This window comes from Xenopus laevis, chromosome 8L (assembly GCF_017654675.1).
Source record: "Xenopus laevis strain J_2021 chromosome 8L, Xenopus_laevis_v10.1, whole genome shotgun sequence".
Taxonomy (NCBI): Eukaryota; Metazoa; Chordata; class Amphibia; order Anura; family Pipidae; genus Xenopus; species Xenopus laevis.
Genome location: NC_054385.1, coordinates 56,696,596 through 56,768,684, shown reverse-complemented (window position 1 = coordinate 56,768,684; position 72,089 = coordinate 56,696,596). Strand labels below are relative to the sequence as shown.

Sequence of the window (72,089 nt, the reverse complement as noted above, 5' to 3'; positions counted from 1 at the left end):
AAAAATTTGGTTTACATGTTACTGCAACAGTGGCCACTGTTAGTAAAAAAGCCCCAATATGTTTTATGAGGGTGACCTGTCCCTTTAACAGGGCTCTGCAGAATCATAAAAGTACATGGGATCTACAGAGGATTTGCTATGGGATTTTTAAAGACATGTGCGTGTTGTCATGATGTCATTTCTGAGTCATCTAAATCTTCAATAACTGGAGCAACTCAAATGAATGTGACTGAACTCTCTCTGAGCTATGGGTGCTAATACCAACTCATTTATCCCACATTTACCCACAGAAAATGTCCCTAATCATTTTCAGTTTTTTTGAATAATGGCCAGATTATCTGGAAATCGTTCTGCGTCAATGTTTCTTTTAACCATAGGTAACATTTTAATCAGGGGTTAACAAAAGATACAGCCTGCATAGTGACTTGTTATGTGCAGGGCTAACATCAGAAAACAATGGCCCCTTTTCTTCTAATAAGGGCATACCCCCACAGGCACCTTAGTTAATGGCCCACCAGTTACCTGGGCCCCAGGGTGGTGGGCCTGGTAAACTGAATCCACAATTTTAGGATTCGGCTGAATCCTTTGTGAAAGATTTGAAAGGGGAAAGTGGGAAAGAGAACAACAAGCAGTGTGTGGTTAAGAAACTCTTGAATTCCATGTTTGTATTCGGATTGGGTTTGACCAGGCACTTGGATTCTTCTGAAAAAGGCTGAATCTTGGCAGAATCCGAACCGAATCCTGTATTTGGTGCATCCCTATTGTAAACCGAGCCCAGTTAAAGGGATAATTCACCTTTCCAAAACATAGTTGGACAAAGATTGATCAATCTACTAGTACAGGTATGGGATCTGTTATCTGGAAACCCGCTATCCAGAAAGTTACAAATTATGGAAAGGCTGTCTCTCATAGGCTCCATTTTATCCAAATAATCCAAAGAGTTAAACATGATTTTTTTCTCTGTATTAATAAAACTATACCTTGTACTTGATCCAAACTAAGATATAATTAATCCTTAATGGAGGCAAAACTAGCCTATTGGGGTTATTTAACATTTACATAACTTTCTAGTAGATGTAAGGAATGAAGATCCAAATTACGGAAAGATCTGTTATCCAGAAAACCCCAGGTCCTGTGCATTTTGTACCTGTATTAAATATGGATAGCAACATACCTTCATACTGTAAGTACACCATTTTTTAAACATATGTTATATTCTTTGTATTATACATACCCTTCTTAACATACCACTAACTACTGGTCAAGACATGCATATTTTTAGTAAATACAGTATCTGCTTTACAGATCAGTTTCATAACATTATGGCAATGTAATAAATAATCTTTGGGGCCCATTTACTTCTAGTTATACCACTCTTCAGCATAGGTGGCAATTGATTTTTTTTATTTGGGAAGGCTAAATTTGGCCACACAGAGACTGGATCAAAGGTGTCCGATATAGAAGATTCATCACTGGTCCAAAAATCCTCCCAATTACCTGTGTAGATTTCCACTAAATTTAATGAGATCCATGCAGAAGTGCAGGTAGGAGTGCATTTTTTTCCAAAATATCTTCTGAATTACAAGCAGTCAAGCAGTATAATCACTTGTGGCTCATTTATCAACTCTGGGCAAATTTGCCCATGGGCAGTTACCCATAGCAACCAATCAGTGATTAGCGTTTTAAAGCCAGCTGCAAGTAGAACAATGAATGCAACAATCTGATTGGTTGCCATGGGTTATTGCCCATGGGCAAATTTGCCCAGTGTTGATAAATAACCCCCACTGTGTCCATGCTCTAGTAGCACTTCTTGATAGGCACACAGCTAGTGTACTCTATCTCCAGGACATAACACAAGAGCAGTGGGTTCTGCAGCCTAAACACATTATATAAAATGAAGGGCACAATATATACAGGCACATAGTAATTTAGGCTGGAAAAACAGGTCCATCAGATTCAACCTTTTATCTCAATGAAACCTGCCTAACTGATCCAAAGGATACAGTGGATGAATATTGTAGTCAGCATTAACCCTTATCACACTTGTATACACCTATCACCCCTTTTTATGGCTAGTTATTTTTAAAGCATGTAATGCGTATTGGAATTGGAACAGTGTTTAACCCACAGGGAGGTGTAGATTTCACATCTAGTTAGATATAAGAAAAAGCACAGCTGGTTAGGGCTAGAGAAGGATTTATATTGTTATGGTAGGAGAAGCCTCATAGATAGAACTAAACAGAGGCTGTAGGATTAACTTAGATAAGATAACGGTAGTGTTAAGGGAGGGTGAAACATATATAATTGGCTGGAGCTAGATGGGGGTTCAATGTTCACCCTCTGGCCAACTAGAGGATACAGCTTGCAGACACAATAGAAGATTCCTGCTCCTCAGTCTCACAGTGACGGAAATATGGTTGCAAGGGAGCAAGGCTTTTTTCTTTTTCCCTCCTATTTAGGTGTCAGAAAGGTTTTGGTCAATTTTCAAGAATAGACTAGCACTCCGTTTCCATCCGTATAGGTGAAAAGGTAATTTTTATTCCAACTTTGTTAAAAACGTTTTGCGACAAGAAAAGTGGGCTTCCCGCCCCCATGTATTAAATCACCATCTTTTTTTCCTCAGATCAGTCCTTCAGAAAAAAATGCACCGTTTGGGGATAATTCTCACCTTGTGCCACACTACCATCTTTTCAGTAGGTAGCCAAGGCTTCCTTGCAACTTTCTAGGCTAGTGTATGCACAGTGTGGTAAAATTAGAAGAAGTCACAAGAAAGTCCTACCAAATATAAGTAAGATGGGTGCGTTGCCATAGGTTAGAGATAGATATACAGGCTGGTCTATTTTTTTTTTAAACAGGAGCAGTGGTCCAGAGAAAAAATGTAGTCATTAAATTAACTGGGGTTCCAAACATGTTGGTCTCCCTAGTGTATTAGCCTTTCCTTGTCTTTTAAGGGAGTGTAGTAGCATACCTCCCAACATTTTGGAAATAGAAAGAGGAACAAAAAGATTTGCCTGCAAACATTTTTGGCCACACCCACCATGCACATTTTACAACATTTTACAGGTTATGAAAGTTTGAACACATTTCTGTGGTTTTTATGTATTATTACAATTTTGCTAATGAAGGTGAATTGCCCTATAAGCTGCAAGTCAGTTTCCCAAGAGAACTGCTTATCTTAAATTCTAACAAATGTTACAAAATATAAGTATCTATTCTGGGCTCTCTGCCAAAAGCCAATTAAGTTAGAAACTTTGTATCTTTTTCTGGCTGTTCAGCGCAGGAGATCTAAGAGAAAGTCAGGACATTTCAGTAACAAACCCGGGCCTGCAGCTGTCAAAATTGGGCCTGCCCATGAAAAATTGCACAGTTGGGAGGTATGTAGTGGTTTAAGATTCTGCCCTGTGTATATCTGCACAAGCCCCACTATGTCATACACACATTGACCAGACAAATGTTTGTTTATATTTATGGCTAGTGTGTGGGTAAATTGGATCTTGGTCAGTGGTATTATGATATGCACGATATTCAGCTTAAGTTGTAGGACATAAAGCATGAGTTGGCCTCATGTAGACTCACAATTCCACTGGTAGAAATTCTGTGCCCTGCTGGCATGGCTGCCTTGAGGGACACACATTAGCCATGAATACAGACCATTCCCTGCTGCTCTGCTGGCTGTTTACATTTGGTTTTCCATCACCTTTTCCAGCAGCAGGTGTTTTTAAGAATGTGCAGACCTTTATTTACTGTCTAACTACGCTGCAGATTTGAGTTTCTTAGAATTTAAATTCAGTTAGGAAGTTGAATGCTATTCTGATTTTCCAGCAATATTGCATCATACAGCAACATGGCCCAGTTTCACCATGCACAGTCTACATCAAAGATACATAAATTAATGATTTACACTTGACTAGTAATGTGGCATTTGTGTTTTACAAATACAGTATAGATACTGTATAATATCTGTTTATGCCAGGTTTGATGGAATTATAATGAGATGAGTAAGAAGGTCTCTTTATATCAGTATATCACATATTAGTATACACACCTTACTGTTACAGTGCAATGGTTTAGCACTGAGTTAGTGATGCTGAAACTAGTAGATTTTGTTTTTCTTCCCAAAAACTGGCCACTGTGTGTTTTATTAGTATGTCACAGGCATTTTTACTGATTGCCAGACTAAATCTGCAATGATCCTATGGTAGAAGCTAAAAGACCATGACAGCATACATTTTTCTTGTAAATGCAGACATGGCAATCCCTCCCACTCCCTGCCTATCCTGCTTGACCAGACTCAGGTATGGACTGGGATTCAAAACAGGCCATGGCATTTAAAGTACACAGAGGCCCAAACAGCACTCCCATCAGCCTGCTAAATAGTGACTGTCTATGGCAGGGGTCCCCAACTATATTTTTTTTTTTACCTGTGAGTGACATTAAAATGTAAAAAAAACAGTTGGGGAGCAACACAAGCATGAAAAAATTTCCCGGGGATGCCAAATAAGGGATGTGATTGGCTAATTGGTAGCCCCTATAAGGACTAGCAGCCTGGACTGGAGGCTCTGTTTGGCAGTGCACCTGTTTTATATGCAACCAAAACTTGCCTCCAAGCCTGGAATTAAAAAAAGCAGTTGCTTCGTGGCCACTGGGAGCAAGATCCAAGGGTTTGTGAGCAACACTGGTTGGGGATCACTGGTCTATGGCATAACTCAGCAGCCCCTCAGCACTCACATTATTGATTAATGAACCAACTATTGATTGATATAAAAGAACCAAAGTTGAAACTATCTAGAGTAGCTATAGCCTCCCAGCCCCCCCCCCCAACCAATGCCTATTGACAATAATGCATTCATGACCAGGCCCGGATTTGTGGAAAGGCCACCTAGGCCCGGGCCTAGGGTGGCAGGATTTTAGGGGGGCGGCATGCTGCCCAACCACACCCACATTGATTCAAAAACAGTGGGAATCTGCTGGAGATACAACCATTTTGTTATATTTCCTATGCTCCAATCCCCATTGCTCCGGTCCAGCTGATAAAAGGGGAGGGGACAAGGGCGACAAACGGCAGTAGGCCTAGGGGCGCCCACTATGTAAATCTGGCCCTGTTCATGACTGATAAATATAATGGTGCAATGTTAATGGTCAGATGGTCAAGCAAGGAATTTAATGGCATTTAGTCACAGCACCAACACGCACGAGATAAAACTGTTTTTCTCAGACTGAATGTTATATTTTTCACTTGTTTTCCAGCTGCAGCTCAGTAAGGGGTGGTGGGATGGGGGTTGCTGTCTCTCTAAACTTTTAACATTTGATGCAATAATTGAGACATTTATTTAAACTTAGCTCTTCTCTGATGATGCTGGGTAATGTATCAATTAATGTAGCAAATTGCTGTTTAGAGAGTCTCCACCTGGTTTACTAAGCTGCTAGTCCAAATCACCACAAGTTGAAAATGTAGGAATATATCCTATTTCCTAAACTTTATGAAATGACTGCTCTGGGGCGCATTTTATTCTAGATACACTACTGGTGGAAATTTCCAGTATAGGTAAAAAAAAATGCCACGGAAGGAGCCTTTTTATAACACATTACACATTGTGTGTAGTGAACAACATTTTTCTCCAAGTTTCGCATCAAAAATGACGCACTTTTGGGTGAATGTAATAAAAGTCGGTAACAGAAAAAATGCGAAGAGTTATGCCTCTGTGCGAATAAATTTGCCTTTGTGTGAATTTAATATAGCTTTTGCAAACCCGGAAACTGTTTAGCGACCACTTCCGACAGTGGACGAAGGTTTGCGAATTTTAGAGTTTGCGCCAGTGTGCAGTGAATGTAATAAAACTTCTTACTCAAAAAGTTATGTTTGCTCCAAAAGATTATGACACCTTCAAGCACTTCTTAAAAGTGGGCAATGCGCAATTAAAATTCGCAGTGTAATAACACTTTAGGGCTATTACTGACGAGTGTAGGCGCCTACACGCGCCTGTGTACAGCCCCATTGGAAAAAATGTAATACGTCTATTCCTGCGCTCCCCTGCGGCTGAACGCAGAAAAACGGAACGCAGGGGAGTGCAGGTAAAAACGCTCGTCAGTAAGAGCCCTAAACGAAGAGTTTTACATTGCGAAGTGAGACTTTTCATTCTTATTTGTGCTAATTGTTTTGCTCTTTGCGACTTTTATTACATTTCCCCAATAGACTCTAATGGGTGAAAAAATTTGTGACGACAAAAAGAAAAAAAAATACTCTGCCACTGACTATATTACGAAGTGCCTCTGCTAAGACACACTTAAGGGGGTTATTTACTAAAATCTGAATTTATCTCATAATGTTAATAAAAAAAGCTCAACCAAACTCCCATGCCCTATTTTAGCTTATTAAGAAACAAAAAACTTGATTTCAATTGGATTGTGAAAAAACGTGATAAAATTGAGGGAAAATTTGCGTGCTTTTCCAAATCGCTTGAATTTCTTTGAGTTTTTTCCAAAACTCCCTGAAAAAGTCAGATTTTGCGGGCTAACCCCAGTGCAGACCACCATAACTTCAAATTGGAGTAAGTGCCTCTCCCATTGACTTGTTCAGGAAATCGATGGGTCTGAGTTGGGGAATTTTCAGATTCAGCAGCATCGAGGTATAATGAATATTAAAACAATTCTATTTTTTCTTTAAAAATTCAAGTTTTCTACTGAAAAAAAACCTTGATTTTTTCCAGACTTCACAACTCAACCCTTAATAAATAACCCCCTTACTGTCTTAGCAAGGCCAATTATCACTATTGTCTATTTCGTAGCTGTGACAAGTAGCTGCTACTAGTAGCTCTGTGTGTCTTCACCCTAATAGTTTTAGGTGTTGCCTTGGTTTACAAGTACTTTCACATTAATTAAGTTCACATAATTACAAAAGGCTTCCAAGATAAATTGCAATGGTTTACAAGTACTTTTACATTAATTAAGATCATATAATTACAATAGGCTTCCAAGATAAACCAAGAAAGGCACCTGGATTCTTCAGAATAGCCTAGGACAGCATACACAGACTAATGATATCAATTGTTGCTCTTTGCAGCATGAAGCTTCCCACCTGCAATGCCTTTGTGTAGTGCTCCCCTCTGCTTAGCACTCGCCAGTAAATGTCATTTTATTGTCTTGAACAGAATGCTTATATCTGCTTTCATGCTCTTCCAATTGCTTGAGCAATTAGAACAGGCTGCTTGTTATAGCATCCTTCAGATTTCAAGAAAAAACCCTAGTAAGCGGCACATGTAAAATCCTCTATTGCCTAATAAAATGCAAAGAAGGGTAGCTATACAAGTATTCATATGTAGATACAACTCTAAACAATAACCATTAAATGCATATATACATACTTACATCCCAATATTTTAATAAGAAGCATATTTAGATGGATCCAGAGCCTGCAATGTTGGCCTATTCTTCATGTGTGGGCCCTTCAGTATATTTTCATGCATAATAATTTTTTTTTAATTCTGTATAAAAAAAAAGGCTCAGTCACATCCTTGCTCACTTGTGAACTGCAGCAGGTGCTCCTCCACAATTTCAATATGCCCTAGTTTTCCAGGCTCTGAGGCAGTGGAACATAGATTTTCAATTAAGCATACACGACTGCTTAGCAAAGCCATTAAAGCAGACTTCTGAACAAAAAATAAAAGCCTGATATGGTAACAGACAATGCATATCAAATAAAATACAGCAATATTACTGTTGACAGTTCACGAATAGCATCACTATGTAGCATACCTCCCAACATGGAAAGAGGGACAAAAAGATTTGCCGCGTGGAGGGCAGTGTTATTTTTCACCACACCCATTTTTGTGACCACACCCCCTAATTACCATATCAATTTTAGTAAATTGTGAATTGCCCTTTAAGCTGCAAATCTGTTTCCTCAAGAGACCTGCTTATCTTAAATTGTTACAAAAGTATCTATTCTGGGCTTGGCCTAAAGCCAATTAAGTTAGTTAGAAACTTTGTATCTTTTTCTGGCTGTTCAGTGCAGATCAGATAGAAGGTAGGGACATTTCAGTAAGAAACCCGGACTGCCGGTTGAGATGTCAAAATTGTGACTGTCCTGCAAAAAATGGGACAGTTGGGAGGTATGAATTATAGAAGACATAACTGAAAGAAAAGAAATGATAACAAAACATAGCATCGCTCAGTGAATTGTATATTCATAGTGAATAGACTGTATCCCTACAATGAAAAATCATGAAGATTAGTTCAATGAACATTCAGGTGCAACCACTGCAATTTAATTTATATCTGTAACAATGCACACATTTGGGATTTATATCTAGAGTCTGGTCTAAATAAAATTACCATTTTTTTTTATTATAAAACCTGTTTTAACTGAGGCTCGGCTGTTTTAAACCTAATAGCTTCTTTGATGATTTAATTGGAGCAGGATGTCTTTTTAAATAAGGCGTTACCTCTTGCAACCAAAAAAGAAATAATGGCTAGTGATGGGAGAATTTCTCCCATTTCGCTAAAAAATTCACAAATTTCCCGTGAAACAGCGAAAAATTAGCTAAAAATACGGGAAACTCGAAAATTGCCGCCCGCGTCAATTTTGGACGTGTGTCCGAAAAGTCGTCAATTTTGATGTATGTGTTAAAGTCAATGGGCGTCCAAAACTTTTTGAATTAGATGTCGAATTTTCGCGGGAGATTCACAAATTTATTCACCAGCAGTGAAACGTGGAAATTCGCCACAAATATGCGCCAGACGATTTTATTTGCCCATCACTAATAATGGCTTTTAAGTTAGGAAAATGCTTTAAAGGACCAGTAACATAAAAAAAAATTGTTTCTTTTTAACGAAAAAATAACCCACCAAAACAGTTTTAACTTTTAATTTGCAAAGCTTTTATTAAGAAATTACTTACCGATTCTCTGCATGCGCTCCTCTTCAGAAACAGCAACAGGGCGACGATCCATCGTGCGGCGCTGGATTTCTCCTCCCTGGCTATCTCCTTTAGAAGGCAGGGAGGAGAAATCGAGCGCTGCACAATGGATCGTCGCCTTTTCTGAAGAGGAGCTCATGCAGAGAATCAGTAAGTAATTTTTTTTTTTTTTTATTATGTTACTGGTCTTTTAATTAAAGAATCAGGCTGCCCTTCTCATATAATCTCAGTAAAATCAAGATTAATTAAAGCAAATGGTGGAGATTATTTGATTTTAATCTGCAATTTTTGATAGATTAAACACTCAGACTTTTACCAGACCCTATGAATTCTAGGGCAACTCCTTAAATAATGAAATAGATTTGGCGGTCTCCTTATTATACAGTGTAAAAAGTGGAGTGAAACATTACTGGTGATATTGCTCGTAGCAACCAATCAGATGTTGCTTTTGTTTTTTAAATGGTTGAAATCAGTTAGGTAATGCTTCGCCCCACTTTTTACACAGCATGATAAATAGGCTCCTTAAAGGTATACTGTCATGGGAAAAAACATTTTTTTCAAAATGAATCAGTTAATAGTGCTGCTTCAGCAGAATTCTGCACTGAAATCCATTTCTCAATATATTCAATTTTGAAATCTGACATGGGGCTAGACATTTTGTCAATTTCCCAGCTGCCCCAAGTCATGTGACTTGTACCTGCACTTTAGGAGAGAAAGGCTTTCTGGCAGGCTGCTGTTTTTCCTTCTCAATGTAACTGAAGGTGTCTCAGTGGGACATGGGTTTTTACTATTGAGTGTTGTTCTTAGATCTACCAGGCAGCTGTTATCTTGTGTTAGGGAGCTGCTATCTGGTTACCTTCCCATTGTTCTTTTGTTTGGCTGCTGGGGGGGGGGAAGGGAGGGGGTGATATCACTCCAACTTGCAGTACAGCAGTAAAGAGTGTAAACACAGGTGACTGTTGACCTTGACCCTGGTGCGTGCAGTAGTCTGTTTCTTCCTTGTTGTGTACCTCCACCAAGGTACAGTTCAAACTGGAACAATCTAATAGCGTAAGCAAGGAAAAACCTGGGAGGCAGAAGGTATTTGCTCAAGTGATTTTATTGGTATTTAACACTACATGTTTCGAGCCTCCTGGCTCTTTGTCAAGTGTCAAGCAGTAAAGAGTGATTGAAGTTTATCAGAGCACAAGTCACATGACTTGGGGCAGCTGGGAAATTGACAATATGTCTAGCCCCATGTCAGATTTCAGAATATAAAAAAATCTGTTTGCTCTTTTGAGAAATGGATTTCAGTGCCAAATTCTGCTGAAGCAGCACTATTAACTGATTCATTTTGGAAAAAAAATGTTTTCCCATGACAGTATCCCTTTAATTATATACATTTTGGGCAAAAAGGCTGCTGGACAGAATCTTTGGTATTGCTATACAGTTGCCTGCACCCCAAATGTACTAAATCAAAATGTTGGACTCTCCACTCTTCAGAAAGGAAATGTTTATTAAAATTGTGAATGGAATGTGTAAACTGAGTAGGGAGTAGGAACTACTTAATTTGTAAGTAACTTGACCATTTAACAGCCAAGTTGCTAAGTGGGTGGTTGTGCTCACCCATTGAAGACCAGAGTTTCTGAGATCAGTATTTATCAACTCTGAATTTTCAACTGAATTCAATTGAAGGGCAAATGTAGGTAACAGATTTATAAATCATGAAATTCTAATTTTCCATCAACATCGGACCAATATTTTGGCTATTTTGTATATAAAAAAAATCATTGTATATTGTATTGTGTATAAATATGGTCCTGCCTGCTAATGAAGAAAGTGCTATGTTGTCAACAAGCAGAGTAACAGCCCGGCAACAATGTAGCACCTACATTTTACTGGTTAAAGGTCACACTACAGGAAACATTGCCTAGCAATGAGCTTTCGACTAAGCACACTTAATCTGACTCAGGAAAAGCAGTTGTATAAAAACTTTATGAAGATAAACATCAATCCGTAGGTGAAGGCTTTGGACAATAGGGCACTTACATTAAAAGCATCTGTTGTCTTTATATTGTTCAAATGAGAGTCTAAGCACAGTATTGTCCTTTTATTTATATAGCACTGATCTGTTATGTGGTGGTACAGAGATTGTTCCTTATCCACATAAATCCCTGCCCCAGTGCAGCTTACATTCTAATTCCCCTATCATAATTACACAACACATATGCACAAGGTGAAACGCGTTAGCGCAATAAAATTCTATCATTGAATGAATATCTCTTACATGCCTGTTATGCAAATGGATGACCTCATAGCATCTGCTTATAGGACATGTACCAAGTGTATTCGTTTTATTAAAGAGCACAAATTCCCATTTTTGAGTTGGTCTAATGCTAATACTAAATTGTGAGTGCATGACTTTCAGTCATGAGTAAATATGTTATTGTGACAGAGACATTGGGTCAGATTTCTGCTGCTGCCCTACTGCATTTTTGCACTTTCTCTCAAATTTCACACCATGCAGTCTGTATGATGTTGTATAATACACAGTATACATAAATAACACAACGCTATAACCTTGATCATTTTGGGCACCAGTCTGTTGTGGGTGCAATATTGAGGGAATGTAATATGTTTCGTTAGCGCACAGAACGCTTGCAAAGATCATTGTGAATGTTACCAACCATGTTTGCGTCCTTTTTGACCGATTACAGTCCTCAATGACTTCCTCTCAAAGTTTGCCACCAAATGGCTTTTGTCAACATTCGCAGTGTATGTAATAAAATTATACAATCGCAAAGCGTTTTTTGCATCAAAATATAAAACGAAACTCCAGAGCAGGTGTTTACGATAGCCTTTGCTTAGTGATGTAGGATAACACTGAGAGCAGAGCTAGGGCTCTTACACATGAGCATTCTGACCTGCGCTCCCCTGCGTTCCGTTTTTTGGCGTTCAGCCGCAGAGGAGCGCAGGAATAGATGCAAGTCATTATTTCAAATGGGGCTGTACTCACTCAGGCGCATGTAGGCGCCGAACGCAGGTTCAGACGCAACATGCTGCATTTTTCCTGCGTTCGGCGCCTACACGCGCCTGAGTGAGTACAGCCCCATTTCAAATAATGACTTGCGTCTATTCCTGCGCTCCCCTGCGGCTGAACGCCAAAAAACGGAACGCAGGGGAGCGCAGGTCAGAACGCTCATGTGTAAGAGCCCTTAGACATTCGCAAAAACGCCATTTTAAACATTGCTGGGATTTTTAATTACATTGCCTCTTAAGTGTGCTAACTGGAGGGTGGCTCAGATAAAGTATTTAATTAGGCACTTGTTGGTGAAGCATATTAATGCAGTGGAGTACATGTTCTGATGTATTTCTGGGAGCACCACAATTTATTGTGTGGTGCCAATTTGTGCCCACACACAAGCACACAATTTAGAGGGAACTTTAAGCAACGCCATGCTGTGTTTTACAGTACTACATGCTGCAGAGAATGGCACATACCATTATTAGCAGGAAGCATTGCTAGAGTGATCGCAGCACCTGGACCACTCATACTTTTAGCTTTTATCACAATCACAAACAATTAGGTCTAACTGTTAGAAATGCACATCTATCAGGGAACCTAACAAGATGAGCTTGTAAATGCTTGCACTGTAATTGACTGCCCATTAAACCTATTTACAAAAAATATATTTAAAACTGCCTTTTCCTTTCCTCAATTAACGGTGCAGGGTTTATTCATTTTAACGAACGTATATGCATTCCAGTAAGCTCATACTTTTCCATTACATACATACATTTCATTGCATAGCTGAAAAGGGAAAGCTGCCTCAATTTCTGCATGCCTAAAAAGCAATTAACTCAGATGCCTGCTGCAAGCATATATAGAATCTAGTGAAGTCTAAAGAAAGAATCCAAATTAGTTGCTTGCAGTGGTGTAATTAGATGTTACTTGGCCCCAGAGCAAATTATTTCTCAGGCCCCCAAAAATGTCTAGAGATTGACCTGTTTTACCAATAATTTTTGACATTGTATATGAATTAGGGCTTCATGTGGCCCCTATTCCTCCTGGGCCCCCCAGCAGCTACAGGGTCTGCTTCCTCTGTAGTTACACCCCTGGTTGCTTGCCATGCAGTACAGGTATAGGATTTGTTATCCAGAAACAGGTTATCCAGAATGCTCCAAATTACAGGACGGCCATCTCCCATAGGGGCAAATTCACTAAGATTCGTAGTTGCGCCAGACGCAACTTCGCCGTGCTTCGCCGCACTTCGCCAGGCGTAGTTTCGCCAGCGATCCGCAAATTCACTAAAATCCGAAGTTGCGCACAGGGGTAGCGTAAGGTTGCGAAGTTGCGCTAGCATTGATTCGCTAAGTGAAGCAAAGTTACGCTAGCAAAGGTTAATTTGCATACGGCGCCAAATTCAAATTTCAATGGAGGAATACGTATCAGCACTACAAATGCCTAGAAAACCTTCAAAACATCAAATAAAAATTTTATTTTGCCCTACACATGTGCCCACTGTATAGGTAAGTTGCCATGAGTCAGGAAATGTAGGGGGGAAGGAGGGGAGCCCTAAAAAAATTTAGATCTTTTTCAGCCTATCACCCATAATGTAGAAAACACGCCAGCGTTTTTTGGGACTTAGAAAAATTTTGACTTTTTTTGAAGCAATCCCTATCTACTCTATTGCGCTTCGCCTGGTCTGAGGTGGTTCAGTACACTGCGCGCGTGAATTTGCGTAGTTACGTCCGTAGCGAAAATTCGCCAGGCGTAAGGGTGCGAAGTAACACTAGCGAATCGACGCCAGCGTTCGTTAGTGATTTTGCGAAGAAACGAAAATGCCCAACGCTAGCAAATTGACGCTAGCGTTCGGCGCTTCGGCGCTTAGTGAATTTGCCCCATAGACTCTATTCTAATCGAATAATTCAATTTTTTTAAAAAAAAGTGATTTCCATTTTCTCTGTAATAATAAAATAAAACCTTGTACTTGAACCCGACTAAGATATTATTAATCCTTACTAGTAGCAAAACTATCTTTTTGGATTTACTAAATGTATAAATTATTTTATAGTAGACTTGGGGGCCTCTTTATGAAGCCTAAATTTTTTCTGGTTGAGTTTTTTAGGGGGGTAGCTCAAATTTTTAGAGGAAAAAAGAGATTTATTATAACCCAAAGCTGCTAAAAATCAGAACAAACTCGAGCTAAACCCTCTTGAGGTCATGTAGAAATCAATGGCAGATGTCCCTTTTACAATTTGAAGAGGTTTTTTAACATTGTGATCTGTGGTGGGTTTGGTATGATAATCCAAAAAAAGTCTGAGTTTTCTGGCAACAACTAGAAAAAATCTTACAATTTGGGCGTCAAATTCGAATAAGTCATATGATTCGAATCATCACACAATTTTGCTGAGACTTTTCCCACATCGCCTATTCCAAGTTAATTTTTTGAGAAATTAGTTAAATTTGTGGAATGGAAGTTAGGTCGATTTTATTTAAAAAAAAATGGGGGAGGAATAAATTCAAGGTTTAGTAAATACCCCCCCTTGAAGGAGAAGGAAAGTCCTGTTACCAAAAGTTAGGCACCTCCAGGTGATCGCATTTACTTACCTGAAACCCGGCCCGGAATTCTTCCAGTGAGTAGAGTGAAAACCCAAACTCTGCGCATGGGTCTGCCCTGGGAAATTTGAAGAAACAAGTAGCAGGAAAATGATCACTTGGTGGTGCTCGCTGGAAGAATGCAGTCACTTGTCTAACTTTTGGCACCCCAAGTAAAATGGACTTTCCTTCTCCTTTAAAGTATGGCGATCCAAATTACAGAAAGATCCCTTATCTGGAAAACCCAGTTTGCAAACATACTGGATAACAGGTCCCATACCTGTATTTAGATTTTATATATACACCTCTCTGAAAGCCCATCATTCAGAGAGCTCTGAATTACAGGAAGGTCATCTTCCATTTTTTAGTAAATAATTCTAATTTTTAAAATTGAATGATTAAAATGATTTTTATCAGACTTAAGATATTGCGATCAAAATTATGGAAAGATCCTTTATCTGGAAAACCTCAAGTCACAACATATAAGATATTCTAAACTTTACTGTGCATTATGCCAACAAGTTTATGATCAGGGGCAGCTTGAAATGCAGACTAATGATCCTGAAAATACCAGGAACTATAAAACAGGCACTTAAACCATATCTTGACATATTGTCATGGTTGGCACCCTAAATTCAGAACCGATGCCACGCACCCTGGTCATGGCTCTTGCTTCTGCCTGTAGCAGCCGCCTTTGGCCTCAGGAGGAGCCCCAGCTACTCAGATGCCGCCAGGTCTTATTAAGAGAGGTGCAAGGCGAGGGGTTCTGAACAAGCAAAGGGGCACAACGGCAAAGTCTTTGGGCAGAAGGTCGCGGTACAAGGTGTAGACAGAATCGTAGTCAGATCAGGCCGGGGTGGGCAGAGTACAAACGAAGTCAGGCAGGCAAGGGTCAAAACAGGAATCAGATCAGATACACAGATTAGCACAATGTTCAGAAGCTCCAAAAACAAATCCTATAACGGGCAATGATCACCAGCTCAATTGCGCCTTATATAGCGTTTGAATACGCGCTGGCGTTATCACGCCAATGTGACTGCGCGTGCGTCTTGAACCGACGCCTGCGGCCTAACGACTGAGTGACGCGGCAGACGTCCCCCCACTAGACCACCAGGTAAAGTTGTTACACACGTGGGCCCTAAACCCAAAAAGTTTGATGGATGGCCTCTGGGCTAAAGATAGTCATATATCGGCCAATAAAAGTTGCCAATTCAGGCCCTCCAATGGCCCTGCACTACAGATATTTGACAAAAAAGCAGATATTGTTCAGGAAGGTTTAACAATTCCATCTAGGCAAAGACCGAATCAGCTCGTTGATGTGGTCCTTGTCCCAACAGCCTGCATTCCTGCTGTTGACTTGTGAATGTTTGGCTAAGGGGTAAATGATCTGGTCATCCCCACCTTTTCCAAACAAGCTAAATGTATGGCCATGATGAGTTTACAATTGTAGCCCCCATGAGTTTACCCTGGGAATAATCTGCAGGAATTTGCTGGATTTCTTACAGTGTGAAAGAATAGCCAACCAGCAGGATTCCTTACTAATTAAGATAATTATCTAGCCTGCAGGATTCTCACAAGCAAAGCTCTGCAGTGACATTTTTTTAACATATCATTCATGATAGAGACTTTCACTCATAATATCTTGCCTGCAGGTTAACTGTTAAAAGGGGTCATCATTGTACAAGATACAAACTTCTTCACACATATACAAAAGCAATAAGATCCATGTATACCAGAGAAGCACAAAAAGTTGCTTGTGACCTACAAGTAGATATTTAGTTGAGGAACTAGTAGCACTCAAGAGCAGAGAACTGTCCACAAATAGGTTTACAGGATCAATTACATGGTTGCACCCTAGTATATAGATATTTATTATCACTTGAGGAATGGGTGTTGTTCATATCAGTATCACAGTATGTATTTCCTCATAGCTAAAATGATTTAAGGCACATTTTGTCCTTGGTATTTTAACAGAATCCTGACTATGTAGTTAGGGGGCAGACCTTGACAGAATAGCTAACCTAACGTTAGTAATGTTTTGGCATTCCTGCTGCATGCATATTTGTGTAGAAGGAAATGAGAAATTCTACAAAGCTTCACAGTGTGTCCCCTGTTGCATAAACTCACTGACCACACAGAGTGTTCACATGGACATCTGAATAACTGCTGATAGGTGTTTAAATGGGTGATAAACTTGCATTAAAGGCGGGACCTATACTTTTACAACTATAAAGAAGATGATTATACTATATTACAGATTCTTCTTACTCCATTTATGGCTCAGATGCACAATCATTAGTGATGACTGGCAGATTGATTGGGATCTTCCATTCACCCAGTTTTCATCCTAATTTCTGTACCAAATGGTGCTCTGGGCCCCTCTGTGCAGCAGTATGGAATGTTGTACATTTTTAGCTGTGAGCTGGCGCCCTGAAGCGGCCTTTCGGATGCTGCCCCTCCTCTCACCCGGTGTTACCTTTCAGAGCATCAGAGCGAAGCAACCTGCATCACAAAAGAAGAGAGCACAATTGTCCTCTGCATCAGCAGAGCCGAATTTGTGATTTTAAAATAGGAATTTCAGCTCTTGGTTACCAGGAGAGGCTTTTGGCTGTCTGAGGGGAGTTTCTCAACCAGCTCCCCTGGCTACACGTCTGTGAATTTTCAGACATTTTCTGTACATCCAAAAATAAATATAAATCTATTTTTTACAGCTATGCCTGGTGCCACAAACTGAAATGAAGCTATGATACTGATGAACCATTTCTCCACATCCCTGCAAGGAGAACTAAACACCCCTACAGCTAAAAGTTCAGAAAGAATAACTGTCCCATCCAGCTAATGGAAGCTAATGGAATTTGAAGAGTATCGCAGCGGAGCTCAGGGGCACCATGTCTGGTCACTTCAGTATCTTCGTGAAGTGAGCGCAACACTTCAGCCTTTGGCACATGTGCAGCTGGAAAGAAAGAAGGATCCGGAAGATACTGGAGTGACCATACATGGCGCCACTAAGCTCTGCTGCCCAACTCTGCAAATTTAGGTCAGTGTGGCTGGATGGGACACTTATTGAACACTACGTGGGGAGGAAGCAGGAAGTGGCAGTGGAGAAGGCAGATGGGGGCTTTTAGCTGTAGGGGGGTTTAGTTCTGCTTTAAGGTGGCCAGAAATGGGCAGACTGAAACTGCAGCTTCGAGACTGAGTTCACAGTTTATCTGCCCATGTACGGGGCTCTCAGATGTGTCTACCCATCCTGGGCCAAGGACCACATCAACAAGCCAATGCGGTCCTCAGTCTGACGTGAAAATCAAAACTGTCCGATCAACATCTCCCCAATTTTTTGGCCAGATGTTGATCTGACAGGTTTGATTTTCACATCGGACCGAAGACTGCACTGACTCGGTGATGTGGTCCTCGGCCCTGCAGTCCCTACTCTAACTGTAGTAATTCAGACGTTTGGTGAGTATATCGGGGAGGAGGAGATCCGCTTGTCTTACAACCTAGCTAAACAAGAGGATCTTTTTTTTTTTTAACTTGTTTTTATTAAAGGATAATAGATTATAATCACATAGAGCATTTGTACATAGTTCCATAAAGCAAAGAATATAGTGATTTTGACATTCAAATCAAAACTTTTCAACAAACTTTTTAAACAGTCAGCTCAGTTATGGCAAGTAGCATGAGGGGGCGGGTCTTATGAGGATTAATTCAGATAAGAGGTTAGCAATCTGTTAATCTGATGATTTCTGGGAACAAGAGGATCTTTTAATGTAGGGTAGGAGGGCGATTTCTGCGCGGTCCGTCACGCAAAAACCCAGGCGTCACGTCGGATGTGACAGAGATAAGGTAAGTAATGGAAATGTCGTTGATGTTGGCATCCGACAGTCGTGTCGCGTTGCATCAACAATGCGACACGATCCGACACTGCCATTACTTAAGGTGGCCATAGACTCAAAGATCCGCTCGTTTGGCGACATCGCCAAACGAGCGGATCTTTCCCCGATATGCCACTAACGGCATGGCTATATCGGGGGTAATTCGAACGTTCGGCCGTATGGCCGAACGATCGAATTACGATGCGCCAAGGGGCTCCAACGGGTCGGTCGGGTAAAAATCCAACCTTCCCGATCGATATCGTGGCCAGATATCGATCGGGAAAACCCGTCGGAAGCCCCCATACACGGGCAGATAAGCTGTCAAATCGGTCCAAACGACCGATATAGGCAGCTTTATCTGCCCATATATGGCCACCATTACCTTGTTTCTGTCGCATCCGAAGTGACGCCTGCGATTTTGCGCAGCACGTGGATCGCTGCAAAATCGCCAGTGTAGTCCTGCCCTAAGGGGGGCTGGGGGAAGATGTCCCTGGACTTGTATCTGTGGAATCAGGTATAGCTGTGTAAAAGAATTCAGATAGCCTTTATGCACTTTCTCTACATAAGCCCAAATAAACGAGTTCCTATTCCAGTTACTACAGTCCTGTGGAGATTGTTGGGGTGATAAGAGATGTTACTGTTCCTGACAAATCCTTTCCTATCCGGGTCTTCCTTTCGGTAACTTGATCTCGTTGAGCGCACCCTTCCTCCCCCTCCCACACGGCTGTGACTCCTTTGCAGGTGCGGTCCCTTTAAGAATTCTGTGCCTCTCCCCTCCAGTCCCCGGCAGCTGGGAAACTTTCAGTTCGTTCCCTTTCTCGCTCTGTTGTCACTCTCCTTTTCCGCCTTGTGGGGCCAGCAACCAGCCCCGCGGCCATTGTCCTGCCAGGCAGCTTCCTGTGAGCGCAGGTAAGTCTCAGCAGCTGCGGGAACTGTACGCGCCGCAAACCGGATCTGGGGATCCTTTCAGCCCTGTCGCCCAGACGGCGTTTACCTTTCCCTTTTATTCCCTATGGTGGGAATTATAATCCCACCTTCCACTTTAAGAGCACCGTGTGTCATAGCCCTAAGGGCGAGGATCATAATAAAATGCGCAATGCGAGTTTGAACAGGGCGGTAGCCGTACATCAGGGGATGTCCAGTCTATAAATCTCAGGGGCACAGAATCTTACACTTGTACGGGGGCACAGGTGGGAAAACCAGTTTGAATAGTTACCCCTGGAGCTAAATTCTCTAAAGCCCCCCAAGCCAGAGGCGTAACTAGAACGTCTCAATGGGCAGCCTTGGCATATTCATAAATCAACCGCAGAGATCCCTGGTGACACCCCCCCCCCAGGTGGTACTGACCAACTCCAGGCTTTTCTGGGACTTTTGCTTCCTGTTACCATTTATAGTGAAAGAGGAATTCGATTTAAGACATGGATCTGATTGCCCTAAAAAACATAGGCTTATTGACATCTCTGTTTGTGCCTCTGAGGGCTGTATTGGCATTTGTGGCATTCTGCTGATTGTTGTTGCAGACATCATGACATTCATGGGATTGTGATGGGAATGCCATGATTTTGCAGCTCTCCTTTGATTTGCAATGGAACACTGTTGGAATGGGAATGAAACCTTGTTTTTCTTTTTAACAGCACTGAAGGGATTACATTCTGGTTCCATTAACACTTTGCTCACTTGGGCTACCTCTAAGCTTTGTAATAACGGCACACAATGCCCTGGCATTTTTTTAGGCAAGTTATTCACCTAAACAGCAATATATAGTGAATAAAGTACCCCCTATTGTAAATTAGAAGGATATTATAAGCCACTGAGGAGTTTCATGACCATTTATTTATAATAATGCACAAATTTCAGTGAGTCATGTGACAGAAATGACATCAGAACTCACTGTTTATAAGGATATAATTTACAAGATATTCATAGCTTTTGTGTATTATATAGTGAATAAAGTACCCCCTCTTGTAAAATATAAGGATAAGTTACTGAGGAGTTTCATGACCATATAAAAACACAAGGCCCAAGCCCGAGTGTTTTTATACAGGTCATGGAACGTCGAGGTAACTTCTAATATCCTCATATTTGCAACTGGGGGTACTTTATTTATTATAATACACAAGTTTTAGTAAGTCATGTGACAGAAATGACATCAGAACTCACCGTTTATAACAGATACATCAGAACTCACCGTTTATAAGGATATAATTTACAAGATATTCATAGCTTTTGTGTATTATATAGTGAATAAAGTACCCCCTCTTGTAAAATATAAGGATATTATAAGTTACTGAGGAGTTTCATGACCATATAAAAACACGAGGCAGAAGGCCGAGTGTTTTTATACAGGTCATGGAACTCCTCAGTAACTTATAATATCCTCATATTTTACAACTGGGGGTACTTTATTAATTATAATACACTAATTTTAGTGAGTCATGTGACAGAAATTACATCACTACTCACCATTTATAACTGATGACATCACTACTCAACGTTTATAAGGATATAATTTACAAGATATTCATGGCTTTTGTGTATTATATAAATATAACCTGCAGTGGCGGGTTCAATGTCCATAAATCGCTAATAGCCAGTCTCTGGTTGTGAATTGTAGTTTAGAAATGGGGCGCCAAAGGCTGGACATCTCTTCCATACAGATATTTGTAACCATACACGTTCAGTAGCAGTAGATATTCTCTTTGTTTCCTCGAGCCAATATAAATATCTGTACCCACCCTATAGATGTCTTTTTCCACTGCCAATATTTGTGTAACACAGCATGGATGAATGCTAAGGGTTGTGCAGTGTTTACCTCTTGCTTCTGGGTCTGTGATTGGGAAGCATGTCAGCGGTAGTATTTTTTTTATTAATTTGACTTACCCAAGGCATTTCAAATCTCATATAAAAAGGGATCTGAATGCAAAAAGGTTTTTTTTTGTTTTTTTTTTTGCATGATAAATAAAATGTAATTCTTAGTAACTTTTCAATACACATTTCTAAAAAAAATATTAATTTTAAAGGTAGTTGTAGATGCAATTGCTTTTGAAAGCATTACTTTTCTGGCTGCTTATGACTTCTGAAACATTGTAGCAGAAGTTAGCCGATTAAAAGTCCTGGAGAAAAACTGAAGTATGTTATGTTGCTTCTGGAATCAGAACCCGGGAACAAAAAGGAAATACAAATACTGCTTTTGTCAGATATTATGTTTACAGTGTTAAAACTATTGACGGTTTTTAATGAATACATACTGTAAATTTACATAGTTACATTGTCTTTAAGTTTGCATAAACAGTTGTTGGGTGGAGATCTGTAGGGATGTAGCGAACCGCCGATAATGTGTTCGCGAACGCCGTTCGCGAACACCGGCAAAAAATGCGAACAGTTCGCGAACAGTTCGCGAACTTCGAACATCCGAAAATCGTTCGATTCGAACGATCGAAGGATTTTAATCGTTCGATCGAACGATTTTCGTTCGAATCGAACGATCGAAGCCATTCGATCGAATGATTTCATTCAATCCAATGGCTTCGATCGTTCGATTCGAACGAAAATCCTTCGATTTTAGCGATCGAATGGTCGAACGATTTTGACGCGAATGCCTATTGGCGAACATCGCGCGACGTTCGCGAACTTGCGGCGGACGCGAACAGCCGATGTTCGCGCGAACAAGTTCGCCGGCGAACAGTCCGCGACATCCCTAGAGATCTGTAGTAAAACATCTTGACCTTTTAAGGCAGCTGTGAACAGGTGGTAGAATGTAAGCTGCAGACTCAAGAGCAAATCAATATATGTAAATTTTTAAATGCCCGATTGTTTTTAAAAGGAGAGTTAAGACCCAGCCTTTCAATCCAGTCTAACTGTATCCTCTGTTTTACTGCTGGTTCAAATGCAAACTCATTATTATTTCCTTTATAGTAAGGGGCATGACAATTAATTACTGGTCTATTGGAAAGTGGAGGTAAGCCTTTTAATTCTACAGGGTGACACATAAGATGCTGGTGCCCCCCCAATGACCAAGAATTAAGATTGCCCTGGAGGCAGAATTATTTGTTATTGTTTCTTCTATGTCTGAGCATGTTTTAGCATTGTTCTGATAATAAACCAAGCATTGGTGTAACTCAGAATAAGCAGAGCCCACTGCAGCCCTTGTAACGAGCTAATTAAGACCCTGCATCCCGATTGCACCCCCTGCTTGCTCCAAACAAACAATACAATCCAAGTAGGCATGGACAGGTATGACAAAATGATTTTGGCAGAGGAGCCTGGAAAAGTAGTTTTGCCACTGATAGCAAGGGTCACATTTACCTATGTGTGCCATTGTGTCCACTCTGTAATTAAAGGGGTTGTTCACTTTTAGGGTAAGTGTACACGTGAAGATTCAGGGAGATTTAGTCGCTTGGCGACTAATCACCTCTTCTTCGGGTTACTTATCTCCTCGTGTGTCTCTGCCGTTAACTTTTAGTATGATGTAGAGAGTGATATTCTAAGACAATTTGCATTTTAAAAACATTGGGATCAACCCTCATCTTTACCGGCCAGGCTGGCAAAATACCGGCCAGGTGGCAACCCTATTTGTAGCCTTATAGAGCATTTGTTTTTTAGAAGAGAGTCAGTGACCCATTTGAAAGCTGCAAAGAGACAAAGAAAATGTTAAATAACTATAAAAAATAATTAATGAAAACCATTTGAAAAGTAGCTGAGAATTGGCATTCTATAACATAATAAAAGTTACCTTAAAGGTGAACCACCCTTTAAAGTTAATAATAAGGTCAAAATTGTAAATGTAATTGAAGCGCTGAAAGTAATACCCCTTTGTTTGGTTTTTTTTTTTGCACAGCTTGTCTTGTCAATTGAAACAGTGTAGTACAGGTCTGTAGCACAGGTCTATTAATCAGCTGGCTTCTGCTACATGAATATTGGAAAGTTGCTTAGAATCACAATTATATTTCATTAGGCAAAATTTGTGTTTTTTTTTCATATACATCTCATTTAACCAGTATATGCCATTGCCTTGGAATGTATTGAGCAGGATTTACATAGCACATAATGCATGCTTGTTTCTGAAAGGGAAGTTCACCTGAAATTGTCTATGAGATAGTTATGACCTACAACTGGGTCTTATTTTGTTACATGTATCAAATACTTCCTCATTTCCTTCTTCCTCTGTGTGATTCCTAATGGTTACCCATGTTAATGTGAGTGGGAAGGAATTAATAAAGGAGCTGTAAGTGTCACTTTGGAGTTTGGAGTTCATAGCAACTGAATTTTGCTTACGTTAGTCATAGGCTTTTGGCAACAATATTGTTTTTAATGAAGTTTTTTTGTACATTTCACTGCATAGAAACACTGTATTTAACTGACCCAAGTCTGTACTATTGAAAATGGACCCACACTTTGTTTCCAGACCCATAGCTTAGTTCAAAGAGCAAACCAGTAAACCTAAACTCTATAGTGGCACAAAAGTGTTTAATGTACTGAAGATATATAGTCAATGTTTATTACAATGCTTATTCTAAAAGTTTTTCTTTATTTTAAAAAAATCATATTAACTTTGTTAATCTTTTCATGTGCACTTCAGTCCTGACTAGTTCCTTTCATGTGAAAACACAGCAGCTGTAGTAACCATTCTTTGAATACTGCAAACAATAGACTTCAGGATAAAGAATCTTTTATCTTGTCTCTTGTTCTCACTTATAAAACCAGTTTGGTTACTTACTGTTTACTTGGCTAGAATACTCCAGTATATACTGTATGTCCCTTGACAGGAGACCGATTTCATATTCACATTATAATAAATATAATACATTGTATTTTATATATGAAATCTTTATATAAATATATATATATATATATATATATATATATATATATCCTCGCTTATAGATATAAAATGAAGATGCTTGCCTTATTTTTTATATAATGTTTTTATATAAATATATTCTTAAGACATAAAGTTTTTATAATGAGCTCTACATTTATGCAAGTGTAATCCAAACACTACAGCCTCTTGGCTATTTTAATGAAAGTCCTAGATTAGGTTCCAGGAACATATCAGTGTTCCTTTTTTGAACAGGCAAATCCTGGTTGGTTGCTATAGGGTAGTAGACCTGATGCAAGCTTTGCAATTTTATTAAATTATTTCTTCATTTTTTTTCTTTTAAAAGTCATGGCAGTAACCCCTCTTGTGTTTTTATTTTTTAGCTCAAGTACGTTTTTCCTTTACAGAATGTGCTACAAATGCAGGAAGTCATTCTTAACATTACTTGCATATAGTTACAGCACAGGTATCTAGTTTTGAACTTTTCTCCTACTCAGGTAGGTGTTGGAGGTGTGATGTATCTATATATGGGACATATTTATTATCATTGAAGACAAACATCACTGGAGATATTGCCCAAAGCAACTAATCTTGGTTTTTGTTTTCTAACTTGTAGTTTTATTGTTTTAATCTAATTGGTTGCTATGGGCAGCATCAACAGTAATGTTTGTCTCCAATGTTAATAAAATGCCACAGTGTTTTAATAGTAATGATTCAGGTAGCCCTTATTTTCTATTTTCCTCTGTCTATGACATTTATTGCCCATTCTTTATATTGCAATGCTCTCTGGATGGAGAGGCAAATAGCATCCTTTAGATAACAACAAAGCCATAATGGAGCAGTAAATGCAGGGCTGACTTATTTTCCAGGAAAAGAATATGAAGGAGGTTGGCCTACTTAGTAACAGAAAGGTAATGATCCAGTTTAATTTTGATCTGTCCGTTTTCTGTAGATGTAAAAGCTGGTGTGTCAGTAACAGGAGTAGTTTAATTTTGGTTTGGTGGGGTTTATTTACAAAAAGGGTATGGCACGTGCAAGGATGTGCCCCCTTTTCCTTCAACGAAACTGCTTCTAAATATATGTCTCTGAAACATTGTATAAGCCATCATTTCTGTTCACCCTTAGAATATGGGATGATTAGGTACTCGGTACATAGGATGATGTTGGTTGCTTTGGTGCCAGAGCTTTGGAAGGTTGTGTCAAATTGCACAGTGGCAGTCTGTATTTCCAAACAGCACAAGAGATTCAAGGGGACTGCTGCAGTGGGCAATGGTGCCACCCTCTGAGTTACTAAAAATCATTTCATTGACTTTCAGCTGTCTGTAATTGAAACAGATATCTTGTTGTTGTTTGTCCTGCTTCCCTAGAAAGGAAGATGAATAGGAGAAGTCTGAGTGAACAGATAGTAATAACATGTTTGTACTGGGCCTGGCGGGACACCGGAAAAAACCCGTGGGGCCCGACCAACGTGGGTCCCGCCAGCCCAGATCCACCTGTTTGCCGATTTCTCTCCGCCCTGAATGTGAGAAGAAATTCGCAGGTACGCTCGGGGCGGGGTGGAGGCAGGTTGTGGGCGGCCGAAGGGGGGCCCTGAAGTTGGCGGGGGAAGTCAGAGGGCCTGGAACGGGTGGGTGTGGGCCCCTAATAAGGCAGCTCCAGTGGGCCTGGACACCCCCAGTTTGACACTGAGTAATAAACGGTAATATTTATTGATAGTAGTAGAAAAAAAAACAACCTTAGAGCAAATCTGCTTTCTGGTTATCAGACAAGGATTGCTCCAACAACTAGATAGCATTTTACATTTAAAGAAACTGATGGCTGTTCTTTCGCACCAATAAGTTGAGGACACCAGGTCACAGGGGTGGTGTTTGACAAGTTCATCACTAAGTAAGGTTGTATGCGTGCGCTGATCCTTATAAACCCCTAATTGCTCTAATAAACCAGTAAGAACAAAATGTTATATGAGTAATTAAATGAGTAATTTTTGCAGTAGAAGAAAGATAAATGTCTCTGTTGCTAATGCCTGGCCTTCCTGTCTGATTACGGAATTCTGTCTGCTGATAATATATTGTTATTGCGTTTTTTCAAGGTAGATTAGGAACAGGGAGGGATCCTTAGTGCTGCACTGTAACTTCTAAAAGTATTTGTAAAATCTTTACATTGTCCAGTAAGTCTGAACTAGCTTAATAGCCAGGCTTATAATAGTTATAGATGAAATTAATAAATGTTTTAGTATCTGCTGCTGAATGGGGGAAGCTCTGCCTGTCCATGTACACAGAATCATGGAACCCACAACACATACTTTACTTTATGTGAAGATTATTAGAGCATCAACATTACATTTAGGGTTATTACTAATTCTGGAAAAAAGTTGGCTTTCCTATCTTAGTGTTTTTACCTCTTCTTATTATAACATTGGCATAAAGGGTCAGGAAAACTGTCTATAATATCCATACTGACAGAATTTGTAAGTTCTGGGCTTTAGTTAGCTACCGTGTTATCTAGATTATGTACCTATTGATGTGGTGGTGTTTATTAGGTGTCTCTCTAAGAAAGTGGATTAACTTAATTATTTCAAGGGTTAGGCTTATGCACATACATACATGGACATGCCAGACACGACGATCTATAAAAAAAAGTTGCACATACATGTTATACTATAATGCTGTTCAAAGTAATTACTTGGCAGGTTCTTTTTTTTGAATAAACATGACCAACATTCAGCATGACAAAAAAAATGTAAGAAAAACCTTATGCACATAATCTAGTTGCCCTTTCTTCTCCTTAGGTAATGTGGTTGTGTGTGTTCTAATGGCTTTTCCCCAACAATAAATATGAATTAAATAACTAAAGTAATTAATTAAGGATTCTGATGTATTCAAACTAAGGGTTACACCTGATTTCATACTAGTTTAAGACTGTAATTAGGGGATTCAGTTACACAAATCAGACACTTAGCTGCTCGTCAAGTTTCTTTTAAGATATGCATTGTAGCTGAGTTATGATTGCTGTGTATGTACATGAGAGCTAAAATGATTCCTTTAGTTTGTAAGCTTGATGATCAATAAAGATTCTGTATAGTAGCTATGTTACTATAGGCCAGTGTTGCCCAGCAGAAGGCCTCATTTTCAGCAGCATCTCCAATGCTATAAGAGGTCTACTGAAAGCCAATGTCTTTAGCCTGCAGATATTTAATTGAGTGCTCCAATTTATGTATGTACACATGCACATAATATGTTGTTACTGTGTCACATGTGGTCTAAAATGTTGCACAAAAGTAGTGAAGATCCACATGCCGGAGCATTGAAACCATGTATGTTTCTTATCAGTGCTCTAAGCAATATAAAAAGAGCTTGTGGCGGTATTGTCAGACACCGATATGCAGAGCATTTGGGGGGGATTCTTTCATTAGATATGCTGTCTAAAGGTAGCCTTTACACCAGCAGTTCAGGAGTTACCATGCAGATAAATATTTGATTGAAATCTAATGCCTGGGTTGTTGCTTTGGTGCCACCCATTGCAAGTTAAATAGTTGGGGTGGAGCTAGGGTGAAATTAGTCATACACTGACAGATATGAATAAGTATGTTTGTTCTTGGTTTGCCAATTATTTGTTAGAACAAGATGTCCAACATTGTAGAATGATGGGGCATCCAAAGGATTTTTATGACCCTCATAGTTCCTAATGGCTGCAAAGACGCCTGTGTATATTATCATTTTTAAATAATTTTGCCCTCGGATATGTAGGTATAGGATCTATTATCCAGAATGTTTGGGGTAGAGTTGCCACCTTTTTTCTTTGGGGAAAAATGTCAAGGGACAGACTGGTGACTTGGCAATCGGCTATTGACTGATTGCCATGTCAATCACTTCAATGTCCTAGCCGGATTTCCTAATTTTCACCCAGGCAGCCCTTCCAAAAAACAGGTTGTCCAGGTGAAATACGGACAGATGGCAACTCTAGTTTGGGGCCTGGGGTTTTCTGGATAAGATAGATCACCATTATCTATCTATAGATAATAATTATTACCAAATTATGTGGTACGGTTTTTATTATTACAGATGGGCAAACCTGGGGCTGTTGCCTTCTTAGGCCCCTCTCCCACTCCACGCCTAAAACATCAGTGTCGGAACAGGTCAAAGGGGGCCATATCACTAGTGCAATGAGCTCTTAAAGGGATACTGTCAAGGGAAAAAACATTTTTTTTCAAAATGAATCAGTTAATAGTGTTGCTCCAGCAGAATTCTGCACTGAAATCCATTTCTCAAAAGAGCAAACAGATTTTTTTATATTCAATTTTGAAATCTGACATGGGGCTAGACATTTTGTCAATTTCCCAGCTGCCCCAAGTCATGTGACTTTTGCATCTGTTGTATTCGCTTCCATTGTTAAATGAGGCACTTTATCCCATTACTGTTGGGTTGGAGCTAATTGGAAATTGTTGTTTACAACTAATAGACAGCTATACATCACATAGCTTGCAAGGGATCATACAGGTAAAACAAGATGCTAATGGTTTTGTTTTGCATGAGCACAGTAAACACTTAGGCAGCAAATAAGCTTCTGTGTCCTAGCAAAATACTTACTGCGAAGTCTCATCTATCTGGAATTAAGTTTAATTGGATTTTTGGTTAATAAAATAAGAGACACCCTTTCATCAGAAACTGTATACAGACACTTAAATAAAGTCTTACTCGATGTTTGATGCTTATGTTATTTATTAGGGGAAGAAAGCTTAAATTATAGAAAGGCTGGCAAACCTAGTTGTAGGAGTCCTTGATCTCCGATGATCAAGTGTTTTGTATTGCTGGGAAATGCACTCAACATAATGGTAGATATTAGGCCATGTTGACTATAATTATAATAATATAAACTGTAGGAGATGTTTACAGAACCTTCATTGATCCTCTTTTTCGTTAAGATATAAGGGAAGAATAAATAAATATGCAAAATTTAAGATATACATTTGCATTTCGCAGTACATTGTGATCTTTATACCTAATATCTACTAAAAAACAATAAATAACCTTGATAGGATTGTTTTGCCTCCAGTAAGGATTGATTATATCTTGGTTAGGAAAAAACAATTGTGGGAAGACGGCAGAAAGGCGATGAACCCCAGATCTGGTTTCCCATTAGCTGCACGTACTTATCAAAGCAGTTATAAAAGGTTGAGTCCAGTATACCTCAGGGAATATGATATACAAATGTCAAACAAATGCACTTATATAAAAAATATAAAACATATATTCTTTATTGCCATTTTCAACACAGGGTTTTTTCTAATGAACACAAGAGGCTGTGGGATTTCAGTAAGGATACTGGGCCATGGACATTACACAAAATATGGAGCTGGTTAACCTGAACTTCCTGTCGGACACGGAGAGAGACCTAATCTTACAAGTCCTGCAGAGAGATGAGGATCTTCGGAAAGTGGAAGAGAAGAGAATTAGGTGCAGAAGATATATATTATATTAATATAAGTACATCATAGTATAGGTTCCTATTTATTTAATGTCATGGACACTGTGCAGACACCACATAGCTACTTGAAAGTGATCATTTTTGTTTCTCTAGACAAAGTCACATAATCTGTAATGGCAGAAGATGGAGCCCTGCTGTGCTGAATTTTAGGGTCAGATTTTTTTTAAGGTTTTTTTTTTTTTTTTACTTATGCACAGTGTGGGGGTGCTTTTTTGGTACAGGGGGTTTAGTTATCTTTTAAAAGAGAACTAAACCCACCTTTAGGCAACTGGACATTGGCCCCCTCCCTGCCTCCTGTTACCTCTGAATTGTGTCCCTTCTTGAAATACTGACCGCACATACAGAGTCAGTGCAGCTCATCGACACAATCTTCATCACTTCGGTATTCTTCATTATGTGAGCAGTGTATTGGCACATGTGCAGTTGGAGCAATCTTCCAGTTTATTAAAACTGCACATGCATCAAAGGTAACGCAAATTTCTGAAGGGGGCAAAAAGAACCCACAAAGAATACTGAAGCACCGTAAGATGGCGGCCGTGAGTTCTCCTGCTCTGACTCTGCATGCGCGGTCAGTATTTCAAGAGGGGACAGAATTCAGGAGTAACTCTGTGCAGGGGGAGGCTGGGAGGGGGGCCAGTGGGGACATTTGCCTAAAGAGGGGTGTAGTTCTTAAAGGAAAGAATGAAGAAGAAGTCAGATCGACTTTGATGAACAGAGATAGACACAAACTGGCATAAATTATTGTGGTTGACTAAAAGCAAACCTACAGTATGTGAATGATTTTATTTGTCCTTATGTAGTATAAGAAAAGAAAAACTAATACTGCTATTAAATACCTATAGAATATACATTGGAATATTGTCCTGTCACTGCCCATTTGGTTTTATGACATTTAGAACAAAGCAACTGACATTCCTAAACTGACATTATTTGTTAGGTAGATAATAGTACTTAGTAATTGGTACATGACATTATAAAGGCTGCAGGCCTAATTTACCATTAAGCACAAATATGTGCTCAACTTTCCATGCATTAAATTGCCTTAAACAAAAAGTTTGCACACTTCAGCCTTTCCTATACTGCTAACAATGGCATTAAAAACATTTTTGCTAACTTGACCAACTTGACTGGTAAAACACTGGCCTACCTTAGTCAATGAAATTCTGAGTGTGTTATTATAGAATATTAGTAGGTGACTAGGGCATTAAAACTCACTTGGGAGGGTAGGGTGAAGGCAATAATTGGGTTGAAATTGCAGAATGGGTATGATGAGAAGCAATAAAAATATTTAAGCAGTAATTAATTTAGCCTTAAGGTATTAAGAAACAGTGACCGCTTGTGCAGGGAGTGGCATAGCAGAAGAGTGTGTAGCCAAGTTGCCATGACAACAAACTCCTTGCCTTCTAATGACAGCAGTGAATATGGATAACATGGAGCACAATAGTAAATAATGTGTTTGGAAAGTAGGTCTTGAATTCTTTCCTTTAAGGTACTTAAGTGTATAAATTGCAAGCAGTCAGTGAGTAAGCTGTTCAGTGCAGTGCTGGTTAAATTAAGTGCGCAACACACTGAGGTGTGTAAATAAATGAGCTAATGCCAACTCACAGAGGACATGCGTGTGGATGTTTGGCGTCATCGGCAGTGAGCAGATAATTCCTGTATTAATGCCTTCTCTAGTTCTCTTGATCACTTCTAGCTTACTAACTGAAGTCCCGTTTCTGTAATTTAAAGAGCTGCTCCACCCAAAAATGTCTTAAATTCATTACATATTTTTAATGGTTCTAAAGTTATATGTAAATAAGATTGCTAATGAAAACAGTATCTTTCTTCTTATTCTTTGCTGGTTTTGACACATAACACAATTTAATAGGAGCCAGCTGGTTAACAAATTTACAAAACTGACTTCTGCAACATTGTTTTAACATTTTTCTCGGACACTTTTTTTTTGTCTGAGAAATTTTCGTCATAAATCCATGGCAAAAAATTTCACTCACATTGCTAGTCAGACCCAAAAGTAATAAAATAAAAAATAAATATTACATTTGCAAACCACTTTAAGACCATTGAAATGTAATCAATTACAATGAATATTTTTAAAATACATAATTTGCTCATTTTGTTTAGGATCCCCAGAAAGCAGTGTTTGTTTTGAAGATGTCCATGACTAAGTCAGGATCCCACAAGGCCCTCTGTTTTTGGGGCTCCCCAGCTGTCCCATTGTTATGGCAGTGTATTAATCATAGGTATTTAATGACTTCAGTCATACTATACACTGAAAACATTTCACATACTATTTGGGGCAGATTTATCAAGGGTCAATTTTGAAGTGGAAAATACTGCGAAATTCGACCATCGAATAGAATCCTCCGACATTCGAAGTCGGAGGATTTTATTAATCGTACGATCGTATTCCGATCGTAGTACGATCTTATCGTACTATTTTCCTTCCAATATAAAAAAAATTGCTCTGGAAGGTCCCCATAGGCTAACATAGCACTTCGGCAGTTTAAGTTGACGAAGTATTGAAGTCAAAGTTTTTTTAAAGAGACAGTACTTAGATTATCGAATGGTCGAATAGTCGAACGATTTTTACTTCGACTCAGAGTCGTAGTATCCTATTCGATGGTCGAAGTTTTCAAAAAATTACTTCGAATTTCGAATTTTTTAACTTAGAAAATTCCCTCGAATTCACTTTGACCCTTGATAAATCTGCCCCTTAATGTATACTTAATAGCCTACAGTCATAATACACATTGTATCCATTAAATTCAGGTGGAGTTACATAAAACTAATATGTGTGGGTTCCAAACAGGAGGCTGAAGAATGAACTTCTTGATATTCGAAGAAAAGGGGCCAAGAGAGGAAGTCAGCGTTACAGCGAAAGGGCATGTGCTCGCTGCAAGAATAATATGGGAAGGATTGCTCCCAAAGCCAATACTTGCCGAGGCTGCAATCACCTGGTGTGCAAAGAATGCCGAATGGAAAGTACTGGAGGAGGCTGGAAGTGCAATGTCTGCAGCAAGGAAGCGTGAGTTCAAATCCTTCGGTGTTCATATTTCATGTACCTTTGGCTGCACAAAAAAGTTTCTATTAAAGAATAGGTGTTAAAATATTGGAATAAAGGTTTACGTCTAATGGCTTTGTGTTTTCACTATTGTAGGGGTCTAATAACACTGTAATTCATGGGCCCAGCAAGTATTAAATAAATTAAAAGGCATTTTTCCAAACTGCATTAGTCACTTAGAAACAATAACGTTTAAAGGGTAAAGGAAAACTGAGTGGAGAATAGGGTGGATAACAAAGGTATTTAAAGTAAGAGGTTAGGTTCTTAGGATTAATTAGGGGGTAAATCTTGATATGGCAAGACACATATAACTGATTAAAGTAGTTAATGCATCTGTTATGGCCGTAGAAATATGAGTCCTATGACAGAAGAATAACAGCCCGAGCAGCACTTTTTGGTGACCTCACCTCAAGCTTATTCTTCTGACATTAGCATTCCATTCCTTTTTGCTATTAGTTGATGCTCAACAAGGGTAAACCTTGTGCTGAACCAACAACCCATGCTGTGCAACAGAGATAAACTCCCATATGTAATAAAAAGCATAAAGGTTTCCCAGGTGCAATCAATAAGATGTTTGCGTCTAAGCAGGCGCACAGTAAATGCTATATTTTGAGGCCCAAAGTCCTGGATTAATTGCTACATGGTGGAGCTGAATGTTAGGAAAGGGTCCTCCTGCCTGAAGGTACTAAGGAAAAATTGACATGGCACTGTGTAGTATCCATGATACCTGACATATCTGTATATTATAAGTTGCACTAGATACAACGCTGCATATTATGCATGGCACTAGATCTAGTTCTGCATATTATATATGCCACCAATTTCAAGTCTCTGTATTATACATGGCACCACACAAAGTTCTGCATGTATAAATGAAGCCAGGTATAGCTCTGAATTTACTAATTTTTTTATTTTATTAATACCATAAATAACAAGTGCTAACAGATGAATATCAAATGGGGAAAAAAACCGTTGTAACCTATTGTTCCCTATATTGCTTTATAGTGACCTGAAGAAAACAACAGGTGACTGGTTCTATGACCAGAGGGTGAACCGCTTTGCTAACCGTCTTGGGCGTGATATGGTGAGGATGTCCTTGCGACAAAAGCCTCCAGGTATGAAATTAAACACACGACAGTCACAATAGTATGGGATTGCCATACTACTTTAAATAGTAGCGGGATTTTTCAAAAATAAATGACCATCTTGTATAATAGCTTGTGGTAGGTTAGCAACAGAACTGCTATATTTGTGTTTGCGGATACCTTATGCATTGAAAGAATGTTTTGTGCTCTGTTCCACCTGTGGCTTATTGAATGTTACCTTTATTTGTGGGTAGTGTTACTCTGTGCATGACTCCATATAATAATTTTTTCAGAACCAAAAGCCTGTTGCCTGTTATCAGTCATTAACTTTAGTTTTCCTGTTTTCAGCAAATAAAAGGGAAACGACTGCTCAAGCGCTCCTAGAGTGTTCCCAGCCTCTCAATGAGCCAAAAACAAGAAAAGGACAGAGAAGTCCTCAACAACAACAGAAGAGTTCTGGGTAATTTTAAGCTTGAGCATCTGGAAGTGATGTGAAACCTATGTTAAAAAGCAAACTGTTGCTTTTGCATTACAAAACATGCTGAAAAAAAATTGAAGGCTACTTTTTCCAAATATGCAGGATAAGGAAGAAAGTAAAAATAACATTTTAAAATCTTGGTCATTGTCCCAAAGCAAATGTAAGCCTGACAAATAAGCCCCCTAAAAAAAAAAACATGTCCATGGAGCCAGGTTTAGCCCTCCAAGGGATTTATGTGACTCCCAGCATGCCCAAATACTTCAAAGATCACTTTGCATAACGCAATAATCTCATCCAAAAATGCGTGGTCTATAGGAATGGAAGAGAGAGAGAGTATAGCTGCCTACAGAAAATAAAGAAGAGGAGAGCCATAATTAGCTGACAGTTGAAAGTAACTCCAAACAGAATATTAACAGTACACATCAGCTGTACAGTCCATGAGAGTGACAGAAAGCAGCAAGCTATATACAATAATTTTTGCCAACTATAATATGATAAGTGTGTGTGGTCGTATTTATTATTTTGCTGTTGTTTTTTTTTCCTTTATCATGCAACATGATGAGCAGCTCCCCAAACCTCAGGGACCAGAAAAGTGACACTGAATCTACAGAGCAAATGAGTCTTAGCAGCTACAAAACTGACTCCAAGAGAAGCTCTCCATCACTTTCAAGGTTCATAATTGTCTATTCTTGTTTGATTACTACTATTATTATTATATTATACCCAAGAACCATGAATAACCCTAAATTATATATTGTAATTCTATATCCTGTAGATTATATATTATGAACTGTGCTTAGTGATGTCATTGGTATATAAGCCAAAGGCCTTATGCTTTTATATGGTTATGGAAATCTTTAGCGACTCTTTTATATCCTTAGATTTTACAATAGGGGTGCAATATTCATTGTATCTTTTTTTATTTACTTTTGTTTATCACAATGTATGTTTGGATTATATGCACCAAACATACAGTTTGGTAAAGAAGGCCTTGCTAGATTACAAGGAGAAGAGTATGACATACAAAACTCTTGAAAAACTGAATTCCAATGCGTCACCCCACCCTTTATTGGAGAAAGAATGATGTAACAAATTGAGTACCGAGAAGATGGTCTATGTATGTGATGTTGCCCTCTAGTGATTCCTTCATCTGAAGGCATAAACAACTTTTTACTTTCATCAGCTGAAGACCTGAATTGATTTTCCATTTTAATTATTTTTCAGGAGGAATTCATTGGAAAAGGCCACTACCCTGCCAGATCCCAAAAGAACACAAGGACCTACAGGGGCTAATGTTGCGACTCTCACAGTGCCTGTTAAGTCAAGGGATCACCATCAGTCTGACTCGGAGGGAGTAAGTATCTATATCAACATGTTGGTCGGTACTTACGCCTGAGTGTCAGTGATGAACAGATTCTCCTTTTCACGTAATTTAGGAGGCTCTTCTGGGGAATCGAAGCGCAGGATCTGCCGATGAAAGTGATGCCCTATTTAAAAAGAATCCAAGAAGGCTCTTAAAACCTGCAGGTAAAGGACTAGACCATCCCAAGCTGTATAATATGTATGTTGATATACATATTGATATACATATTGTTACAGTTGAGATTCATATTCCGTTTGAATAAATGTGAAAAAGAAATGGTTTAATTTATTAAATAACTGAGAGAACCATCATTTTATAGATTACAGTAAATCTGTCCTTGATCTACGGCCAGAGGAAAAAGCTCCAGAAGAAAATGCACTGGGAGATAGAAGCAAATCTGTTCCACGTCTTAACATAGAAATGGTTTGCAAGTCATTTTCGTGTACTTACTTGTACTATAGTATTGGTAATAAAAGTAACCTAGGTAGATGCTATTATGCAATTTGTATCCGCTTCTGTTGTTCTTGAGATCTGTTGGGAATTCAGGATATGTTATTCTGAATTCTTGCAAACTGTGGTTTCCCCAGATAAAATCTGTAATTTTGTTTACCATACATTCACTCTACTAATATATTGAACATATTTCAAGTACAAGGGACTTTTATTATTACAGAGAAGAAGAAATTATTTAAAAAAAATAGAATTATATGCTCTATGGGAGAGTAATTCAGAATTTTCTGGATAACAAGTTCCATACCTGTAGTAAATAGTAAGCACGAAAAGGAAAATAGGAGATTATGTATTGAGGAAATTTGCAGAGCAGATATCCTGAGGAGGTAGATAGGGATTGCAAACAGGGTTCCCATATTCTGTTGAATGTCTTCAGGCAGCGTAATTTGTAGAGTTCCAGTTAGCATTAAGGGTAGTAAACCGCTTATTGTTGTGTATTTTAATTCCTAAATATTTAAAAGAGCTCTCTGTTTAAAATTTGTCAGGCACATTTCCATCAAAAGGGAATGTAAGGGATTTTTCACAATATACCTGAAGCCCTGAAGGCTTTCATACCCCTTTGTCTAAAATGGCCACCCTATTGCCCACCTAACATGGCCTAGTGCCCAGGAGAACATGGTCTAATATTACTGGGTCAATAGTCCAAAAAACTTACACACATACACTGGCCTTGCCTTGTAGGTTATACCCGGTTCTAAGTACACATTGGGGCTTCATAAACACTGGGCACTAACCCATGTAAACCAATCAGATGATTGATTTCAGTGTTCAACTTGCAGCTGGCTGAAAAAAGCTAATCACTGATTGGTTGCTATGTGATATTGCCCAGGGGAAAATTTGCCCATTGTTCATAAATGAGCCCCACAAAAGAGGTATCAGAAACCTCCAATCTTGGCTTTGTAAATCAAAAAAAAGGTACTGGCTTGTGATAATTCGATGCGGACACAAAACTCGTGTGTTTATTTAGTGTAACAATATAATGTTTTGGGGCACGCCCCTTGGTCTGATGATGGGGTGTGCCCCGAAACATTACATTGTTGCACTGAAAAAAAAATTACCCACAGGGGTTTTGTACTCGCTTGGAATTGCCAATTATGCTGAACCAACTCTCTAGGTTTTTTATTAAGCCTTTACAAAGATATATCATAATACTACGTACAAGCACAGTTCAGCAGGAAAGTTCTGGGGTATAGTCACGTTTAAGCCAGGAAACATTCGTTCTGAGTGCTTAAAGCTTTTAAAAGCCCTGCATATTAATTTTTGGTAAATTCCTATTTCCATGATTCCTATTTTTTTTTGCTCATTACTTTTAGGAAGATGAAGATGAGGATATTGACAACTTAGTGGAGATTCATCGCTTGTCAGCAGGCAGAAGCAGTTTACGAAGTGGAACTTCCACTGTAAGTCTGCTGGCTTACAATTTTCTCTGCCTTCTACCTATCGATTTAAATATAATTGTGTGCCTTGCACAGTTTCCTTTTCTTCTGCAGTATTTTTTGATTTTTTAATTATCTGTTTAAAGCTATAAATACAGAGCTGCATTGTGTTAAAAATCACTGACAGTAACATGCTTTTTAGGAATGTGAAACAAGAGCCCAGCAAATTGCCAGTAGGATATCTCTGATGAAAAATCACCAGTGAAAACATTGATAATGAAGTTGTTTTTAAAACATTTACAGGAGAAAAGAATTACTTTTTTGTAACAGTTTGTGGAGCCAAAATAGTCCAGTTTTACAATATGGATGTTGTGCACTGATTCTTATATTTATGCTAAGCCAGGAACTCGTGGCACCTTTTGCTGTGACTGACTGATCTATTGGCAGCTATGTGTCCACTATATAGTTTAAATGATGTAGGTTGGGACAGCCATCTTGCCATATCTAAATTAATTTCCTCCAAATCTTTTGTGCCCACAGTTGAGTTCTTTTTCTTTCAGAGCACTCTGGGTAGCATGATGAGCATCTACAGTGAGGCTGGAGATTTTGGCAATGTGATAGTAACTGGAGAAATTATATTTTCAATGAATTATGATGCAAAAGTACAGCTTTTGAATGTCCATGTGAAGGAATGTCGGAATCTTGCCTGTGGAGATGACCTGAAGATGAGATCAAACCCGTAAGTTCATTTGACCAAATTATTCACTGTGTATTTAAATGAATGAGTTATATATACCAAGAGAATGTAGGAACTTGAGAGCCTGATATTGTTTTTTTAAACGCAGAAAAAACCAAGGTAAAGTCAGGGCCATTTCTATCTAGCAGTACTCCAGAATTCTCTGTTCTAATAGCCTTCAAAACAATATCCATGATATGAATAATGCTTTTTGAAATCCTTCTAACTTTTATATACTTCCTTATAACTTAAAAATGATGCTTAGGATACAATACAGTAAGAATGGTAGCAGTGCTCAGAAGAAAATGATATCTTTTCTCTAGGTATGTTAAGTCTTACCTTCTGCCTGACAAATCTCGTCAAGGGAAACGTAAAACAACAATCAAGCGCAACACCACAAATCCAATGTACAATGAAGTTTTAAAGGTAAGTAATACAGTAAAAGCAGATTTGATTCTCTACAAAAACAACCTCTTGAGTATTGAAACTATTTGCAGAGTAAGAGAACCACAGGCCCAAGTTAATAGATTGGGGACTGACACTCCATCCCACCCCATGATAGCCCCACACCTTTATGTGGCAGCAAAAGATTATAAGAAATCTTAGAACTTCATAAGTGATCTGAAGTGGACGGCATTGTACAGTCTCCTCCAATGCCACTGCAATGTATTAAACATACATTGCAGTATATGTTGCAGTTGCAGTATATAATTCAGCTCTTACTAGTGCCATCAAAGTACAGCATCTTTTGGTACCCCATCTGCACATTACCCAAGCTCCACCACCCCAGGCTCTTCCCTGTAGCATAGCTGCAAAAACTCCTTGACCAGACATGCAGGTTTACTGTAGTAGTACGTTTATGAGATAAAATTTTAAATATTCTGTTCCATCCATGTTGTAGTCAATGGTTTGCATCTAAGGGAAGTGATACTCTAAGAAGCCTTCACAGCAAGAAACCCCTTCCCTGCCCTTGGACAGAAATGATTTACTACACAGCAGCACAACAATCTCTTAAATATTTATAACTTTGACATGCTATATCAAGGGTAGAATATGAAATGAAATTCATTGTGTCTTTATCTTCTTTGCCGTAGTATATAGTTCCGGAATCTATGCTCCATGTGAGATCGCTTGAGCTGTCTGTCTGGCATTATGATCGTTTTGGCAGAAACACATTTCTAGGGCAGGTGGATCTTCCACTGGATTCCTGGAACTTCGACAACTTGACAGAAGAGTGTCTTCCTCTGCATGGAAAGGTAATATTAGAGAAGTTCAATCATATAGAAAATGTAAACATATTTTAAAAGCTCCATCCACTTAATTCTTGAACTGATAGAAAACTAAAATAAAATCTAAATTTTTGCAAAATGTATTTTTAAAATTATTTGTATTTTTTTTTTTTTGCTCAATATGGCAAAATAACAATTCCCCTTATTGCTCAAACAGCTTAGCTATCATAGTGATGCTGGAGTCTGAGAACAACAACTGGAGTTTCTTGTGTAGCATATCCTTATATAAACCACCTCCTATAAATTAGGCAAAGCCAACTGGAAGTCCACAGATCAGACATGGCCCAGCCTCCCCAATTCTTTTGCCTTTATTTCTTTGACATCATTGTTTTCATATAATCTGATCCATAAATATATAACATATTGAATAATGAACTCACAGCATGTAAGATGATGGACAGCACCAATATAAATAATAGTAATTCAAAAGCTGGTGGTCAAGTTGTTTTTTGCCACTGATGTGTTCGCTATTCAGAAGTGAAATTCTTGCCTTTGTTATTTAGGGCACCATGGATAGTGGAGCTGGCTTTAATAACTCCAAAGGGGATCTGGTGGTTTCTTTGAAGTACGTTCCACCTACCAAGCCCTCTGGAAGCGAGAGGCGAAAAAGTGAGTTGACAAATGCTGTGTACATCTTGTGATTATTTAGACTGCTTCAGCAAACGTTTCTTTATTTTATTTGGATAAAATGGAGTCTATGGGAGACAGCCATTCCGTAATTCGGAGCTTTCTGGATATCTGGTTTCCGGATAAGGGATCCTATACCTGTACAATGTACAGCTCCTCTTATGATATTTTTCTGTTCAGCCCATGGGCCAGTCAGTCTGATACCATATGGGCTCTGCAATAATGCTTCTATTTTAACAGTTGTTCTGTTAAAGACTTCACTAAAGCCTATAGAACTTACTCCGTCTGTTTCAATGTTGCCGTTGAGAAAAGTCGGTGATCTAATTTTACAAACTGCTGCAGCATAATATAAAAGGGGTTCAAAAATTAAATAATTTTAAAAGAAAATATTTAAATAGAAGTAATTTTGGTAATTTTGTCTGTTAGTTAACACCTTGACCAAGCATTAAGTAAAGGGGTCTTGGAAGCTGCAGCCCGCATATTTAGTAGGGGGGGGGGGGGCAATTGAACCATGTGCAAATAAAAGGCAAATGCTGATGCCCCTCCCACGTGATCTCCTTAATGATACATATGCAACTTGCATAAGATTTACTCATAGGTGCAAGATTTGCACCCACATTAGTGGTAAAAGCCTCAAAACTGTCACTATTTTAGCATGCTGAAGGTAGCATTGCCACCAGTTAGATTTTAACCCGGGTTTCCGTAAGGGATTCCGGGTCAATACTTCATTGCATTTGCTGCATCATAGCCTTGCCCCAGATGGCTCAAGCCCACCAACTAAATGTTACTGCCCACCCCCTGATATGACCACCCACCTAGCTGGTTTTTCACTGGTATTTTAAATGTACCAACAATGTACTTCCTAGTTGTTCTGTCCCCCAGACTGCCTCAAATCCAACCTTATCCCCTCTCTCTCTACCCCAAAATCCCTGCCCCCAAAACCCTTCCTACTCACCAAGTATGGCCCAACTTCGGTTCTTTCACATAAATTACATGACTCCACTCCCTTTCGGTTACAACCCTGCTCTTTATGCCACTGGCCAGTATAGCCAAGAAGAAAAGGTAACACCCCTACACCTGTCCTACTCCTAAAGGTCTTAGCAGCCTTAGCTGAGGGCCAGCCCCCCTGGCTCCAGCAAACTTTGAAAAACTTCTTGGGATGAGCAGCACTTTATCTCTCCAGAATAGGAATGTATAGTACAGTAATTTCCATTCTAATTTCCAAAGGGAAGTACAAGGCAGTTTTTCAGCCACATGCCCTATAACTGCATTCAAACACCTGCTCCTGGAATTTTTCACAAGTAGCAGCAACAAAACCAAGAGGACTGCCTTGGATCACTATCAATTTACTATGTGAATCAATGCAAGAAGCTCATGTCCTACGATGATTGTTGGCTGAAATGAGCCCTGGTTTGTTTTCATCTACAGTTATGGCAATAAACATCGTTTAAGGAACAAAAATAATGCAGACAAAAAAACTAAATGTGGCATTGCCTTAAACCTGCTCTGCATGGAGGAGTAATTACACATAACGTGAATGGCTGCTACTTTCAATTAATGTTTATTAAATTAATACTAACACCTCCTGTATAATGATATGTCAGTATTGGCAAAACTAAGAACAAGTAGTTTTTCCTCTCTTCTTGTTCTCAGACCCCAGTGTGCCTTGTATTCAAAAGATGGCCATATGGGCAGATTAAAGCTACTGTCCCCCCAGACCCAGTTGGCCAGTGTATTCATTGACAGGTCTGCCCGCTCAGTTTAGTAACTTTGCCAAACAAATGCCTTGCATTTAGCTTACAGTATACAAAAGCTGGATATGCATATTTTCCCATTATACTTAGCAGGAGCAGCAAAATGATGTGACAGACTTGGAGGTAAACTAAACTCCACATACCAGGGGGGGACCTCAAAGTAGCTTTGAAGAAAGCATATCTAAAGTGCAATTCTTAATAATCTAGCAGTTTTGTAAAGACCATGCCAGTTACACCTTGATCAAACAGCTTGTGTTTTTCTTTGAAACCAGAAAAAGTAGATGAAGGGGGAGAACTTCAAGTCTGGATTAAAGAAGCCAAAAACCTCACAGCCGTTAAGGCAGGAGGGACATCTGACAGCTTTGTTAAAGGGTGAGTAGACCAAAGTAAATACTATTATTTGCAGAGGCAGATTGCAGTAGGCTTTTCCTGCCAGTCTATATCTGGGGCAGGAATAATCCTTAAACCAAAAAGAGGAGAGATTTCTATTGTTTCCTATTGTGTGTCTATTATATCGAACCATAGCAAAAGGATTATCAACAGCTGGCAAGCAATGCTAACAAAAGGGTCTTTTATTTTAAATAAAATATCATAAATTCCAACAAGTTTCTTGTAATGGGCAGGTTACTTGCAATACCACATGTTCAAAGACTGGATTTAAAGAAAGTGACTATTTCATCCACAAAAGTTAGTGAATCCTTTGGGAAGGCTGAGGGACAGTAAACATTTCTTGGAACACCAAACACTTGTGATCTACATTACCCTGATTTAATTAAATAAAAAATTGTCATTGGCTTTTTTCTTTTGCTCTCAGATACCTATTACCACTTAAGAACAAGAACACAAAGAGAAAGACCCCGGTTGTGAAAAAAACCCTGAATCCACATTATAATCATACCTTTGTGTACAATGGGATAAAGCCTGAGGATCTTCAAAACGTATGTCTGGAGCTGACAGTCTGGGACAGGGAGCCACTGTCCAGCAATGACTTCCTGGGAGGAGTGAGGTTGGGTATTGGAAATGGTAAGTTTGCACCTTCCTTGATCATTTTTTAGCTCTGTTGTTGTGGCTCATTCCAATGTAACCTGGCCCCAAATCGAATGCAGAATGGTGCGATGGGAGTTGGCAGGCACCATCTTGCACCTCTTTGGATCTTGAGATCACTGATTTTCAGTATGTATAGTTGAAACTGATCCAGGCCTAGCTTTAAATACAAATACTCCAGTGGGCATGCTCTTACAAAACAGAACCCAAAGTGGCAGGAGATAGCACCTGTCACCCTGCTGTGCAAAACATTTTTATACCAGGTACAGAGATCGGGATACTTTGACAGTAACAAGTGGTGCTGGGGGGGGGGGAAGGTTTTGTTCTCCTTTCAAGTCTGACTTAATATAGAATGCATTAACTTGTTCCTTTTTAATAGTTTTGTGTACTGCACAAGGACATTTTAACTGGTCATGGAGACCCATTTTAAACAACATGGTGACCCAAATTTGGGTTCCAAGCTCCAACCCATAGGTTAAGAATAAGTGGTAGAAAAGAAAGAAATAGAGAGCGAAAGAGGGGAAAAGGAAAGCGAGAGAAAGAGGGGAAAAGAAAGAGAGCGAGAGAGAAAGAGGGGAAAAGAAAGAGGGGTAAAGAGAAAGTGGGAAAAAGAAAGAGAGAGAAAACGACAGAGAGAGAGAGAAAATTAAAGAGGGGAAATGAAAGAAAGAGGGGAAATGAAAGAAAGGGAAAATGAAAGAGAGAGAGGGAAAATGAAAGCGAGAGAGAGGGAAAATGAGAGCGAGAGGGAAAGAGGGGAAATGAAAGAAAGAGGGAAAATGAAAGAGAGAGAGAGAGAAAATGAAAGAAAGAGAGAGAGGGAAAATGAAAGAGAGATGGAAAATGAAAGAAAGGGGAAATGAAAGAAAGAGGGAAAATAAAAGAGAGAGAGATGGAAAATGAAAGAAAGAGAGAGGGAAAGTGGGGAAATGAAAGAAAGAGGGAAAATGAAAGAGAGAGAGAGAGAGAGAGAGGGAAAATGAAAGAGAGAGATGGAAAATGAAAGAAACAGAGAGGGAAAGAGGGAAAATGAAAGAAAGAGGGAAAATGAAAGAAAGAGAGAGGGAAAATGAAAGAAAGAGAGAGGGAAAATGAAAGAAAGAGAGAGGGAAAATGAAAGAGAGAGAGAGAGGGAAAATGAAAGAGAGAGAGAGAGAGGGAAAATGAAAGAGAGAGAGAGAGGGAAAATGAAAGAGAGAGAGAGAGAGAGAGAGAGAGAGAGAGAGAGAGAGGGAAAATGAAAGAGAGAGGGGGAAAATAAAAGAGAGAGAGAGGGAAATGAAAGAGAGAGAGGGAAAATAGAAGGAAAGAGAGAGGGAAAAAGGAGTGAGAGAAAACAAAGGCAAATGATGGGTGGGGCAGTAGGGTGAAGGATATGAGAAAAGGAGAACAGGCATAAGAGAAATAAAGGAACAGTGGGAGGGAAGTGCAGAGAGAATCTAGAACTCATTTATATGGATAATAGAGATGGGGCTCTAGAAACACAGTTGAAATTGGCGGGAACAGGAGATAAGAAATTGAAGGAAAGAATACTAAAAACAAAAGATTAATAAGAAAAAATACTGGGTAGGACAATTGGAACAGAAGAAGAAAGTGAAGTCGGTTTGGGATCTTAACAGGGGTACCATTACCAAAATTACCAAAACATCATAATACTTTACATAATGAAGCAGTATAAATGGAATAGTATGTGCTCTGAACACGTATTTTTAAGCACCAACATATTCCATAGCACTGAACAATAAATGGGTGCACACACTGTACACACCGAACATACAGACTACAGATTTTGGGCAGGTAGATAAAGCCCTGCCCAAAAGAGGTTAATAATATTTGTTTTAATTATATTCGGCTCAAGCCCTATTCATTAAACTCATGTTAAACAATGGAATACTGCCACTTTAAATATGGGACATTTCCACACACACGTATGTTTGCTAAGGCTGCAAAACATTCTCTGTTGCTACAGGAACTTGTCTCTTGAAACTTTGCATACCTCTCCTACCAGTAACCATTTCCTGCAGCTTATTTACAGTGTTTCTGTCAAACAGCCCAAGGCCAAAACAGAAACTGCTTTGCATGAGTAGTAATTATTTAATGTATTACAGAAATATCCCTGGTTGGCAATAGATTGTTATGCAAGCTATTCAACAAAAAGAAGTATGAGTACACATCCTTTTATTTATTTTACTGGAGGTTTTGTTTCACTGATGTCTCTGTTGTTATGGGAGTGTTGCATTGTTATAAGCAGTTGGATTATAAAGGCTGGGGGTTTAGGGTGGAGAAACTATAAACTACAAGATCTTTTTGTTTCAATTTGTGTGCTATCCTTTGTGAGTTGGGCTAAATGAATTGATATTGGGGATTATATTTGCTTGTGATCCTGGTAGAACTGGATATGACATTTCAGCATGGTAACCAGAAGCTTGTATTTCCCTTCTAGGTATGTCCAATGGTGAGCATGTAGACTGGATGGACTCTACAGGGGAGGAGCTTAGCCTCTGGCAGAAGATGAGACAATACCCAGGATCCTGGGCTGAAGGAACCTTGCAGCTTCGTCCCTCTATGGCCAAGCAAAAGTGAAAAAGCACAAAGCATTATTGTCACAATGCTCTTTGCATTAAAAAACTACTTATCTAATTTTAAATCGTCTGATATTAATGTATATATGTGTTGATTTTTTTAACAAATGGTCCATAGGGTTTTCCCAAATCAAACTGTTCTGGCTATAACACATTTCTTCTGTGCTTGCTGTTCTCAAAACTGAATGTTATGAGTGGGGTTCTAGCCTTAAGCTGTATCTACCATAGCCTTTATCTACACCCACCTGTAATATGCAAATGTTTGTGTTGGCACTTCTCCATTGCTCTTACTGAAATAATACATATATGTTTACTACATCATGTTCCTTTAAAGTATTTGTGGACATTTTATGTTGTAAGGAACATATACACTACATAATATTTATACACATTTTCATATGAAAGCTGCTGGCTTGTGAAGAGAATACCACTGTAAATAAATGTTCTTCTCACCGTGCACTTACAAATCAAAATCCAATTTAAGTACATTATAACCTGTGGCTAGAAGGGCAACCAGTACAGTAAGACTTATATTACTGCCTTTTTACACTCACCAAAATGATCTGTTATGATGAGTCCAAACTTGCCACTCTAGCTCTGGTTTGTTAAACAAGGCACTATTTCACATAGGTTGGGCCTTCTATTTTAGGGAACACCACTTACCTCCTAGATGCCGTTGCCCCAACTGTGACAGCTATTGCATGTGTGGTGCCCTGAGTAAGTTTTTTTCTGTAGGGAATGTAGAGCCAACACAGAAACACCTATTTGTTCCTGATCCGTAGCAAACCAGTTTGTGGATTTCTACATCTTTTCTATCCAAATGTGGGACAAAGTTGTATGTATTTGCCACAAAAATAAGCCTTAAGAAAATATTAAACCTTAAGAAAAAATAAAGCTTAAAAAAGGATTATTAATAATAATAATAATAATGGCAACTTGTTATATACAAATAAAGGGTATCCTGTAGAGCAGGGATCCCCAACCCTTTGAACCCGTGAGCAACAATTAGATGTTAAAGGAGTTGGGGAGCAAGTGTTCTTGGGTGCCAAATAAGTGCTGTGATTGGCCATTTGGTAGCCCCTATGTGGACTGTCAACCTACTTGAGGCTCTGTTTAGCAGAATGTGTGTTTTTTATGCTACAAAAACTTGCCTCCAAGTCAGTAATTTAAAAATAAGCACTTGGTTTGAGGCCACTGGGAGCACAATGAAATTTTATATTACCGCACACCTCCTTATTCTGCGTAGTGGTGCTGGTCTTCCGTTGACCTTGCCAGGTCACTTACTGCTTTGTAATTTCGAAAAACGGTCCGCACACACCAATATTGCAGTCGGGGATTGTGCCCCTTTTATTAATGCCACCAACAATCAATAATCAACGTTTCGAGGGACACAGCCTCCCTTCTTCAGGACCTGAAGAAGGGAGGCTGTGTCCCCCCCGAAACGTTGATTATTGATTGTTGGTGGCATTAATAAAAGGGGCACAATCCCCGACTGCAATATTGGTGTGTGCGGACCGTTTTTCGAAATTACAAAGCACTGGGAGCACAAGCCACTGGTTGGGGACCACAGCTGTAGAGCATCAACAACGTTTGAACCATTCCTCCGTCAAAGCACAATGATTGTTATTTGTACTAAAAATGGGTGGAGAACAGTTGGGGGAATTTTCTGTTGTTTTGGGGTGTTTCTGTGATTCCTAATATTAATGTATCTAAGCCTGTGTCTGTATATATCTATGTACATAGAGATTGTTTTAAAAATAAATGTGGATCTTTCAATTGGTTCAGATTCTGTCATCTAAACAGATCTATTCTTTTCTGCTTTTTTAGTTCTTTCAGATGTGCCTATACAATATATCCTTTTGTTACAAGGGATCTATATACAGTGTGCACATCTTGTTAGTACAGAGTAGAAAAGAACACTTTATGTTTTTCCTATACTGTTTTTAAAATAAAGCAGCTTGTTCTTTCCCCTTCAAATGAAACATAGCTGATGGTACGCCCATATACTGAACAAAGTGGCAGGCCATGGGAACTGAGCAGGTGTTTCAGTCACTGTGTAGTACTCTTAAGACCAGAGGGTTCTGTAATGAAGGAATTGCCTTCTCATTTGCCATTGGCTGCTTCTCTTCTTAGTAGATAAGACTTTCACCTGCCCTATGTCTTGTTTATCCTGCCAAGGAAAGACCAAGCTATTTAAATTGACTACAAACTCTAATCATGTTCATTTACATGGACCTACACTGTGGAATAATGAATTACTGGCTGACCTTCTATCTGGGTTAAGCTAGTCTTCACATGTGCACTCTCTTCTCAGCGTCTGCAAACCAGATCGACCTGCAGAAGAAAGAAGATGGACTGTGTATGCGCAGAGGCTCTTGGTAATTGATGCGCTTTTCCATGCTGCTAATACCTGCATCTACACTGATCCTAAAATGGGCGATTTATTTTAATTGATAAAAGCAAAAGAAGAAGCATTTTTAATGGTAATGTTCTTCTCCTCCTAAGTCCTACCACACTGGTGGGAATTTGCAGAAGGTGAACCCTTTGATTTATACAACTTCTTCTGAGATATAAATAGTGTTCTAATTAAATGTTACATAAGCATCTCCCACTTGCCTCTGGGACTGTGCTCTGGAATGTAGAATAAGCATCATACACCTTGCTGAGGCTGCTCAGGTGTGCATCAAATTCTCAGAGGTTACTACTGAACTGAGTCCTTGTTATAAAGGATGAAACTTTTGTTTGGATGCATATGGACTTAAGGATATGACTTTTTTTCTTTTTTTGCAGTAAATACTAACCATTTTTTGGTCTGCTGCCAGCCATAAAGCACATATTGTCTTTGTTTTAACATGAGCATGATTTAAAAGGGGAGTGTGAACACTGGCTTCCATTATTGGCTCTCCAACATGTAGGCCAGAAAGATTCCCATCCTCTGTACCACAGAATTGGACAGCACTGCTCTAGATCAACCTGGAGAGCAGAAGTTTTACATTTTTGGGTTCTACTCCCCTCACGCCTCCCTTAGTTAATAAGGTTATACAGTAGATATATGAAATTGTGGTTGTAAATCTGATTCTGCTTTTGTTTCATGTATATCCATAACAGTACTTATTTACACCCTTCAAGCTGGACCCTAACATTCCTACCAATAATTCACCCTGGTCTGGTAGGCCACTAGTTTGAAATTTATTAAAACAGATTGTTTGGAAAGTTTGAATTTTATGAAATATTACCTTGTTTTTGTTGCCTTGAATTAGTTCTATACAACTGCTACATGGAGTGCCACTAATACATTTATAGGAATAAGATTATCCAGAAGGTAGTTTAGCCACACATGTACATAGCTTATGTTGCTATTTGTTGTTGATCAGTTAGGATGTGACCAAAAGACGATATGAAACAATGTTTATCAACATTTTCTCAGGTCACTTATTGTCTGCGTACTGCAACTATATAAAGGAGTCAGGTTCTTCAGCAATTAAATAACTTTTTTCCCCTTTATTTCATTAAGAGGTCACCAGCATGCACATAAGGAAGGGGTGTCCATGTTTGCTACCTCAAAATGAAAAGCCTTGACATTTATTGCTACACATTATTGAATTGTAGCAGCTGGAGGTATAGAGCAACCAGACCATTCCAGCGTATAGAAGGTTTGGTGACTGCAAAGCTGTTTGTATTGTGTGAGAAATACACCCACCCATTATGAGCTTATAGCAGAACATTGTTTTTGTCTGCTTAATTATGCTTTAATAATCTCTAGAGGAGATTCCTTTATTTTGTTGGTTGCAGGCAGAGGCTGAAATGATTTTATTCAGCTTATTCTATGTGGGTGCAACTAATTTCTAGTTTTTGCCAATGGAGTCAAAAGAAATATTAAAGTGCACATAAAATTGCTACAAAACTCTCCCAATTGCACTCTTTAAAGGACCAGTAACATCAAAAAAAAATATTTAAAAATTCGTTAGAGCACAACGAAAAATAAACATCAAGACAAATGAAATTTTTAAATAGCAAAGCTTTTATTAAGAAATAACTTACAGAATGTCCACTTCCTTTCCTTTTCAGAAACGGCGAATAGGCGACCATCCAGTGTGTAGTGATTGATTTCTCCTGCCTGGCTATTCACTGACAGACGTCGGCTTCATCCTCCTATCAACTAACAGCAGCGTGTCCTCTTGCTTCCCTTCCACTGGCCTGACTGTGTAGTCTCCCGACGCACACTTGCTTCCTTATACTGCCTCGCAGCTTTTCACTGTGCTTCCCTCCACCGCTCACCTCCCTCTCAGCATGCACAATCCAGTCTCGGCATTCCTCTGCATTCCAATAGCGCACATATCCTACACATGGAAGACACAGACCGGCTTATGCCGTTTGTGTCTCAATTGCACTCTGTTCAGCTTTTCACTGTGCAGGGGGAATGTATTTCATATGTATTTCTGCCTGTAGCAAAGTAATGGCAAAGCAAAAAGCACAATGTGCATGCCTGGGTTTGGGGGAGGCGAGCTGGCTGGACGAGAGACGCCTGACTCAGTACACACCATCTGGATACAAACACTTGATCCGACTAAATTGCTGAACAGAGTGCGATTGAGACACAGACTGCATAAGCCGGTCTGTGTCTTCCATGTGTAGGATATGTGCGCTATTGGAATGCAGAGGAATGCCGAGACTGGATTGTGCATGCTGAGAGGGAGGTGAGCGGTGGAGGGAAGCACAGTGAAAAGCTGCGAGGCAGTATAAGGAAGCAAGTGTGCGTCGGGAGACTACACAGTCAGGCCAGTGGAAGGGAAGCCGACGTCTGTCAGTGAATAGCCAGGCAGGAGAAATCAATCACTACACACTGGATGGTCGCCTATTCGCCGTTTCTGAAAAGGAAAGGAAGTGGACATTCTGTAAGTTATTTCTTAATAAAAGCTTTGCTATTTAAAAATTTCATTTGTCTTGATGTTTATTTTTCGTTGTGCTCTAACGAATTTTTAAATATTTTTTTTTGATGTTACTGGTCCTTTATTAACTCCTCAAAGATCACCATCTTAATTACGGATGCAAGATACATTATCTCTACATCAGTACCTTACTAACTAAGTAAGGTAACATAGTGAGATTAACATTCAATTTCCATGGTGAACATTTGGCATTGGTTGGACTTGGAAAAAAATGATTTATTAAGGAATATTGCTTTAAGAACCCTTCTCTGAAGCTTGAAACTTTCATAGCATGTTGGAGTATGCAGGGGGTCTAGGAAACTGTAGGCAGAGTTACTATGTTATGGAAGGTTTATGCTTTAATACAACCCCCTCCTGTTTCTGCCAGTGGCATAACTAGATATTACTGGGCCCCACAGCAAATATTTTTTTAGGCCCCAAAATGTTGAGAGGTTCACCTGTTTTTCCAATATTCATTGATATTTTATATGAATAAGGGCCTCATGGGACCCCTATTCCTCCTGGGCCCCCCTGCAGCCGCAGGGTCTGCTTCCTCTGTAGTTACGCCCCTGGTTTCTGCTTGTATTATCAGTTTGCTAAATTATTTTCCAGGAACATTTTACTTACATGTCCTATTTTTATATGGATTTTAATCAATAAATATTGTATTTAAATAGTTAATCTACTCTTTCCCTAAATAAGGCTCATTTATCACTGACAATATAGATGCAGAGCAATTGCAGCTGAGACCTCTTACATCTACATCCCAGTCCCATAGAAAGTAACCATTTAGATGAGCCTGAAGTGCATCTATCACACAAGTATTTGGGAGAAATGTTTCTCTTCATCAATCGCAGTTTTCTTTATTTGATTCCACCTGGGAGAGCTCTCGAGGGCTCAATAAATATGTATCAATGAAAAGGAAGATATCTTCAGATGCTGTGGGCTGCCTATAGCGGTCTCTATCAACCCCGTGCTTGTCAATGAGAACCATGTTAAAGTATGAACGGGAAATGCGGAGAACCTGTCTGTGGAAAAAAAAAATGTAATAGGGTAAATAAACATGTCAGCATTATCTGGACAATATAACACTACAGTGGTGTGAAAAACTATTTGCCCCCTTCCTGATTTCTTATTCTTTTGCATGTTTGTCACACTTAAATGTTTCTGCTCATCAAAAACCGTTAACTATTAGTCAAAGATAACATAGTTGAACACAAAATGCAGTTTTTAAATGAAGGTTTACGTTATTAAGGGAGAAAAAAAACTCCAAATCTACATGGGCCTGTGTGAAAAAGTGATTGCCCCCCTTGTTAAAAAATAACTTAACTGTGGTTTATCACACCTGAGTTCAATTTCAAAGGTTATAAAGCCATTTCTAAAGCTTTGGGACTCCAGCGAACCACAGTGAGAGCCATTATCCACAAATGGCAAAAACATGGAACAGTGGTGAACCTTCCCAGGAGTGGCCGGCCGACCAAAATTACCCCAAGAGCGCAGAGACAACTCATCCGAGAGGCCACGAAAGACCCCAGGACAACATCTAAAGAACTGCAGGCCTCACTTGCCTCAATTAAGGTCAGTGTTCACGACTCCACCATAAGAAAGAGACTGGGCAAAAACGGCCTGCATGGCAGATTTCCAAGGCGCAAACCACTTTTAAGCAAAAAGAACATTAAGGCTCGTCTCAATTTTGCTAAAAAACATCTCAATGATTGCCAAGACTTTTGGGAAAATACCTTGTGGACCGACGAGACAAAAGTTGAACTTTTTGGAAGGTGCCGTTACATCTGGCGTAAAAGTAACACAGCATTTCAGAAAAAGAACATCATACCAACAGTAAAATATGGTGGTGGTAGTGTGATGGTCTGGGGTTGTTTTGCTGTTTCAGGACCTGGAAGACTTGCTCTGATAGATGGAACCATGAATTCTACTGTCTACCAAAAAATCCTGAAGGAGAATGTCCGGCCATCTGTTCGTCAACTCAAGCTGAAGCGATCTTGGGTGCTGCAGCAGGACAATGACCCAAAATACACCAGCAAATCCACCTCTGAATGGCTGAAGAAAAACAAAATGAAGACTTTGGAGTGACCTAGTCAAAGTCCTGACCTGAATCCTATTGAGATGTTGTGGCATGACCTTAAAAAGGCGGTTCATGCTAGAAAACCCTCAAATAAAGAAATGAGTGGGCCAAAATTCCTCCAGAGCGCTGTAAAAGACTCGTTGCAAGTTATCGCAAACGCTTGATTGCAGTTATTGCTGCTAAGGGTGGCCCAAACAGTTATTAGGTTCAGGGGGCAATTACTTTTTCACACAGGTTTGGATTTCTTTTCTCCCTAAATAATAAAAACCCTCATTTAAAAACTGCATTTTGTGTTTACTTGTGTTATCTTTGACTAATAGTTAAATGTGTTTGATGATCAGAAACATTTTGTGTGACAAACATGCAAAAGAATAAGAAATCAGGAAGGGGGCAAATAGTTTTTCACACCACTGTATATCCCAAGTGCTGAAATGAGAGTAACATAAAAAAAACGGCATAAGCAATAAACCTCACAATGTTTGCACTAGGTCTAGTAACCCATGGCAACCAATAAGCAAGAAGCGTATACTAGCATCTTGTTACGGAGCAAGAATCTGGTATTTCTGTACCTAGTGCAAACAGTGAATAACATACTAAATACAGCACCATACACTATCACCATAAAACTAAAGGACTGTAAATTCTTAAAACAAAGAACAATTTGAGCAAAGCCAGAAGGTTCTACTGTGATGGAGTCTGTGAAATGTGTTTATCTGCTGAAAATAACTGTGACTATACAGTACAGGCTCTCAGTATTTGGTGCCCTGCAAAAATGTCCCAGTTAAATAAGATTCCAGGAGAAAAGCCAGTTTGGAAGTACTCTGACTACTCAAAAGGAAAGCTGTATTCCTTCATCAAACTAAGTCAGTATAATTGTAAGCAGTGAAAAAAAATGAGTATTTACCCCATGAAACAGCAGGGGAGAGGACAAATTTTGCACAGGTAGGAAAAAAGATCCCGTTTCTAATATTATATAGTGTTCTTTAAAAGCCTGGCAGTAGACATAGCAATTTATTAGGCTGCTACAAGGATGTTATCCTTTTGGTACCCCTAGTTCTACTGACAGAAATGATGTATCATTTTGACTTTAGCACAGCACAAGAGCTCCTTCTCTCAGACTGCACCCAAAATGTTGTGAAATATTAGAGGATACTGTGTAACTGGGAAGTGCTTTGCGCACCAGCACAACGCGCGCCTTCGGCTGCGCGCCGTTGCGCACGGTTACGCACGCGCGTCCTCTGTCACGCATGGTTACGCACGCGCGTCCTCTGTTACGCATGGTTACGCACGCGCGTCACCGGTTACGCACGAATACGCACGCGCATCCTCGGTTGCGCGCAGTTATGCATGTGCGTCCTTGGTTGCGCGCCGTTGGTAGGGGGCAATAATTGTGTGGCCGTGGCCCCTCATACACTATTTGTGGGTTGCCTGTTTATTAAGTGGCCTGATTTATCAGTGCTGCTGTATATTTTATGTTTTATCTTTAATATGTAATGCTGTTTCAGTAATTTAGGGCTCCAGCACTCACGTTTGCATCTCCAAATAAAGAACAATTTTAGCATAGACCTAAAAATTAGTTCGTTCAGAAATATTAGGACGAATATGCATGAAAAATTGTAAAATTGTTAGAGTAACTATCTGTCATAATAAACATCTAAGAAAATACTATTTGTGAACCAGAACTGAGAGGAGTCAGAGTAAAACAATTTGCTGTGAGCAAAAAGGTTGTCACCCATGTTTGTATTTTTGTAATAAATGTTGTTTGCTGTTACCTCAGTTCTTCTATTAGTTCCTTGGACAGCTGCTGATTGCGCACTCGTCCTACTTCTCTGGGAGATTCTCCAATTAACTCAACAATTAATACATGGCGCTGTTCCAAACCACAGCCTGAACTCTGGGAAAAAAAGGATATGTTGCTGAGTTACAGACTTTATCGTGTACCACCATTCACGCCACCAATGGCTCCAGCATGTTCAGAGGCCCTCACAAACAATTGCCATTCATAAAATGGACATGACAACTTTGTGTGATCAATTAAGCTTCTTGTGAAGCTTTCAGTTATAAGTACTATATACGATGCTTCTGCATGAGATGGATATCTTGCTGCCAGCTCTCTAAAAGGCAACTGAACCAGAAGTTATTTAAAACAATTATGTAAATCATTCATTTACCATTTCACCCTATTTTCTTTTACAGGTATGGGACCTGGTTTTCCAGATAAGGGGTCTTTGCGTAATTTGGATCTTGATACCTTATGTTTGTCGATACCTTTTATATATATATATATATATATATATATATATATATATATCTTAGTTGGGATCAAGTACAAGGTACTGTTTTATTATTACAGAGTAGCGATGGGCGAATAAATTCGGCAGGTGCGAATACTTGGTGAATTTCCACATTTCGTGCCTGGCGAATACATTTGTGAAACTGCAGTGAAAATTCGCTGGCGTCAAAAATATTTGGATGAGCATTAGGAATAGTCACCGTCAAAACTGTCGCGCGTCAACATTATTAGACCGCCCATTGACCTTAATGCGGGCGTCAAAATTAGCATTTCGCAAATTTTTCGCCATTTTCGCTGGAAATTCACAAATTTTTCGTCAAAGTGAAAGGGACGCATTTGCCCATCACTGTTACAGACAAAAAGGAACTCATTTAAAAAAATTGAATTACAGGTATGGGACCTGTTATCCAGAATGTTCGAGAACTTTGGTTTTTCAGAATAAGGGATTTTAACCATTATATAAATCCTATAGGATTTTTTGCTTCCAATAAGGATTAATTATATCTTAGTTGGGATCAAGCACAAGGTACTGTTTTATTATTATAGAGACAAAGGAAATCATTTTAAAAAATGTGGATTTTTTCTGAGCTTTCCGGATAGCAGATCCTATAGTGCTTTAACATAATGAATTATTTACTGTCGCCCTGCACTGGTAAAACTCATCTGTTCGCTTCAGAAACACTACTATAGTTCATATAAACCGATGCTGTGTAAAGCAATATAGTAATGGAAACCATTAATAATATGAATTCATTCTTAAACAATATTCTATAGAAAAAGCATTTCTGTATTTAAGAGCTTTCTTAATAATGGATTTCCAGATAATGGATCCCATATCTTTATCAAAGCTGCATTAGGAACGTGTTAGACATCAATGAATGTTATTCTTTTTCTAAAGAATCATTTGGCAGTCTCAGAAAGATCCTGGCTAGGAAGGAATGCAGTTTCTCTTGGCATTGTCTGTGAGTGCATCTGTCACTCATACCTGCAGAGCTGTAGTTTGCATTCTATAGTAGCGGTCAGAAGAACTAGGGCTGGAGATAAATAAAAGACGTTGCTTCTCAAAGAATTGATCAATGAATGCCCCGGCAGAATTCACATTAACGTTTATCAGCATGGCTGTAGATACAAAGCAAACAATACAAACATTTCACTTTAAGTCACACTGCTTGTGGGAAAGTAGTTACAGTACATCGGTTTTACTTACTATAATATAACTAAGAGTAGTTCAGATAAAGCAACGATTTGGCTATTCTTTATCAAGCTTGATAAACATAAGCTAGTTGAGAGTGCTATCTGCTGCTTTTGTTGGTTCCCGGGGGGGAATTTCTTTAACGTGAGACTCCCATGAGACTTTGCCATAGATGGCCCATATAAGACACTTCATCAGAAATGCAAGAATTTTTTTAGTGATGTTTTGAATTATTATAATTGTATTGACCATTATAATAAAACTATAATGGTCTATACCACATTGGAGTTTGTCCCTCTTGACAAAGCCGCAGGTAGCGGTGAAACAGCTGTCGAGGTACAGCGCTGCACGGGGAATATTGGAATCCCTCTCTCCTTCTCTCTCGAAGACGATGCGCAACAGTGGAACAAGCGGCAGTGACATTCGGATGTGAGCATGGAGCGTTGAGTTCACGGTGTGGGTGGTGATCAGCTACGGTCAGTACATTCTCTTACTTAAACAGTGGCCTGTCACAGCGTGGTTGGATGAATACCACTGTATAGCGATTGCTACACTACTAAGGCTGTGTGACTCTGATGTCCATTGGATATACATAAGTGACAATCACTCCAGTGCCTAATGTTTACATGAACACGGCTTGAACTACACTGGTCACTAAATATTTAACCTCACACCGGCTCCGCTCCCACACACCGTAAAACGCCACAATGCTCATTAATCTTATTGGACTAACCATCTTGTTCGCCACAGAATTAAGCATCCTACTGGCGTCTCATACCACAGTTGCGATGGTACATCGTTATCCTCTGTATATGGATATTTATTCACGGATTTATCTAGATTGATGCTTCGTGTACTTGCCTAAGAATTTGCTACAACTGGAAAATATTCATGGTTATGAGCAAAACTCCATTGTGTTCAAATTCCTCTGTCCCATAACTTTTGCAGGTCTCTGTGCTCTTGTGCCACTTACTGCCCTTGCACTTTTTCCCCAGGTCTCCACAACCCAGGCCCAATTGCCATAGACATTCAATATTTATTTGGCCGGTGGGGGCGACTGTGTACCTGAAATGCTAGGGCCTATTTTGTTATTTGTACAGAACTTAGAAGCGACTTACGTGTGCAGGTAGATGGCGTCCCAGCCCAGTTCTGGCTGAACTGGCAGACTCTGGCAGCAGGGCCTTGGCGTTCATACCCTCCCTCGCAGTGATACTCACAGGTTGCTCCATAGTTATTGCCTGCAGCGCTACAGGTGAGGTAACCATGAAGAGGTGCCGTAAGATCTGGGCATCGCCTCACTGTGGAATCAAAGCAAAATTCTCAAATGGAAAAGGTAAGTGAATTTTTGTTTCAAATGTTTGTATCTTATTTTAATTAAATATTTCAATGGCAGGGCATTTACTTATGTGTTTTAGTATACGGTCAGGAATCTGACTGTACTAATATATTAAGTGAGCACAGTAAGTTCACACAAAAAGCGAGGACAGCACAAACAGCAACCAAACCTACATCTGTTTTAAGTGCAAAACGGCAAGTTCTGGGCAAGAAGTACTTTAAAGTCTAGTGGGGTGGGTAGTCTATTTGATTGGAACAAAGTGACTTGTTTCTCAGTATTCCTGGCTTTTATTATGCAAAGGACAGGACATGTTGTTAATGTGTGGGCTTTCTTCACTGTAAGGCCCAAAGCCCATTATAGCAGTGGGCATTGCCTATGGTAGATAAAGGACGGAACTGAAAATATTTAAAAATAAACCATTAACATACTAATTATTAGTTTAAGATGCACCCTTAAGGGTTAATTCATTTGAAACAACAGTTTCCAGAACGAAAATTCTATTGTAGTAAGTAGGAATGAAACATATCTCTGGACATTTTTCTAGTTCAATTTCCCATCTTGACAAAAGCTCACGTTTCCATTGTCCTTAGACAAAAAGTATTATATAATATTGCACTATGCTGTGCTCCATAATGTGTTTACCTTGTACTTTCACTATAAATTTACAGCTTGCCCTGTTGTGGGCCCTGTCATAAGCTGTGTAACGAATGACATGCTCTCCCTCTGGAAGCTCAGATCCAGGTTCTGGGCCTCGGAGAAATACTCTGCAAAAAAACAATAGCTGCAATTAGGTCTGCTACTTTTTTAAGATAAAAGATATCAAGAGACAAAAAAAAACTAAGCCAATAGATTTAATTCCTTTCACTACATGCAGACTATAACACAGTCCCACTAAAAGGTGTGCAAAAATATAATTTTAAAAGGGGTGTATTTACTTTATATTTTAGGAGCTCATATCAAAGATGGTAAAATAAGAAAAAATTATGAAGCGGTTTCCCATATCCAGCAACAAGATCCTGCAATAATTGGACCTCTTTATAAATTCAAAACAAGAGGTACAAGTGCAATCTGGTGGTACATATCTCACCTGTTGAATAGGAGCCTACAAATAAATAGACTTGCCCCTCGATCTTACCGTGTGATAACACCATCAGCTGAATCTTTCACTTGTGGGTTCCCCCAGAATATTCTTGCTGTCAATTTCTCTGGCTCTGCTACTTTCATGCGGGACACAGGGCACTGAATTTTGGGTGGGTCCAGATCTGGTGGAATACAACATGATCATACCTGACAGCTATGCAGATAAGATAAGTGTTCAACTATGTGTAAGCCTTTTTCTCTTCTTTTTTTTTGTTCCTGTTTTCCCCATTAAGCATTTTTTTACATTTACTGCAACAGAAAGTATTGAAGGAGCCAATCCATTTATTCTGACACCTGTGCATCAATGTTTCACAACTTGTGACATTTTCTTACTTTTTTCCAAATAATTTTCACACTAGGTGTGGTCTAGGTTTGTTAAACCCCAGATCTATTATTTTACTGATATAGGGAAGTTGTAACAATGCTTGTGTTCTTCTCTGGAAGGTTTTAATCCTAAGAGGTATCTGAAAATTTACCTACACAGACAGGTTCTCCTCCGCTCCACTGTCCATCTTCCATGCAGATCCGACTCCGGTCTCCTTCCACCATATAGCCGGGGGCACAGGAATAATCACAACGAGAGCCCTCAGAAACACCTACTGAGCAGTGATATGATCCATAAAATATAGGGGGCAGAACATGACACTGGATTCCTAGAAGAGAGTATTGCTACAATGAATTGGAGGTTTAAAAAAAAAAAAAAACAACTCAAAGGCTTATTATTGGTAAGAGACCTGAGTGAATGTTCACCAAATCATCATGTTACGAAATAGAAACAAAAAAAAAGCAAATGTAACTTTTAGCCCTATGAATGCTCTGTCTACAAGAATTACTTATCAAGTGACCTACTTAATTGCCTTCTTGACTTTCCTGAAGTCTCATTTAGGGATGAGCAAATTTTTTTAGCCACATCTCACTGCAGACATGACACCCATATACTTAAATGGGAGGGAAAAAATGTTGCGTGGAAAAAGAAATTTGCTGTGCATCAAAAAAAAATTGACGCCCATAGACTTGCATTTCAGCAAATTTTTGCCGAAACAAGTTAAATTTGCCCATCCCTAGTCTTATTGTGTAAGAAATCTACTTTTCACATCTTAACTCTAATGTAATCTGTTTTTAGTATTTTCAATGTTCAAGTAAATGGATCTGGTATCATGTCACGTAATGTTAAGAAATAATAATTGTAGCCATCTCTCAGCCAGTGGCAGTAATTAAACAAGGAGAATGTATATCCACAAGTATCTACTTACGCCTACAATGGCCATTCCCAGACCAGCGCCGGCTTGATAAACATTGCACTGAGCTTTGTCCAATGAGCTTGAAACCTTGGTCACACGAGAGACGGCATCGGGTTCCTAGAGTGCTACGATACCTTGGGCCAAGTGGCGAATAGCAAGTTGCTTCCCCATCACTGATATGTAGATCGTAGCACCAACGAGGAGCTAGGAAACACACAAGTTGAAACTTCTGTTCTCAAGAGGCAGTAAGCATCTCCAAAGAATAAGAGGTCGACTGCAAATTGATATCTCAATCTCAGTGATTTATAAAGAAAAAATGTTTCCGTAGTTGCAGCAGGATGTTCATTACCAATAGAATAGAAAACAGTGAAGCTGAGGTCACTCCAGTGGCAGTTCCCTCATAAGAAGGTACTGCATTTTAATTAAAGAGGAACTATCGCAAAAATGTAAATTTAACATAAGCTTCAGCATACTGAAATAAGAAACTTTCTAAATACAGTCAATTAAAAATTCTGTATTGTTTCTGAAATAATCAAGTTTATCTTCACTATCCCTCTCTCAGAATCTGTTTCTTGTATTTTGTCTTCATGCAGCAGTTGGGTGTCAGATTTTCATTGACAGTTAGATCCAATATATCTTATAGGAGGGCTTCCTTTCCTAGCAGATGTATTAGAGCTCACTCAAATAACTGATTCCAGTACAAACAAAATCTAACAAAATAACTGCCTTTTGCACAAATTCTGCATGTAGAGAGACAGGATTTCTGGTGATTTTAATAAAGTGAGCTCTAATACATCTTCTAAAAAGGCAAAATGAGCCCCCCTATAAGATATAATGGATCTAACTGTCAATGAATATCTGACATCAAACTGCTGCATGAAGACAGAATGAAGAGAAACAGATGCTGAGAGAAGAATAGTAAGAGATAAATTTGATTATATCAGAATTTTTAATTGGTTGTATTTAGAAAGTTTCTTATTTCAGTATGCTGAAGCTTATATTAAATTTTCATTTTCACGATAGTTCCCCTTAAAGTAAGGCACGCAGAAATTAATTCGAAGGATTTTAATCCATCGATCGAAAGGATTATCCTTCGATCAGAAAAAACTTGGAAAGCCTATGGGGACCTTCCCCATAGGCTAACATTGAATTCGGTAGCTTTTAGGTGGCGAACTAGGGGGTTGAAGTTTTTTCTTAAAGAGACACTATTTCGACTATCGAATGGTCGAATAGTCGAACAATTTTTAGTTCGAAACGTTCGATTCGAAGGTCGTAGTCGAAGTAGCCAATTCGATGGTCGAAGTAGCCAAAAAAGCATTCGAAAATCGAACTATTTTTCCTCTATTCCTTCACTCGAACTTAGTGAATGGGCCCCTAAGAATTTCATACTGTGTTCTCAATATGAATCCTGAATATATACAGTATGTCACTGCTATGTTAGATAAAACATTATTAACGTTTTTCTTTTGATCTTGAGAAGATGAAGAGAAGCAATAGATAGAAGGAAATGTGTACACGTGTGGGAGAATCTCTACATTAACTTTTCCATAGCACAAGTCTTGGGACATGGATTTAGGAGGACAGATGTTGCAGAATAGAAGAGGTAAAGCACTGGAGTACAAATAAACCACTGATTCTATGACTGTGGGATTTGTGAGAGCTGAACTAATGAGAATGTGATGATGGACTAGAGACAAGTGAATCCACTTCAGTTCAAATATTGGTAGAATTAACATAATACTGTTCTACAAAAACACACATCTTTTTTATATTTTAGTACTATAAGTTTATTACCTCTGTAAGGTCCCAAAGGGCGGGATTCAACATAAACCTCATTGGTTTGGATCTCACCATCACTGTGTCCTGAACCTGTGGAAAAATAGAGAAAAAATAAAATAATGTGTACTTTCAAGTCCACTTCGTAAGACAGACGAAGTGGCGTGCCCCCGAAACGTTACTCTCGAAACCCCCAGGGCTTGGCCCGCTTGCATTAAGTCATGAGTGCCGGTAATTTTCTTCTTTACCTTACTATATTTCATGACCAGTTTTGACATTGCTCTTCGAAGGCTTTATAACTGACAGCCCACACAGCCCCATGCCATAAATGTAATAATTAAGTGCAAAGTTATCTTTTGACTTTTAGGGGGATATTTATCAAGGTCTGACTATCCAAACCTCAAATAATTCACAATTTTCGGAGCAGAAAAAAAAACTACAAATTTTTGGAGATTTGTTAAAGTCAGATGGTCTAAAAACTCAGAATCTAAAACCCCGGCGTCTAAAAGCTCTCGAGGTCCCGTATAAGTCAATCGGGAAGGTCCCAGTGTTTGCGTTGATGTCCGTACCGATATCAGATGATTTTGGAGTTTTGGTGCAAAAAACTCCGAAAACTACGAAGAAAACTTTGTTTTTGCAGAAAACCCCGCACAATTATGAGTTTTCGGGGAAAGCTCCGAAGTTTGCCCGATTATATTTTTTCTGGCTTTTTTCTTCATAAAAAAGGTCCATTCGGGAATTCAGAGTTGCTCGAAGTTTGATACGGAGATTAATTCGGACCTTGATAAATAACCCCCTTAAAGTAATATTATATTTTACTAATATATAAACCAGACAATGCTATCTTGGTACAGGTATGGGATCTGCTTTCCAGAATGTTTGGGACCTGGGGTTTTCCAGATAACGGATCTTTCCTTAAATTAGACCTTCACTAGAAACTAAAGTAAACATTAAATAAACCCAATAGGCTGATTTTGCTTCCAATAAGTATTAATTATATCTTAGTTTGGATCAAGTACCTAGCCTTATTTCTATGTTAAATTTTAGTTCTCTTTACCGGGCCAAATGTAGCACATTCCATATGTTGTATATGAGCTGAGTTATTACAGTATAGTTACCAAACTCTATGGAAAATAAAACTAAACCATTATTACGTACTAGATCCCCAGACAACAATACGCACAACAGTTCTTTTTCTCCCATTTAAAGACACACAATTTCCATTATCATTTTATAGTAAAAAGCTTATTAGCTCATGCACAGAGGAAAGGATTCTGTTATACTCTGACTCAGATTAAAAGCTTGGCAGGAATAATGACATTCCAGTGGTATGAAATCACATTAATGCTATGTTCCAGGTCTATGGGGCTTTCCTTTTTCCATGTAATCATTTATACATATATTTCTGAAGGCTTTTTTTCTGTCTCTGGTATAGGCGGAAAATAAATGTTTTGCTCATGAGGAGGCCTGGAACAGTGGTGTAACTACCACACAACAGACCCTGTGACCATGGGGGGGGGGGAGTCTGAAGGATAGGGATATCTAAGCAGGCCCGGATTTGTGGAGAAGCCACCAAGGCCCGGACCTAGGATTTTAGGGGGCGGCATGCTGCCCAACCACACCCACATTGGTTCAGAAACACTGGGGATAAAAGTTAGGGGACAGGGGCGACGAGAGCAGGCCTAGGGGCACCTGGTATGTAAATCCGGCCCTGTATCTAAGGTATTTACTCCTCCTAGTCCTTACTGCTATATAATTTTCACAACCTGCTGCTGCAAATAAACAAGCAGGAGGTGCTCAGGCAATTGGCAATAGGTTGAGAGGGATGGACAGAAGGGGAACTTTACACAATGGGCCCAAGCCTTCCTAAATGTTGTCTAACTGGGGGGTCCAGGCCCATATTAGTTACGCCAATGGCCTGGTGTAAGAAATTGTTCAGCACAAGTAGCACTGCAGCAAAATGTGAACTGAGTATTTAAAACTGGAACCAGACATAACATTTTTTGAGGGCAATGACCACCTGGGGCCCCTGTGGTGCCGCACAGAGGATAGTGCAGGGAGCACATGGCATATTTAGGCCCTGGCAATTATTGTATGCCCTGCAGCCTCAAAGCCTACAATAGGAGGACCCCAAAACAATTCTTAAAATTTTATATTAGATTCCCACTCTCCATAGGTTAGAAGATTACTAGAAAATGACTAGAAATAACTGTAAATTGAGAAATGATGGGTAATTGAGAGGTGGGGGTTCCGATTAAGAAAACCACTGGATCAGTGTTCAGGTTCTATTAGGATTTTCTTCATTAGAATTTATTAGCAACCCTAAAAGTACTGGATCTGCAAATTTCATCTGAGCACTCATAACAGAAGTGGTCTGCCTTCACTCTCAAATTTCACCACTAATCTGGTTTCCCTATGATATACAGTTATATATAGTTTAGAGACCTAAAAAAAGCTCTTGGGAAGAATAGTAATGCTATGATGCCGCTCACTAAATGGGACTTGCCGGAAATTACACAGAGCCCTCAATCTGACTCAATCTGAGCAGAAAGTGGTTTAAGAATTGAGTCATTATAACTGCAAACTGCTGAGCCTGAATGGAAACCGGGACCCACAGAAACTGCGGCTTTCCCAAACCTGAAAACATTTGGAAAAAATTACGAGTAGAATAGGAAGCTTTTATGTAATAAGCATTCTTCCCCGGGCTTGGTTGGCGTGACAATACTTAACCACATTGACAGTCTTTGTTACTGTCCACCCACACAGCCTGAACCCCCTCAGCTTTTTGCACAGCAGCCCTATGTATCATATTTAAAGCAATGTGTATATTCACTGTATACCCAGCAGAGCAGCTGTGCATTCCACATTTTCAGTGTCAGCACTGAACATTTTTAGCTTTCCTCCTAAACATTTGTTATAGGGACAGCATGGCTACTTTTGGTGGCAGGCACATCCTGACTGTAAGTTATATAAAGCTTTTACAAACATTTGGTGGCCGAGCAGCAATATTGGTCAGTGACAGTCTATGGAACCAGGTGATTCTGTACAAACAGCTATGGACGTTTTGCAGATTGGTTTTGTGAGTCATCTGAAGAGTCAATGACCAATAACCAAGCACGGTGGTTGTGGTTTGTTTAGAAGCAGATAGCTTTATATTGCATGCTTGCAGGACACAGAATTCAGTTTCTCTTTTTGTTTTTTTACCACATTTTACCCTAAAGTAATCCATTGTGATCATATAGGCTTTAAAAAATACCTTGGCAGCACACAGTATAATGTCGCTCTGTGCATCCAATTCAATTTGAAACTTTTTTCCCATTTTCTCTTTATATGTCCCATGATCAAGGTCAGACTGGGCCAGTGGGACACCAGGAATACACCCAGTGGGCCCTGCCGAGTCAGACCCACTCTACGCCTGAGACTCTGGGCCCTGCTCTCTGACCTCCACCCACTTCCCCCAAGGTGCGTGGGGGGGCTGGCTGAGAAAAGGGGGATATGGCTGGGGCGGGAAGCTTGGCAGGAGCAGGGTTGGCCCTGAGATGGCAACCCCAGTGGGCAATGGATCCCTAGTTCGACACTGCCCATGATTAACATAACTGACAATTTTCGATGTGTCACTGGCAGAAATTCTCCATAGAACTGAATTTTCACCAAGTTCAGAACTTTGTATGCATGTAAAGGAGATAGTCTGACTCCCAACCCTTCAAGGTAACCAAAATATTTCCTTTTTGTACACTCTGTGATCTGGGATGTATAATAACATCGGGCCAAAATCTGCCCATTATGTGCAGTCAGGATACTGCAATTGGGGACCCAGTGGGAGAGAGAGCCCCAGTAGATGTAAATGTGTGAATTGTAGGTTGTGAAGGAAGTAGGGCTTGCAGGGGAGTAGGCAGAGTAGGCGGAGTTTGGTTGGATTGTGGGTGGAGTTTCAGCTTATTTGGTCATGGCTGGGGTGGATGAGGGGTGTTGTCATACATATGCAAGTCTTCATTTTTCATTGGGGATCCATTGTACTTGTTGTAAGGGCCCTCTGTCCAGGTGATCAATAGGAAGAGGGTCCTGCTAACTTAATAGTGTGGGGTCCTATGATTCGAAACATGAGGCAGAAAGTTCAATTATACGGAAATACAAGGAAAATGGCTGAAAGGAAATTTGGGGACCTCAACTGTGGTACAGTAATTAAAGGACCCCTTATGTCTTCTTGTTCAGTTCATTGGCAACTAAAACAAAGCTCCATTCCACATTAAGGGTCAGGGGACATGCTCAGATTCGGGGATATTAGTCGGCCGGCAACAAATCTCCTCTTCTTCGGGGCGACTAATCTCCCCGAACTGCCTCCTGCTGGCTAGAATGTAAATCGCCAGAGGGATGGCACTCAGAGCGCTTTGTTTTCCGAAGTTGCCTCACAAGGAGCCTGTGCCCTGACCCTAAAACTGTGGTTCTGTTAAGCTAAATCTAACCCATTTGTTTAAACAGGGTGTGATTTCTGACCCTTGTTAAGATTATCAGAGCCAGTGCAGCTTTGGCTACAAAAGTAAGATTTGAATCAAAGAATCAAGTGAAAAATATCCTAGGTGTCTAGGATTGAATGCTATGGAAAGAAGTGTGAAAATGTTTGACAGATTCAAAATCAATAAAATAAAAAGAGAGGCTGGAAAAGAAAAAAAATGACTGACCTTCATAATACAGAGATGAAGCTACTTTGGTGAAAGCAAATAATAAGACTGTTATTGATGCTTCCATTGCAAGAAGAGCTTTCAGTTCCAGGAATTCTCAGAAGCTTCCAGGCAGGCAGCCTGCAGCACCTACAGAGGGGAAATGGATTCTGCAGCTGAACTGTACACACTGGATAGTTTGTAGCATCAATCCATGCACGCAGATTATTTAAAGAAAAGCCAACACATCTGAAATTGTAACCGAAAAATACAGTTTAGAAGGGCCAACATATTTTTTTCTCAGAGAGACATTTAAGTTAAAGTTTATTTTGGCAGAGTATACTGAAACTGAATACATAAGCAGATACATCCCAGCAACGTGTTTGAATCCTTTTGGGAAGTGTTTTAACAGACAGGTACAGTCTCTGAATTTGCTTTGTTTAAATGCATTTTTTTAAACCAGTTTATGCATGCCGGGAAATCATTCATATAGCAGCTCTTTAACTCACATTTGTGGGTGAAAAAAAGTGTTAAGGTATTTAAATCCTCAACCAATCAGAAGAGCTCATTTACTAACATTCGGATCTCTATTTTTTTCATAAATCTCAAAAAATCCTTGGTTTTTCTATATTTCTTTAGAACCCGAAATATTCGAGATTTATTAAGTGTAAAAACAAAGAAAACAACTAATACAAAAATTTGGCAGGTAATAGTTGTCAAGGTCCTATAGAAGTCGATGGGAGCTGCGTTGATCTTATTGGACCATTTTTAATCGATTTGGACTTAGAGGTTTTTGGATTATATTTTTTGCTAGTAATTGTCCACTAACCTCAAATTTTTCAAGGTTTTCAAGTTCTCTTAGTGCATCGCTCATCGTTTTTTTCTATTAGTATAGGTATGGGACCTATTATCCAGAATGCTCGGGACCTGGGGCTTTCCGGATAACGGGTCTTTCCATAATTTGGATCTGCACACTTTAAAACTACTAGAAAATCATGTAAACATTAAATAAACCCAATAGGCTGGTTTTGCTTCCAATAAGGATTAATTATATCTTAGTTTGGATCAAGTACAAGGTACTGTTTTATTATAACAGAGAAAAAGGAAATCATTTTTAAAAATGTGGATTATCTGAAAGTCCTGTCTACTCACACCCAGTTCCCTAATTGTGTTTATGTAACTGTCACGCAAGGCATTAAACATTTTGGATTCTAGATATGTAATATTGGCAAGGTGATTGCATTTGGCATTATGTTACATAACTAGGGTTGCCACCTAGCTGGTATTTTGCTGACCTGGCCAGTAACATGATGTTGCATGCCAATGTTATTTATAGGGAAAAAATATAAATGGAAAGCCGGTATTTTTAGAAAAGGTGTAACCCCCATACAAAACAACAAGCTAGCTTTTGAAACTTGTGTAAGGAGGATTCTCACTAGAGAATCCTCTTTTATCAGTTATATTTGCCTACTAGGGAATGCATGGAAGTTTTATATCCCATTAACTGGGTCGCAATGGAAAATTACTTTCATCTGTCTGCTGAAAAAAATGACTGGCAATTGGCTTTTGATGTTCCATCAAAACATATAAAAAACATACTGTGCAGTTTTAACAGGGCAAATATCTCACTCTCCCAGACTTGCTCAGAATGGCACGATTTCTTAAATCATTAGTTGAACATGTTATAGAATCTTATATGAATCTGTTGGCAAACAATAAAGATACATTGTTCATACTGACAAGCATTTGTTTCCCATACCTTCTATTAATCTATCCACCTGCCCTTATTCAGGAGTTCCCATAATTTACTAATTAGTGATATTTTTGATCTACATCCAAAAAAGCATTGTTAGCATTCTGTTCCATGCAAAGTATTACTTTAATGTTGATTTATGAGAAAATGTATATTGCTTTATTTAACAAACTACTATTTCTTATGTAACCTTAATATTAATAAATATCTGAATGAAAAGCATAAAATAGGAGGGTGATTTCGACAAGCTGTTTGTTGACACTTTCTTGAGATCTACTGATCACCAGCTAACGGTCTACTGGTAGATCCCAATCTACCTTTTGGGCACCCCTGCCTTTGTTAAACTGTCTTGGGGTTTTAATGCTAAAAGTGAATTTAATAGCTCAGTTTATTTGGAGATAGAAATGCCGAACCAAGCACACTGTGCAATATGTTTCACAGCACTCAGTAGTGTGTATTTCCATGTTAGTCTCATGAGATGGAAAGGCTTGTGGGTTACATATAGGCTGCCAGGGTGCCAGTCTCATTCTCAGTGTTCTGAAGCCTGTGATTACAGACAGTGGAATTCCTATGATTGTTACCATCTGGATAGCTGTCAATAGACTTCTCTAAACCTCTTTGTAGTAAATAATAGTGATTTTTCACGACTGTCTACATGCAATATCTATATTGCCAATAAAAACATTTCCTTACCTGGGGTAGAATAGTGTGTAGAGCTTGTCTTGCACATCTGCTAATCCTGACTGGGACACAGCTGCCGGAGCCGAGATGTTGAGAAATCAGAATTTCGCCAGACGCCCAATGAGGTCAAAGGGGAGGAGATGGAAGTTTACGGGTGGGGAAGGGAAAAAGTGCATATGCCAAACAGTAGCTTTCCTAAGTCATTTGGGCAACAGCAGCAAATGCTTAAAAGAAACATGTTCCCATATACTCTCTTTATATTCCTATATAGAAAATCTTTAAAATGATCTACTTCACCAGCTTTCGTTGGTGTTCTGACTGATACAAAGAAATGCCAATTGCAAAAAAGCATATTTACAATTAACAATTATGCATGCTCATCACTTTACTATGCTCACTTCATTCCAGAGTAGCATTGTTTTACTAATAGTTTAGAAATACAGGTATTGGATCTGTTACCGGAACAGAGCTGGGTCAAACCGGCCTGACATCCTAAGCAACCCGGCCGGCCACCTCGCCCCCTCCATAGAGCGCGTTCCTTAGCACACCAATGTCACAATGGACATGGGGTAAGTGGTTGGAAGAGGTACAAGCCCAGCCCCCTTCAACATTGCGCCCTAGGCAGGTGCCTCTTCTGCCTACCCATAGTTCTGGCCCTGATCCGGAAATACGTTGTCCAGAAAGCTCAGAATTATGGGTAGGCCATCTCCCATAGATAATGAAATAAACTGCTCCAAACCCCACATGCTATAATCCTCAGTGTAGCTCCACTAGACATCCCGGGTACGCAGCCACCAGCGTTCCAACTGTGAATTCACCTTACTCAAAAACATGAAGCAAAAGGGACTCTGGATAAAAAAAATGGTGGTTTATTGCAACAGGTCACAGACCAACATTACCTGATGCATTTGGGGAGGGACGTCCTTAATCATAGGCTTACAATTTCTCAAATGTCACTTCGTTAAGTAGAAAGAACCCCAAGGCACACAGGGTCAAATGCAAGCAAGTTGCCTTGCATGTTTATTGCGAGATGCAACGTTTGAGGGTCATGCCCCGTTCTCAAGCATAAAGAACACAGTGCGCACCTTTGGATGATCCACCATTGGATTAATCGACTTTATTTGCATTTAAATTGCTTTATATTCACCCTTTGCACTGTGTTCTTTATGCTTGAGAAAGGGGCGTGACCCAGAAAAGTTGCATTTCGCAATAAACACGCAAGGCAACTTGCTTGCATTTGACCGTGTGCCTTGAGATTCTTTCTGCTAGACAGTTTGTGAGGCGGCCAATCCTCTACCTTTGTGCACCAGGTATCGTTTTGATAATTATCGGAGGGTGAGCGGGAGCCAAAGTTGAACTACTTTGTTAAGTAGGCCATACAACAGCGACCTCTACAGGAGGTATAAAATTCTTATATATCTGTATTTTTATACTGTTATAAAAAAGGAATAAATACTTTGTATTCCCAAACTTTCTTATTTACATCTTAATACCATTCATTACATGCACAGTACATCCTTTCTGCACTTTGGAATAATTGTGCAGTTAATAAAGGTCCACTAGAGGCACTTCTCATCTTAACAAATGAAATCACATATATTGAGATTTTGTATTTGTTTTTAACAGCTTGAATTGGTTTTTAATGTGCATTAATAAATTGTGTTTTATATCTTGGGACCCATACATGTTTATATAACCGTATTAAATATACAGATATTACAAATTTTTATACCTCCTGTACAGGTCACTGTTGTATAGTCTACTTAAGGAAGTAGACTATGATTAAGGGAGTTCCTCCCGAAACGCGTCAGGTGATGTTGGTCTGTGACTTGTTGCAATAAGCCACTTTTCTATTATCCTGAGTGCCGCCTGCTTCATGTTTTTGAGTAAGGTGTCGTCTCCCATAGACTCCATTTTATCCACATAATACAAATTTTAATAAATGATTTCCTTTTACTGTCATAATAAATAAGTACTTGTACTTGATCCCAACTTAGATGGCATTAATCCTTAGTGGAGACAAAACAATTCTATTGGATCTATTTAATGTTTAAATTATTTAAAAGAATTAAGGAATGGAGATCCAATACAGAAAGACCCCTCATCCAGAAAATCTCCTGCCCTGAGCATTCTGGATTTGTCAGTGTTGTATTCATAAGTAAGCACATAGGATTTCATGAGAGTGAAAAAAAGAAACACTTGATATCCCTATATCATGAATGCAGATAAATAGTTTGACATAAAAGATTTAATTCAGCCTGTAGAATGTTTTGTATAAAAATGAGAGCTGGATTTTATATGAATGTTGTCGATATGAATAAAAAAGTCCTGTACTGTACTAATGTTCATGTGCAACACTGCCATCTATCATCCACATATTATAGTGCTTCATATTAAATAAAAGCAAACTAATCAGCGTTGTATAAATTCCACCAATCAAGTACATAGCAGCAACCACAATAAGAGCAATTTAACTTATGCTAAGTATTCGCTGACCATACTTTTTATTCATATTACCACCTCTTGGTCAAACACATGTCTGGTTGCTAGGGACTAAATTAGCAGATTATAGCTACTGATAAACACCAATAACCAATTCAAGAGGCACAGAGGTTACAATCTACATGGTAACTATCACTTTATTTATAATGCAAAATTACCTTAGTCTGATATTAGCATCCAATTAGAAAGCTTTTTATTTAAAAGTATGACTATAAAGATTTTCATTCATCCAGGTCATGGTATATCTAGTATAGGTAAATCTAAAAACAACTGGACTGAGTAATCAATGAAGACGTTTCACTACTCATCCGAGCAGCTTCTTCAGTTCAACTGACTGGTGTGGGAAATTCTCGGCATATAAACTCTTCCACTCATCCAATCACAATGGCATATTGTAACTCTTCAAAGAGGTGACATCTGAAGAAATTCACAGAGGTCTTGATTCTGTGTAGTAACTGTGATAGGATTATCCCATGTGTCATGCAACTCCTAGAAACAGGAGTTACTTGTGAGAGTTCCATGAATGGACGTGTGAAGTGTTCTGAATCCCCCGGGGTACAGATGTTAGAACAGCATTGTATGTAGCAGACAGGTGGTGTCGAAGGCCCCCACCTCTGTTCAGGGATGGTTTCTCCACCTTGACATTAATCACCTCTTTCACGCCTCGTTGAAACCAGCCGTCTTCTTTATCCAAGATTTGGACCTTGCTATCTTCAATGGAGTGTCCCTTGTCTTTTAGGTGTAGAAAGACAGCTGAGTTCTGCCCTGTAAAGTTTAACTTTATATGGTGAAAACTATGCAACCTATACAGACGTGCTCCCACAGCTGCAGTTGTTTTGCTGCATTGGTTGCAATTGTGGCAAAGGCTACTTGGAGCAAGGTTGCACTTATGCTGATATTCTGGGGAAAATGCTACACTATGGGTAAAAAACATA

The 72,089-nt window shown here is 39.2% G+C and overlaps 2 protein-coding genes and 1 long non-coding RNA gene across 7 annotated transcripts; 1 reads left to right on the top strand and 2 right to left on the bottom strand.

Moving 5' to 3' along the window:
* The first annotated feature begins 18,892 nt into the window (after window positions 1–18,892).
* Window positions 18,893–45,636, top strand: sytl4.L (synaptotagmin like 4 L homeolog). 4 transcript variants are annotated; one of them, XM_018228955.2, is made up of 17 exons: window positions 18,893–19,270; window positions 29,454–29,632; window positions 32,476–32,691; window positions 33,733–33,842; window positions 34,161–34,272; window positions 34,854–34,961; window positions 35,515–35,644; window positions 35,727–35,817; window positions 35,973–36,076; window positions 37,477–37,563; window positions 38,100–38,278; window positions 38,599–38,701; window positions 39,370–39,531; window positions 40,068–40,173; window positions 42,218–42,317; window positions 42,760–42,968; window positions 45,433–45,636. In XM_018228955.2, the coding sequence occupies exons 2-17, from the start codon at window positions 29,508–29,510 to the stop codon at window positions 45,570–45,572; spliced, it is 2,082 nt and encodes a 693-aa protein (XP_018084444.1). In that variant the 5' UTR covers window positions 18,893–19,270; window positions 29,454–29,507; the 3' UTR covers window positions 45,573–45,636. The 4 variants fall into 4 exon arrangements, with proteins under 4 accessions (XP_018084444.1, XP_018084445.1, XP_018084446.1 ...); XM_018228956.2 differs by having other exon boundaries at window positions 18,894–19,270; window positions 34,857–34,961; XM_018228958.2 differs by lacking the exon at window positions 18,893–19,270 and adding an exon at window positions 31,788–31,906 and having other exon boundaries at window positions 29,496–29,632.
* Window positions 39,111–42,224, bottom strand: LOC108698461. Its single transcript, XR_005963371.1, has 2 exons — window positions 41,147–42,224; window positions 39,111–39,519 (listed from the first exon to the last, which is right to left on the bottom strand). It is a non-coding gene; the product is annotated as an uncharacterized LOC108698461 (long non-coding RNA).
* A 5,700-nt stretch (window positions 45,637–51,336) lies between the features above and the next one.
* Window positions 51,337–68,917, bottom strand: srpx2.L (sushi-repeat containing protein X-linked 2 L homeolog). Of its 2 annotated transcripts, none has more exons than XM_041572011.1 (11): window positions 68,665–68,917; window positions 66,240–66,368; window positions 61,579–61,653; window positions 59,797–59,988; window positions 59,020–59,196; window positions 58,539–58,665; window positions 58,046–58,167; window positions 57,186–57,365; window positions 55,861–55,994; window positions 54,355–54,476; window positions 51,337–51,527 (listed from the first exon to the last, which is right to left on the bottom strand). In XM_041572011.1, exons 2-11 carry the CDS (start codon window positions 66,304–66,306, stop codon window positions 51,347–51,349), a joined length of 1,377 nt encoding a protein of 458 aa, XP_041427945.1. In that variant the 5' UTR covers window positions 66,307–66,368; window positions 68,665–68,917; the 3' UTR covers window positions 51,337–51,346.
* Between the last annotated feature and the right edge of the window lie 3,172 nt (window positions 68,918–72,089).

Excerpts from the sequence above, each read along its gene's own strand:
- sytl4.L (XM_018228955.2), top strand. The coding sequence starts at position 29,508 with ATGGACATTACACAAAATATGGAGCTGGTTAACCTGAACTTCCTGTCG. Across the intron at positions 37,564-38,099 it reads TACGAAGTGGAACTTCCACT|AGCACTCTGGGTAGCATGAT; the intron begins GTAAGTCTGCTG and ends TTTTTCTTTCAG. Across the intron at positions 42,969-45,432 it reads GAGGTTGGGTATTGGAAATG|GTATGTCCAATGGTGAGCAT; the intron begins GTAAGTTTGCAC and ends TTTCCCTTCTAG.
- srpx2.L (XM_041572011.1), bottom strand. The coding sequence starts at position 66,306 with ATGGAAGCATCAATAACAGTCTTATTATTTGCTTTCACCAAAGTAGCT. Across the intron at positions 59,197-59,796 it reads TGGGAATGGCCATTGTAGGC|GAATCCAGTGTCATGTTCTG; the intron begins GTAAGTAGATAC and ends ACTCTCTTCTAG. Across the intron at positions 55,995-57,185 it reads GACGCCATCTACCTGCACAC|CCATGCTGATAAACGTTAAT; the intron begins GTAAGTCGCTTC and ends TTGTATCTACAG.